This window comes from Marmota monax, unplaced genomic scaffold (assembly GCF_021218885.2).
Source record: "Marmota monax isolate L192 unplaced genomic scaffold, Marmota_monax_Labrador192_F-V1.1 WCK01_AAM20220418_F8-fsc01021, whole genome shotgun sequence".
In the NCBI taxonomy this organism is placed as follows: domain Eukaryota; kingdom Metazoa; phylum Chordata; class Mammalia; order Rodentia; family Sciuridae; genus Marmota; species Marmota monax.
The window spans coordinates 1,720-73,808 of record NW_026692346.1 but is presented as its reverse complement, the minus strand read 5'-3'; the positions used below and the strand labels follow the sequence as shown (position 1 = coordinate 73,808).

The 72,089-nt window shown below is 35.5% G+C and overlaps 1 protein-coding gene, 1 long non-coding RNA gene and 1 pseudogene across 2 annotated transcripts; 1 reads left to right on the top strand and 2 right to left on the bottom strand.

Moving 5' to 3' along the window:
* Positions 1-23,261: 23,261 nt before the first annotated feature.
* LOC131424097 (uncharacterized) lies at positions 23,262-27,514 on the bottom strand. The gene is made up of 3 exons (XR_009226578.1): positions 25,198-27,514; positions 24,214-24,285; positions 23,262-23,460 (listed from the first exon to the last, which is right to left on the bottom strand). It is a non-coding gene; the product is annotated as an uncharacterized LOC131424097 (long non-coding RNA).
* A 6,418-nt stretch (positions 27,515-33,932) lies between these two features.
* On the top strand, positions 33,933-34,333 carry LOC124090925 (small ribosomal subunit protein uS10-like; annotated as a pseudogene).
* A 2,859-nt stretch (positions 34,334-37,192) lies between these two features.
* On the bottom strand, positions 37,193-65,060 carry LOC124090924 (60S ribosomal export protein NMD3-like). Its single transcript, XM_046441739.2, is given in 17 exon segments — positions 37,193-38,652; positions 39,057-39,127; positions 39,979-40,085; positions 41,277-41,349; positions 42,125-42,237; positions 45,549-45,694; positions 46,695-46,812; positions 49,184-49,280; positions 49,858-49,936; positions 54,285-54,367; positions 54,668-54,804; positions 55,658-55,738; positions 61,267-61,293; positions 61,295-61,364; positions 62,611-62,745; positions 64,373-64,428; positions 65,043-65,060. Coding segments are annotated over 16 exon segments (1,512 nt in total). The 5' UTR covers positions 64,417-64,428; positions 65,043-65,060; the 3' UTR covers positions 37,193-38,521.
* Positions 65,061-72,089: the final 7,029 nt, after the last annotated feature.

Here is a 72,089-nt window from a genome sequence, read left to right as displayed (position 1 = left end):
CCCTGTTGACAAGAAGACCTCCCACTAGACCCCAAATCTTATCATCTCTCAAAGTGCCACGCTGAGAACTAAAACTTTAAATCATTGGGAGACATTTAAGATCTAAACCATAGCATCATATACATATTTATATAGCTTTCACTACAATAAAGATTCAGCACTCTTTAGTACTCTTCTATTACCATAAAAAAAAAAAACCCTCCTCATGCTTACAACAAATCCCTATGCCTGTAATTTATTTAGTGTGTGGGTGTAGGTATGGTAGTGGGGATTGAGCCCAGGGCCATGTAATGTGCTAGGCAAATGCCCCACTATTGAGCTACATCCCCAACCCTTTTTCAGTTTTATCTTTGAGACACGGTTTTATTAAGTTGCCCAGGCTGGCCTCAATCTTGAAATCCTCCTGCCTCAATCTCCCTGATATGTGGGATTATAGGTGTATGACATGATGTACAACTGCCTTCTTGCAATCACTAATCTATTCTGTCTCTATAGTATTGTCATTTTGAGAATGTTACGCAATAGAATTATACAATATATAATCTTTTGAGCCCATTTTTTTTTCACTCCACATACTGACCTTGAGATTCATCCAGGTTGTTGCATATATCAATAGTTCATTCTTCTTTATTACTGAATGGTATTTGTGTAGAAGCATTAAACTTTGGCTACTTCCAGTTTTTAGCTATTACAAATAAAGCTACTATAAACATTCATCTATACATGTTTGTGTGAACTTAAATTTTCATTTCTCTGGAATAAGTGCCCAACCAAGAGTACAATTGTTGGATAACTATGGTGAGTATATGATTAGTTCTATAAGAAACTGTCAAACAATCTTTCCAGAGTGACTGTGCCACTTGACATTCCCAGTGATATGAGAAATCTGTTTTCTCTGCATTCTCTCCAGCATTTGGAGAGAACTTAGAATTGTCACGATTATAGCTCATCTGACAAGAGCATAGTGGCCTGTTTTTTAATTACCATTTCCCTACTGGCTAATGATGCTGAACAACTTTTCACATGGACATTGGCCATCTGTATATCCTCTTTTGTGAAATATCTGTTTAAGTATTTTGCCCATTTTCCAAATTGAATTTTTTATTAATTAATTTAATTAGGTATATATGACAGCAGAATGCATTTTGATTCATTGTATAAAATTGCAGCACAACTTTTCATTTTTCTGGTTGTGCATGATATAGCATCGCACCATATGTGCAGTCATATGTGTCCATCTCATTCCACCATCTTTCCTGCCTCCGGGCACCCTCCCCACCCTTCCCTCACCCAATCAAAGTTCCTCCATTTTTCCCATCCCCCATCCCTGTTATGGATCAGCATCCACTTATCAGAGAAAATATGCAGCCTTTGGTTTTGGGGAATGGCTTACTTCACTTAGCACACTGTTTTTTGTGGTTGAGTATGAGAGTTCTTTGTATATTCTAGATACAAGACTTTTGTCAAATGTGTGGTTTACAAATGCTTGTCTTTTCATGCTTTGAACAGGGTCTTTTGTAGCACAAAAGTTTTTAATTTTGATGAAGACCCATTTATCAACTTCTCCTTTTATGGATGGTGCTTTTGGTATTGTGTCTAAGAATTCTTCACCTAGCCCTGTTTCTAAATGATTTTCCACCATGTTTTCTTCTGGAAGATTTTATAGTTTTACACCTTACATTTAAATCTATGATCTATTTTTTCCAATCTTTTTTTTTAAATTTTTTAATTAGTTGCTCAAAACATTACAATGATCTTGACATATCATACATTTGATTCAAATGGGGTACGTAATCTTATTTTTCCACTTGTACAGACTGCAGGATCACATTGGTTATACAGCCACGTTTATTTTTTAAATTTATTTTGTTATGAGGTATCAGAGCTAAGGGATGGCTTATTTTTCTGAGTGGGGGTGCCCCATTGCTCCAGCACCATTTTTTAAAAGATTGTCTTTTTTCCATTGAACTGCTTTGCTTCTTTATCAAAAATTAGATGGACAGTCTATAGTAACAAGAATTAAACACAGATACAAAAAAATACAGTTATACATATGTTTATAATACTGTTCACAACCACCAAAAGGTATAAGCAACCCAGATGGTCATTGACAGATGAATGGATAAACAAATTGTGGTATATGCATACCATGCAATATTATTTGACCATAAAAAGGAAAAAAAAAAGTATTGATATATGCTAAAAATGTAGATGATATATGCTAAAAGGTAGATAATGTATGTTAAAGGGTAAATCATAGTGAAAGAATTCAGACAAAAAAGTGACATATTGTACCATTTCTTTTATATGAATATCCAGAATAGGTAAATGCATAGAGACAGAGCAAAGGTTTATGGTTAGCAGGAACAGGGGAATGGGAGGAATGGGAAGCAGCTGCTGAACAAGTAGAATTTCTTCCTGGGGTGATGAAAGTGTTTGGAATTGGATAGAGATGGTAATTGTACAACACTGTGAACGCATTAAGTGTGACTGAATTGTTCACTTTAAAATGTTTAATTGTATGTGAATTTCACTCCAATTTAAAAAATTACTTGGCCATATTTGTGAGAATCTACTTAGTACTACACAGCCTTGATTATGATAGTTATAGAGTAAACACTGTGTTTTTTGCCTGTAGAGATGAGTAAGTCGACACATGCTCATAGAGCTTTATCTCACTGTGCTGGAAGTTTTATTTCAGAGATACAGATTCTCTGGCCCCACATACCTGCACAGGCCCCATACTGTTTCTGTCCCTATTCTAATCATGGGGTTGGCTGTACCCATACAACTAGCACAGGGTCTCAAGAAACTGAAGAGTTGTAAAAGTTAATTCCTCTTATTACTTTTGTTTTCTGTTTACACATCTTATTGTTTTAAAAATATCTCCTCCAAATAGAAATGTAATATTTATATAATTTAAAATTGTATGCATGTCTGAAGTAGGAAAAGGAGAGTTTTTAATCTTCTTATTTACTTTCTAGAGTCAGAGTGGGGACTGCTAGCTTATGAAGATGTTTAGATTCTCACAGCTTCACTTACTTTGTTTTTACACCAGAGAGAAAGCATTTCAATCAACCTTCACCAAGAGCTGGCTCCATGGAGCCACAGGGCATTTTCATCTTCCCTTTATTGAAGGTTGGTCCTGTGATTGGATTTCTTCATGAGACAGACTGGAGGTTAATTGGGGAGTACAGCCTCATTTCATGCCTGTGCTTAACCAACTGAGAAGCTTAGTTATATCAAACCTAAAATTTGCTGACTTTGTATATCTGATATAAGGACTGAGTTGTGCTGCCTTATCCTTTCTCTCAAATGCTAGCCATGGAATGATAAAGCGGATCTGCTCATGTCAAATTCCTGCTAAGAATCCTCCACTAGTCTCAGAAAAAAATCCAACAGCCCAGCACATCATTCAAGCTCCTTGGCTTTCCAGCTTCCACTGGCCTTTTTTCCTCCAGTCCTGTGTCCCAGTCTCCCATCATCTCTAGATGTTTGCCCTTCCAACAGTTGGACCTGTTCTTGCTCATCCCAGTGCCTTTGCATATGCTGTCATGCTTCAGGCTTGGCTCAAGATAATCCCACCTGCAAAGTTCTCCTTGACCCTTCACAGCTGGGTTAAAAGTCCCTATAGCAGTGTTCTTCCCCATCTCCCCTCCCAAGGCAAATCTTATCTGTACAGCAATTTTCTGTTGATTTGTTTTTCTTCCTAAGGAGACTAAAGACAAAGATGGTGCCAGGTATATAGCAAGTGTTCAACATTTTAAAAAAATTTGCATACTTATTAATTATTTTATAAGAGATACTTCATAAACTCTTATTTTAAGCCAGGCACCACTGTTCTCAATGTGAGGACAGAGCACTTTACAGACAGATAAAAATTCCTGCCTTCTTGGAGCTTATATTAGAAAGAGGGTAACAGGTGATAAATAAGTAAATGTATGTGTGTATGCATGTATACACACACACACATATGTGTGTGTGTGTGTGTGTGTGTGTACAAAGTTTCAGGTGACATTGAAGAATATGAAGAAAAACAAGGCAGGGTAAATGAATGAATAAATGAGTGAATAAAGAATTCAGAGTTCAAAATCAGGCAATTCAGACTACACTGCCATAAACACCAGTTGAACTGCTGAAAATTCAAGCTTGAAAGCATATGGATTTGTTCATGACATATACACTCTATAAATATTTACTGAGCGTACTAGGTACCAGCCAATGCTCTAAGTATGGAATATAGCAGGATGACAACAAAATTTCCTATCTTTATGGAGCTTGTATGTTAGTATATAAAATATCAGACACTAATAAGTGCTTTGAGGAAAATAAAAAGAGGAAGAAAAATAAAAAAGGAACTGAGGAAATTCTTGGTGTGTTTGAGAAGGTGGTTATTAATTTTGTACTAGTCAGGGAGGAACTCACAAACAAAGCAATAATTGCATAGAGAAGTAAAGGAAGTGAGGGAATGAGACAAGAACATGAGGAACAATCCAGCTGGAGAGAACAGCAAGTGTAAGTCCCCTGCAGCAGAGCAAGGCTTCCAAACCTGAAACCTACTCCTACTATGCAGTGGAAGCATGGGCTAAGTGTCAGAAGACAAGGGGACAGAACCAGTTGTGAGACTCCAGGATCCTACTTTCTGGTTGTGTCACTTAAACCAAGTTTTCATCTCCCTCAGTCTCCAATCATTTATTTATATATTTAATGCCTATCTGAAAGCATGGTCATGATCTGGTAGGATGGTGGATTCTGTAACCTGTGCTCTCTAAACTCTAAATTATTATAAAAATTACTTTAAATATCTTCCTCATCTACCTGGTCTTCTAAGATCACCAAGAATGTTAATTAGATCATGTAAGACCAGTTATGAAGAATCAATTGTTATATCTAAACACAACATGAAATTACAGAATTTTGGGGCCGGGGCTGTGGCTCAAGCAGTAACACACTTGCCTGGCATGCGCAGGGCTGGGTTCGATCCTCAGCACCACATAAAAATAAAATAAAGATATTGAGTCCACCAAAACCTAAAAAATAAATATTGAAAAAATTCTCTCTCTCTCAAGAAAAAAGAAATTACAGAATTTTTAGTTTCATGTGGTATATTTACATTATATAGTTACTTATTATTTATATAATGTAGCTTATTGAACATTTGTTCAATATCAGCATTTCTGGAAAGAGCTATCATTTCTGATCACTAACAGCATCTAGATTTCCTGCATCATTCAGGTTGAATATCTTTTAAAACTGATATTTACTTTTGGTATTTCAGTGTACATACATCCTTTGTCATATTGACTTGATTCCTGGGTTCTAGACACTTATCAGATTATTCTTTTAACAGTTTTATAATTTAAAATTGAATACCTTAAATGCCATGTAGGAAAGAATCCCTATCATGTCTTAGATAATCATAATTAACTGGAGGTTTAAGTTAAAATACGTTGGAGTCTAAGCCTCTTGGATGTTTAGAAGGAGTCTGAAAATGTTACCTGTTTTTGACCAGAGACTAGAATAATGGAGAGAGTTTGATCCAAAGGGTTAGTTACCCAAAAGGTGATTCAAGGTCTCATTACAATCTCTCATTAGAGTTTTATTATATATATTATACATGAATATACATATTATATTATAGTTACATATTAAAGCCATGTTTATGTTGTGAACAATACAAATAATTTTTAAGCATAATTCTGTACTATACAAGTTCTTCAGGAAACAACACAGGTATATATAAAAATATAATTCACAAATAAGGCAATGTGTAATAAGGGTCACATGACTGACAGAGGAAGCATAGTGGTGAGGGATTTCAGGGGTGGAGTAGTCTGGCAGAGAGCCAGGAAAGACAAGCAGATTAGTTGGGACTTGAATTAATAACATGACTCCGATGAGAAAAGAGGAGGCCATTCCCAGAGATAATGGTAAGTCTTAGAGATAGTATCCATGGAGGACATTTAGAAAACAATAAAATATATGGTTGGAACTGAGTAGGGCAGATCTAAAGCAAAAGTTCTATTCAGAACCATATTTAGAGTGAAAAGTAGAAGGAAATTTTTGATTAGAGAAAATGCCAAAGGCTGTGAATGATTTAATCACTGATGTACTGTTGGAGGGAGTAATAAATTGTTAAAAAAATTCTAGGAGGCAGTTCAGCAATATTTTTCAAATATTCCCTCTTGATTTGGTAATTCCACCTCTAGGAATCCATTCTAAAGGCTATAATCAGAGAATATCTCAAAGGTTTGTATGACAGCACGTTTACTGTGGTGCTATTTATAACAGGAAAATAAAACTATCCCACATACCAAATTTGTAATAAATGACAGTTCCTATGGAATCTAATGCAACCATGAAAGCAGGTGCTTTAGAACTACTAAAAAGATGCAAAGACAATGCAAATGTCAAGAAAAGAAAGCAAATTACAAAAAGCCTTTATACAATATGATTCCAATTTCTAAAGATTATATAAGATAGGCAGGGAGTGCACCACAATGTTAGTGTGTGATTTTTTTTTTTTAATCTCAAAGATATCAATACTTGCCTTATTTTCTGTATAATCTGATAAACTGGGATATGGTGGTAGGTGCTCCTAAGAAGGACGTCCTCTCCCATGGAAGTACATTCTCTAATGACAAAGCCCTTCTGAAACCAGTGTCTGAAGTACCACCCAGGGAAAGGCCATGAGTGTGAACATTTTGAAGGCAGGTGGGTAAGCTTTTCAGTTTCTCAATACACACCAAGTAAGGACACAGGCTAAACAGGTAGTGTTTGGGTACCAGGCCTTGTGCTAGTGCTTTACATAGATGATCTCATTTAATTCCCCACCATTTCTAAGAGTTAGCTACTAGTATTATCTTATTGTATAGATGATAAACTGAGGCAGAGGGGATAAAGAACTCACTTCAGGGCATACTACTCACCAGTGATGGAGGCAGGATCCTAATGTAGACAATCCTTCCAGATGACTCCAGAGTCCATAGTGACGACTAAGTTCTGCTACACCTTTTTAATGCAAGACAGGAAGCAAAACAAATGATCTTGCATGTCTTCCTTTTCTTAGGGCCATCTGTGGAAACATCCTTCATAGAAATTTAGGAAACATACAATCCTATAGAAAAAATCTGGACAGACTGTAGGAGCCAGTGGTGGTGGCAGCACTAAATCGTTTGGAAACTTTAGGCAATTCATAACCATTCAAGCCTTGACTTTTTTCATGCAGAAAAACAAAATAGTATCAAAACTGTTGGTCTCCTAGGGTGGCTGTGAAGATAAGAGGAGACAAAATACATGAAAGTCCTGTGAAAACTATCCACTGCCATATTAGGCAAAATAATGGCAGGAAACTCTCAGAATGTTAAGATTGGACACCAGATTGCTCTGAGAAGCTCACTGGGGGCGATTCTCAAGGAGTGTAGCCCCACAAATGTTTGCTCTAACATTGACCTTACTGTTCCAGAGCAATGTGCCCCTGGAACAACAGCACCCAATTTGCTTCATTATGCAATACATTTTGTGGAAATAACTACCTGTGTGCAAGGGACACTCTGAGATGAGCTGGATGACAGCACTCGCATTACCCAAAGCTCTTCCTGGAAGGCCATTCCACAACATACTCTCATAGTCTGGAAATAAGCCCTTTCTAGATTCACTAGAAGAACTTAGTTGCCTACTTCATACCAATACATGCTGGGCCCCTCACAAACATCTTCTTGAAACCCCACGGCATCCCTGCTTTTCCTTCATTTTATTTTTGGTACCAGGTATTGACCTAGAGGTGCTTAAACACTGAACCACATCCCCCATCCCTTTTATGTAAAGACAGGGTCTCACTAAGTTGCTGAGGCTGGCTTTGAACTTGTGATCCTCCTGACTTAGTCTCCTGAGTCGCTGGTTTGCTTCATTTTACAGTTAAGAAGTCTGAGCCTCAGAAAAGTTGAGACTTTCCCAACAGATAGCTAATGTACAAAAAGAAAATGGAAGATGATGACAGTTTTGTTTCTATACTCTGTTCTGATAAACTCTTTTGTGTTCAGTCTCTGCAAAATGAAGGTAATTAATAAAGCATACTATTTTCTGGATTTCTGTTGATGTGTTGGATGAGTAAAGCTAAAAAATTGACTTGAATGTTTATTACAATATATAATATATATTATTATTTTGAGCCAATGTATGGCAGTCAACTCTTATGAAAATCATGTGAATTTAAAAGGAAATAGTTGGGTCAATTTTTTTCTCAGGAGGAAAGTTTTCTATTTTTAACCAAGAAAAATGAAAAAAAAAAAAAAAAAGAAACAAGTTTAGCATGCTCAAGGCTCTGAGTTTAAATTCCCAATATGCAAACACACACAAAATGAATGAGAGAAAAGGAGACAAAAATGAAAGGGAATGCATATAACAAATATGGCACATTCTTTTTTTTTTCCTTTCAATTTTATTTTTATTTATTTATTTATTTATTTATTTTTTTTTTTATTGGTTGTTCAAAACATTATAAAGCTCTTGACATATCATATTTCATACATTAGATTCAAATTGGTTATGAACTCCCAATTTTACCCCAAATACAGATTGCAGAATCACATCGGTTACACATCCACATTTTTACATAATGCCCTATTAGTAACTGTTGTATTCTGCTACCTTTCCTATCATCTACCATCCCCCCTCCCTCCCCTCCCATCTTCTCTCTCTACCCCATCCACTGTAATTCATATCTCTCCTTGTTTATTTTCCCATTCCCCTCACAACCTCTTATATGTAATTTTGTATAACAATGAGGGTCTCCCTCCATTACCATGCAATTTCCCTTTTCTCTCCCTTTCCATCCCACCTCATGTATCTGTTTAATGTTAATCTTTTCTTCCTGCTCTTCCTCCCTGCTCTGTTCTTAGTTGCTCTCATTATATCAAAGAAGACATTTGGTATTTGTTTTTTAGGGATTGGCTAGCTTCACTAAGCATAATCTGCTCTGGTGCCATCCATTTCCCTGCAGATTCTATGATTTTGTCATTTTTTAGTGCTGCGTAATACTCCATGGTGTATAAATGCCACATTTTTTTTTATCCATTCATCTATTGAAGGGCATCTGGGTTGGTTCCACAGTCTAGCAATTGTGAATTGTGCTGCTATGAACATCGATGTAGCAGTATCCCTGTAGTACGCTCTTTTAAGGTCTTCAGGGAAAAGTCCAAGAAGGGCAATAGCTGGGTCAAATGGTGGTTCCATTCCCAGCTTTCCCAGGAATCTCCATACTGCTTTCCAGATTGGCCGCACCAGTTTGCAGTCCCACCAGCAATGTACAAGAGTACCCTTTTCCCCACATCCTCTCCAGCACTTGTTGTTGTTTGACTTCATAATCTTAAAGTAATTCATAAATAAATCATGTAATTCTATAAGGTCGTTTAGCATGAACAAATTAGTCCCCCAAATGAATAGACAATTCACATAGAAATATGAACTCTATCAAGCATAGGCAAGTTCACTAATAAGCAAATTCAAAGTAAGACAATGAGATCTCATATTTTACCTACCAGTAAATAAGTAGAGGGTTTTAAAAATGCCAATATTTAATATTAATAAGTGTCAGTAAGTTTTAAAGTGGTTTGTTACACAGCAATGAATGCATGAGATTGATCCAATAATTTAACTTTTAGGAATTTATCCTTAGGCACTGATCAGAAATGCAGACAAAGGCTTACAAAAAATATTTCCTGTGGAGATTAGAAGAATCTTAATGTCTAAATTAGGAAAATGATTATGTAGATTCCAGTACATCCATTATGAAAAGAGTTTCAATGTAACATAAGTAAATGCTTATAATATACTTTTAGATAGAAAAAGCCATAAAGAACTATACATATCAAGAGGGAATAAGTTAAAAGTTACTATTGGGGGAGAAGGAAGATGGCGGCGAGGGGAGTGCATTACCCCCGTGTGCTGCTTCACTGTGTGGGAGTATGACAAGTCAGGATGGCTAAAGGATATCTTGTTAGGAATTTCCAGCAACAGTGGGGTGCGCCGGAACCTGGAGGAAGGATTTCCATCGCACGAGGATCGGCTACGGGGACTCAAACGCGAGAGGTTTGTCGCACGGAGGGTAAAACTGCTTATTCAGCAAATTGCCCCGCGGCTAGAGTCTGCAAGGCGCGCTGGGATAGAGACGCAGGGTTACAGCGCTGCAGTTTCTGCCAGCCGCGCAAGCACCACACTCAGGGCTGAATTCTGGGTTCGAGACGGGGGAAGGAAGTGGTCCATCTCGGTTCTCCACACCGGTCAGACCACAGAGGAGGCCAGCAGCCACCATGTTGGTAAACTGACGTAACCATACCTGTTTTTGACTGACCTCAGCTCATTCAGCCATAGAACAGGTAATTTCAGGCTGCAATTCGCCTGCGGCTTGCAGACAGATTGCTAGGGTTCAGCGCCTGGGTGCTTCTTAAAATCTGATCTTATCGGAGTGAACACCGAGCGCGGGGCGGCCGAGTTCCGGCTCCCGGAACCGTCCCGGAACCGCCCTGGCTCAGGGCTGCGGAGCCTGCGGAGGCTGCTTCTTGGACCCTGCTAATATCAGAGCAAACACCAAGCACTAAGCAGCCGAATTCCGGCTCCCGGAACTGAGCCCGCGGGGACTGCTTCTTGGAGCTTACACTTATAGGAGCTTACACCGAGCACGGAGCGGCCGAGTTCCGGCTCCCGGAACTTCCCTGGACCGGGGCTAGGAGCCCGCGGAAACTGCGTCTCGGTCCGGGTCCTGCTGAGGGCCAGTCAGGACTCACCCGTTGCTTCGGTTGCCCGGCAAGGGGAACGAAATGCTGCCATTCGCATAGGATACCAACATGGCAGAGATCTGATGTCAGCAGAAAGCGGTGGAGGAGAGATCTTCATCAATACCAGCGGTGACATAAGCAGTTGGTCTCCTGGAACAGGCCCAGTGTCCTGCAGGCGGGGTAGTCACGACACCCCAATTGGAGTAGGGGCAGAGCAGAGCCTCCACCCGTGCCCGAAAGGTGGGCAGATCTGCGACCGACCAGCGGGACAGGCCCAGTGGCCTGCTGGTACGACAGACACGTCACCCCATTTGGAGTAGGGGCAGAGTAGAGCTGCCGCCTGCGCCTGCAGGGTAGGCAAACCTGCAACCGACCGGCGGATCAGGCCCGGTGGCCTGCCGGCGTGGTACACTCATCACCCCAATTGGAGTAGGGGCAGAACAGAGCCGCCACCAGCTCCCAGAACAGGCCCAGTGACCTGCTGGCATGGTAGCCACAACACCCCAATTGGAATAAGGAGAGAGCAGAGCCGCCGCCCGCACCTGCAGGAAAGATACGCAAGCAGTATGAAAAGACAAGGAAAGAAAGGACCACAAGCAATGCAGGTCAACGCAACTTTAGAAGAGGTAACAGCTGCAGCAGATGGAATGTCAGATAAAGAATTCAGGATACACATGCTTCAGATGATCTGGAGTATCAAGGAAGACATTAAACAGCAAAATCAGACAATGAAAGATCACTTCGACAACGAATTACGCAAACAAATCCAGGGAGCAAAGGATCAACTATACAGGGAGATAGAGGTTATAAAAAAACAAGCAATCAGAAATCCTAGAAATGCAGGAAGCAATAAACCAACTTAAAAACTCAATGGAGAATACTACCAGCAGAGTAGAACACTTAGAAGATAGAACATCAGACAATGAAGACAAAGTATTTCAACTGGAAAAGAACATAGACAGCTCAGCAAGACTGTTAAGAAACCATGATCAGAACATCCAAGAAATATGGGATAACATTAAGAGACCAAACTTAAGAGTCATTGGGATACAGGAAGGTACAGAGCTCCAAACCAAAGGAATGAGCAGTCTATTCAATGAAATAATACGAGAAAACTTCCCAGACTTGAAGAATGAGACAGAATCCCAAATCCTAGAAGCCTACAGGACGCCGAATGTGCAAAATCATAAGAGATCCACACCTAGACACATTATAATGAAGATGCCCAACATACAGAATAAGGAGAGAATTTTAAAAGCTACAAGAGAAAGGAAGCAGATCACATTTAGGGGTAAGCCAATCAGGATAACAGCTGATGTTTCAACACAGACTCTGAAAGCTAGAAGATCCTGGAATAACATATTTCAAACACTGAAAGAAAATGGGTTCCAACCAAGAATTGTGTATCCAGCGAAATTAAGCTTCAGGATGGAGAATGAAATTAAAACCTTCCACGATAAACAAAAGTTTAAAGAATTCGCAGCTAGAAAACCATCTCTTCAAAACATCCTCGCCAAAGCATTACAGGAAGAGGAAATGGAAAATAACAATGAAAACCAACAGTGGGAGGTAGGACAGTAAAGGGGGGGGGGGAAATAAAGAGGAAAACAAACCATGTTTAGTAACAGAAATAAACAAATATGGCTGGAAGAACAACCCATATCTCAATAATAACCCTAAATGTTAATGGCTTAAACTCACCAATTAAGAGACACAGGCTAGTAGAATGGATCACAAAACAAGACCCAACAATATGCTGCCTACAGGAGACGCATTTAATAGGAAAAGACATACATAGGCTGAAGGTAAAAGGTTGGGAAAAATCATATCACTCATATGGACTTTGGAAACAAGCAGGCGTGTCCATACTCATATCAAATAAAATAGATTTCAAGCCAAAGTTAATCAAAAGAGATAAAGAGGGACACTACATACTGCTTAAGGGAACCATACACCAACAAGACATAACAATCATAAATATTTATGCCCCAAACAATGGTGCAGCTATGTTCGTCAAACAAACTCTTCTCAAGTTCAAGAGTCTAATAGACCACCACACCATAATCATGGGAGACTTCAACACACCTCTCTCGCCACTGGACAGATCTTCCAAACAAAAGTTGAATAAGGAAACTATAGAACTCAATAACACTATTAATAACCTAGACCTAATTGACATATATAGAGTATACCACCCAACATGAAGCAGTTACACTTTTTTCTCAGCAGCACATGGATCCTTCTCAAAAATAGATCATATATTATGTCACAGGGCAACTCTTAGACAATATAAAGGAGTAGAGATAATACCATGCATCTTATCTGATCATAATGGAATGAAACTGAAAATCAACAATAAAAGAAGGAAGGAAAAAGCATACATCACTTGGAGAATGAACAATAGGTTACTGAATGATCAATGGGTTATAGAAGACATCAAGGAGGAAATTAAAAAATTCTTAGAGATAAATGAAAACACAGACACAACATATCGGAATCTATGGGACACATTGAAAGTAGTTCTAAGAGGAAAATTCATTGCTTGGAGTTCATTCCTTAAAAACAGAAAAAAACAACAAATAAATGATCTCATACTTCATCTCAAAATCCTTGAAAAAGAAGAGCAAAACAACAGCAAAAGAAGTAGAAGGCAAGAAATAATTAAAATCAGAGCTGAAATTAATGCAATCGAAACAAAAGAAACAATTGAAAAAATTGACAAAACTAAAAGTTGGTTCTTTGAAAAAATAAACAAAATCGACAGACCCTTAGCGATGCTAGCGAAGAGAAGAAGAGAGAGAACTCAAATTACTAGCATACGGGATGAAAAAGGCAATATCACAACAGACACTTCAGAAATACAGAAGATAATCAAAAACTATTTTGAATCCTTATACTCCAATAAATTAGAAGATAGTGAAGGCATAGATAAATTTCTTAAGTCATATGATCTGCCCAGATTGAGTCAGGAGGATATAGAAAACCTAAACAGACCAATATCAATTGAGGAAATAGAAGAAACCATAAAAAGACTACCAACTAAGAAAAGCCCAGGTCCGGATGGGTATACAGCAGAATTTTACAAACCCTTTAAAGAAGAACTAATACCAATACTTTTCAAGCTACTTCAGGAAATAGAAAAGGAGGGAGAACTTCCAAATTCATTCTATGAGGCCAACATCACCCTGATACCTAAACCAGACAAAGACACTTCAAAGAAAGAAAACTACAGACCAATATCTCTAATGAACCTAGATGCAAAAATCCTCAATAAAATTCTGGCGAATCGGATACAAAAACATATCAAAAAAATTGTACACCATGATCAAGTAGGATTCATCCCTGGGATGCAAGGCTGGTTCAATATACGGAAATCAATAAATGTTATTCACCACATCAATAGACTTAAAAATAAGAACCATATGATCATCTCGATAGATGCGGAAAAAGCATTTGACAAAGTACAGCATCCCTTTATGTTCAAAACTCTAGAAAAACTAGGGATAACAGGAACATACCTCAATATTGTAAAAGCAATCTATGCTAAGCCTCAGGCTAGCATCATTCTGAATGGAGAAAAACTGAAGGCATTCCCTCTAAAATCTGGAACAAGACAGGCATGCCCTCTCTCACCACTTCTGTTCAACATAGTTCTCGAAACACTGGCCAGAGCAATTAGACAGATGAAAGAAATTAAAGGCATAAAAATAGGAAAAGAAGAAATTAAATTATCACTATTTGCAGATGATATGATTCTATATCTAGCAGACCCAAAAGGCTCTACAAAGAAACTATTAGAGCTAATAAATGAATTCAGCAAAGTGGCAGGATTTAAAATCAACACGCATAAATCAAAGGCATTCCTGTATATCAGCGACAAATCCTCTGAAATGGAAATGAGGACAACCACTCCATTCAAAATATCTTCAAAAAAAATAAAATACTTGGGAATCAACCTAACAAAAGAGGTGAAAGACTTATACAATGAAAACTACAGAACCCTAAAGAGAGAAATAGAAGAAGATCTTAGAAGATGGAAAAATATACCCTGTTCATGGATAGGCAGAACTAACATCATCAAAATGGCGATATTACCAAAAGTTCTCTATAGGTTTAATGCAATGCCAATCAAAATCCCAATGGCATTTCTTGTAGAAATAGAGAAAGCAATCATGAAATTCATATGGAAAAATAAAAGACCCAGAATAGCAAAAACAATGCTAAGCAAGAAGTGTGAATCAGGCGGTATAGCGATACCAGACTTCAAACTATACTACAGAGCAATAGTAACAAAAACAGCATGGTACTGGTACCAAAACAGGCGGGTGGACAAATGGTACAGAATAGAGGACACAGAAACCAATCCACAAAACTACAACTATCTTATATTTGATAAAGGGGCTAAAAGCATGCAATGGAGGAAGGATAGCATCTTCAACAAATGGTGCTGGGAAAACTGGAAATCTATATGCAACAAAATGAAACTGAATCCCTTTCTCTCGCCATGCACAAAAGTGAATTCAAAATGGATCAAGGAGCTTGATATCAAATCAGAGACGCGCCGTCTGATAGAAGAAAAAGTTGGCTACGATCTACAGTCGGTGGGGTCGGGCTCCAAATTCCTCAATAGGACACCCATAGCACAAAAGTTAATAACTAGAATCAACAAATGGGACTTACTCAAACTAAAAAGTTTTTTCTCAGCAAAAGAAACAATAAGAGAGGTAAATAGGGAGCCTACACCCTGGGAACAAATCTTTACTCCTCACACTTCAGATAGAGCCCTAATATCCAGAGTATACAAAGAACTCAAAAAATTAGACAATAAGAGAACAAACAACCCAATCAACAAATGGGCCAAGGACCTGAACAGACACTTCTCAGAGGAGGACATACAGTCAATCAACAAGTACATGAAAAAATGCTCACCATCTCTAGCTGTCAGAGAAATGCAAATCAAAACCACCCTAAGATACCATCTCACTCCAGTAAGATTGGCAGCCATTAGGAAGTCAAACAACAAGTGCTGGCGAGGATGTGGGGAAAAGGGTACACTTGTACATTTCTGGTGGGACTGCAGATTGGTGCAGCCAATTTGGAAAGCAGTATGGAGATTTCTTGGAAAGCTGGGAATGGAGCCACCATTTGACCCAGCTATTCCCCTTCTTGGTCTATTCCCTAAAGACCTAAACAGAGCATGCTACAGGGACACTGCTGCATCGATGTTCATAGCAGCACAGTTCACAATAGCAAGACTGTGGAACCAACCTAGATGCCCTTCAATAGACGAATGGATAAAAAAAATGTGGCATTTATACACAATGGAGTATTACTCTGCATTAAAAAATGACAAAATCATAGAATTTACAGGGAAATGGATGGCATTAGAGCAGATTATGCTAAGTGAAGCTAGCCAATCCCTAAAAAACAAATGCCAAATGTCTTCTTTGATATAAGGAAAGTAACTAAGAACAGAGTAGGGACGAAGAATAGGAGAAGATTAACATTTAACAGGGATGAGAGGTGGGAGGGAAAGGGAGAGAGAAGGGAAATTGCACGGTAATGGAAGGAGACCCTCAGGGTTATACAGTGGAGGGGGTAGAGAGAGAGGAGGGGAGGGGAGGGGAGAGGTGGGGAGGGGGGGAGGGTGGATGATGGGAAAGGCAGCGGAGCACAACAGACACTAGTATGGCAATTTGTAAATCAATGGATGTGTAACTGATGTGAATCTGCAATCTGTGTATGGGGTGAAGGTGGGAGTTCATAACCCACTTGAATCAAAGTGTGGAATATGTTATGTCAAGAAATTTGTAATGTTTTGAACAACCCACAATAAAAAATTAAAAAATAAAAAAAAAAGTTACTATTGATTATTTCTGGTTAGTAGGATTATGAATGATTCTATTCTGGTCTTCACATTTTTTTGATAATCTCACGATCACCAAAAATCAACCTTAAAAATGATAAAACTATCAGTTGATATAATCCACCCATAGATAAACATCTTAAAAAGTAAAATTTCAAATGTAGTTTCAAAGTCATTTTTATAAAACCATTTTATGAAGGCATTCAGCAATATTGATGTTGGATCATCTGCTATTTCTCATAACTGACAGGCTGATAAGCAGTTTTATTGCAATTTTTAAAAAGTCAGCAGGAGAGAAAGCCATTAGCAGAGGGCTTTGCTAATCTACAAACTAGTTATAAAAATCCTGAATAATTCAGCAATCCTAATGATGTGGCAGAAAGTAAAATAACTGAAGAAAAGGCTTCCAAGAATCAGATTAACATCACTGAAAGCTAGGAGCCTTCCCACACATCATGCTCCTCAATCCTCCCTGTGAGGAGGTATTAGCCCATTTTGGCAGATGAGGAGTTCTGGCCTTGAACAAGGTTCCATCAGCCTGGAACCATCCAGCTGCTAACCAGGGACCCACATGCTTCCCAGCACCACCTCTCTCCATGAAGGTCAGTGACTTACCATGTTAATAGAGTGAAAAAAAAAAGTTATCTAACTTGTATGCTACCTTAAAAAGCTTAGCTGGATCATTTTTTCTTGCAGAACTTGAAGCAATCCTAAAAGAAAGGAAAAAAGAAATGCTGAGAAGTTGAGGAGTTGAGAAATCTCCTGAGAAGCTGACTATTCCCAAGCAACTGAAAAGCAAAGCATTGTGGGAAGGGGATCAGCTGATAAAGCGTAAGTAGAGCCTGAAGCAGCTCCCTCCTCCCTGTTCTCTTCCAGGATGTCTCTGTGAAGCCTCATCACTGATCATACAGAATCTTTTAGAAATTTGGAGCCTTTCCTTGGCTGTTGGCTTTATTTACTATTAACATTATTTCCAATAGGCCATACCCACATAGGGAGCCAAAGTGTGAGGGGTCAGTACCACAGAGAGACCCCACAGGCATTTGAATGGCCAAATCTCAGCCAAGCCCAGTGTTTGTTTGTTTGCTTGTTTGTTTGTTTTTAAGAATGGTAAATAGTAACAATAACTAAGATTTCTGTAGTGTTTATGTGCATCAGCTATGTGCTTCACTTTACATATGAATATTGTCCTACTTAATCTTCATGACTCCAAGAGGGATGTATTATTTTTGATCTTCATTTAACACAAGAAGCAGCTGAGGACTTGGACCCCAGCTAGGAAATGGTGTTCAGGGCATGAACAGTTTGTTGGGTCTCAATCCATGTTCTTAACACTGTGCTACATGGTCATGTGGACTTACAGTTACCAGGGCTGGGGTTTCAAGAGAAAGCCTACCTCTCTCTTCTCCCCCCAGCTCCAGAAGGAAACATATGAGCAAGGGAGAAGAGCTGTGGCTGAGGAAATGGAGAAAATGAGAATCCTTGTCCTGCCAGGCCAGCTGGAAGGTGGATTTTCCTAGAGCCAGAACAGCTTGCTTCCCAACCCTAAACTAAGTATTTAGTACTTTCTTTTATTTCCAAAATTATCTAAGGTAATTATAACAGTATGTAAAATACAAAAACAGGAAGTAAGAAAGAAAACAAAATGATTGGGCCTTTAAATATTTAATGGCTAACAAAAAAACATGATCAGTAATCATTGTCACAGATCACAGTGTTTATAAGTTTGAAAGTGAACCAGCTACTCAAGACAAGCACAACTCATGTCAATGTGAAAATCAGAAAAATATTTTCTCCTGAAAGCAAAGTGTCACAGTGCAATAAAATGAGTAATGCCTTCCACATCTCCAAGGGATTAGACATAGGCAGCTGAGTAGAGAGGTTAAGTAGACTTGAGTCAGTCTGCTTGGGTTCTACAAGTTATGCAACCTGTCTCAGCCTCGATTTCTTCATCTGTGAATGAGTAATGAAGAATGCATGGTGGATTAAATGAGCTAATGGAGGTAAAGTTTTTATGGCAGTGCTTGGAATGTAGAAAGTATGCACTACATGTTTTCAACACACTAAGCACCTCCTCCCTCAGGGCCTCTGTATCTACTGCTCCCTCTGATTCACATCTTTCTCCATGATACATACACAAGCTCACTCCTTCCCTTTCATCAAGCCTTTCCTCTCACTCAGTATGGCCTTCCCATACAACAATATGTGTAATTGAGATGTTTTCCTACTTGCTTTCCCAAAGTAGCAGCCAACATCCTCTGCCTTGACTTAATTTTTTCCATGTATTTCTTATGCTCAAATAACCAATTGCTCCATTTCCTTTGTTTTTGACTATTTTCTTCAGTTAAATTAGAGAAAACTTCTATTTTATTCACTGCTGTATCTCCAATAGCTAAAACAGAGCATGATAAAGTAGATACCTAATAAACGTGTTGAATGAATGAATGAATCCAGTCAACAAACTTACCACTTTACAGCTATCTACAAGGTGTCCTCAAAATACCTGTAAACGTTTGTCAATCACTCAAAAGGTGAACCAGGAAGTTTTCTAGACACTTCAACCCTATGGTAACAATTCAGAAAAGCATAAAGTCTGAAGTGGTGACAAAGGTAATTCCATTGAGATTTCTGGTGATAGGTATTGTTTGATACTCTTCATGTGAGTTTAGAATTAGTGATTAATAGTCACTACTGCAGGGGCACAGCTAGAAGGAATAGCCAAAATGCAGCATAAAGCATTTCTGGAATCAATCACTACTATTACCTCTTTTTTTAAAAAAATTAAACAGATAGGTAAAAACATAACAATTATGCAGATTAATGAGGTACTGTCAATTTTTAATACAGTCCAAATAAAACAGCTCTCTCCTGTAGCAAAACAAAGACAAGAAAGCCAGTTATTGACTTACTTCATGCTTCCTAACACAAGCATCAGTATGAAATGCATTTAAATCAAAATATGCATATTGTGAGGAAAGACCCCAGAATAGGAAAAGCTTCCATTTAGTAAGCCAATATGCAGGCCTACACAGGTCTCAGTAGTGAGAAGTCATCTTTTCAACCAGTGAGAGGCAATCTAGCAAAACAGAAAACATGCCACAGACAGGTTGTCACAGGCAGACTGGGTGAGTCAAGCCCCAGGTGGAGCTGGGAAACTCACCCAGTCTCATGGCCAATCTGCCTGCATCATTACAGTTGTGATGAAATGCCCTCCTTGTGTATACAACAGCTGTTTCTGTATACTACTTCTTTGCCAAACAATAGGGTTTGAGGAGTTTGGGGCTTTCCCATGTTCAAATATGAGAAACAGGAATATTTCCATGATAAGTGAGTGCTTTCCCTCAATACCAGGGATAAAACCCAGGCCTCATACATGCTAGGCAAGTGGTCTACCACTGAGCTACACCCCAGTCCAAGGATTTTTAAAGTAGTCATTCAGAAGGCTGAATTTTAGTTCCTCTTTGTATTCTATACACCTGTTACTTTTATTCAATTGTGGCCTGAGCACAGACTTACCCATGGTTTCAAGCATGGGAGAGGACTGTGACATAGATGATGAATAAATTTCCATCGTTAAGATACCCACCCCCATTTGTCACGATGTTTATTAAATCTGATGAGGTACGTAAGACATCAACAGAGGTTAACTACATTCCCAGGTTTCACAGCAAAGCAGGAGCACAAGAAGGCTGATTCCCAACCTTGTGATTTCCTAATCTTGGTCAAGTGTTGCCAACAGGAAACGTTTTATAATACACTGATTTTGTTTAGCCATCTCCACATATAATTTGTCAAGTGCTTCTCTCTGAGTTTCTTGGGTGACAAATTCCTGTAGTGGACTGTTTAACCCTCAAAACATCTAACCTCTTAATACCTACTATATCCTTTATGAAAATGTTTGGTGGAATGTTCAAAACAAATCATCCTATCTTTCTTTTTTCTTTATGATGCATTTATCTTTGGCATGTGGTAAGAGGAATATAAAGTAAACTGTCTTTATATCAGGCTTCTAAGTGTCTAAAATCACAATATGGATGACCATAGGAATAATTCATCACAACAGAAACATTTTTTTAAAAAAATCCAGATATTCCTTTAAAGCATCAAGAAACATGTAAGGGAAGTCCTTAATCTGTTTGTATGGAGAGTACATAGGGCTCAACCTTGAGCAAGCAGACCTTCCTATGCTTGCATGCACGGAGTCATAAGTGGTGGGAACATGGAGTTAAAGGCTTAATTCTACAGACTGAACCCACCTGTTAACCTTCAGCATGTCTTTCTTTGAAGCAGCTCACAAAAGGCCATTCTAACCCAGTTTTGGGCTAAAAAGATAATAATGTGTTACAATCCTTACTATTTCCAAGGTTATTCTTCCCCCTCAAAGTTGAGGAATACATGTCCAAAAACTCCTTCTCTGATTAAAAAATACAAACAAAAAAAACACAGGTTACCCTGATCCAGGCAGGACCCAGATGAAAGAGGGCCTTTGTGACCTTTACACAAACCAAAATGACTGAAATCTTATGTAATCCTATTGTTAAAAGTTCCCTCCTACCCCAATAAAAATGAGCTCACAAAAAAGTGAGTTGTCTCTCCCTATTTTGACAGTATCTTTTCCCCCTTCTTCTCCTTCTAATAAACATTGCTATACTTTTACTAAGTCTCCAGTCTTGCTTGAAATCCTCTCTTGCAAGCACACAAAATATGAGAACACAATGCCACCTCTGGTAGGATCTTATCACCATTTACAGGCTGGTCTCACTGCACCTCACTTCTGTTCCCCCACATGCTCACCACTGCCTTCAGATAAGATATGGGTCACCTTTCCCCACTCTGGGCTCCTCTTGTAGTTTTGTCTTGTCTGAGTTCCAGCTCTGATCTCTGTTAACTAATACAAGCTTGAAAATACACATGACGGATGTTATAAATGTACACTCAAATTAGAAGGACAAATGAAAACCTCAGCAAATCACTTAAGGAAGCTTGGCAAGAGGCATCAAAAAAAAATGTTCTATTATCAAATAAATTTAGCTGGAATAAGAAAATTCTTCCAGATTTCTTTACTTAGGATAGTAGTTCACAGACCTAACAGACCCAAAGTATCCTTTCAGTAAACATGTATCTTTCTAACACCTCCTTTATCATCCTGAAACAAAATTCATAAGAATGTCCTTCATAAACATAATCTCCAAAAATCCCACAACAATATGTAGATGCATGAGTATAACAAAACCAAAATAGAAAAGTGGTCAGGTGTTTCTTTCTATATGAAGGATCATCTCCAGGTGGTAATGGAAATAGGGGTGGGAGGGAAAAGGAGGGAGAAGGGGAATAGCATGGATGATGGAAGGAGACCATCATCATTATACAAAATACTTGTATGAAGATGTGAATTTGGTGTCAACATACCGTATGTACAAACAGAAATATGATACATTGTGGTATAAAGGTGTATTAAGAATTGTAATGCAAAAAAAAAAAAATAAGAGAGCTCATGTATAATGGCATAATTTGGCATGAACATACTTTATATACAGAGTTATGAAAAATTGTGCCATGAATGGATAATTATGATTGTAATGCATTCTACTATTTTCATGTATGTAAGAAATAAAAAATAAAAAAAGAAGAATCATCTCCAACTTGACATCTACAAACACAACTTGACATCTACCTGGTTATGCTCTGTCAGCAACTCAAGTACAACTGGTGAAATTGCTGGTGCTATACCCTTTGAAAATAGTGAATAATTCTTGGTAAAGTTCAAAGCAAAACAAAATACAGTCTTCTCTTGGTTTATATAATTATTACATTCATAAACATTCAGTGTCTCTTACAAAATCTCAACTACTCTCTGTTTATATGTAAACAAAGTTAGGTAATAATCTTAATTATATACAGCCATAAGACTATCAGGACAAACAGAAGTCCCAGAGGGTGAAGGATAACTCTTAATTTCATGGGACTGTAGTGTCCACCCACAGTTCCAGGGCCAATCAACGAGATAACAAAAACACTCCTACCAATTTACAAACCATCCCCCAGGAGTAGTACCATTCATTGGAAACCACTACTGCAGGGCTTCAAGAGAGTCTTTAATATGATAAAGTAAGCTGGGAATTAAAAACAAGGACAGAACACTTTTTTTCTCCAAGTACTTTCTTGAAGGGCTATGGCTTCACTAATCACATTCAAGGAAATGTGGGTATTAATTATTTTTAAAAGCGTATTTAATAAACCAAGTGTGGTGGTACATGCCTGCCTTCGTAGCATCTTGAAAGGCAGAGACAGGAAGCTCCCAGTTTGAGGCCAGCCTGGGGCCTGAGCAATTTAGTGAGACCCAGTCTCAAAATAAAAAATATAAATAAATAAAAGGGGGCCAGGCTTGGTGGCATAAGCCTGTAATCCCAGAGATTTAAGGAGGCTGAGGCAGGAGGATTGTGAGTTCAAAGCCAGCCTCAGCAATTTAGCAAGGCCTTGAGCAAGTTAGGAAGACCCTATCTCTAAATAAAATATAAAAAGGGCTACAGGTGTGGTTCAGTGGTTAAGTGTCCCTGGGTTTAATTCCCAGTACTAAATAAATAAATACTTTTTAAAAAATTTTAAAAAGGGCTGGGAATGTAGCTTAGTAGTAGAGGACCCTGGGTTCTAACCTCAGTACTGGGGGTGAGGAGATATATATATACATTCAATAGTAAAATCTTACCAGTTACAGCTGCAAGTGAACAGCAGGTTCTAGACATATGTTTTCCAAGGAGGGAAAGCCTAATACTGGGCTGCGCCTCTCATTGCTCCAGTAACACAGGGAAGATGCCACTTCTAAGAAGATGAGAGAAAGAGAGCCAATAGAAACCTTTGGAGGATAATCAAATATCACAGTCAGAGCCTGAGCCTCATTAGTGCCATTCAGGATACATGGTTTTTTAAAAACCTCATATTTGGAGTTCAGGTGGTTGCTTTGAATTCAGTTTTATGGTCCTTGGACATATTAATTCATAAATAAATGTACCTTTTAAGAATCCTAAGTGTCTCTGTGGCCCTTTCCAAAAAGAAATGGGTTTTGTAGTTCAGTCCAGTAAATGAAATAGACATTATTGGCTATTTTTTTTTACTATCAATTCAATACATGAAATTAAAGCACTAAAATGTTCATTTCCATTATTTCCCCAAATCTATAGTTGTTATAAACATTGAAAGGCCTGTTTAAATTGGCAAGTCTACATTTTAGATTTTATTTCTCCCCAACCTGACTTTAAGTCATAACCCAGAGATCACTAGAAAAATACATAAAAGCCACACTATTCAGAGTTTAGTACAAGTGAAAATGTCCTGATCTCTACCTCAGATGAAAAAAATAATCACAAGTAATAATTACAGAGGAATCAGTAAGTACTATTCACTACAGAACCACAAAGGATATACATTTCACCCAACCTAAGGGGATTTCTTCAAGGCTAATTTACCATGGAGGGGCAAGTATTATCTCCTTAATTACATTGTCAATACATTTATACTTTAACAGATTTTAAGATAAATGTGAGAACAATGCTTCTGATTTTTATAAGTACTTACCAGGCATTGGTGCCATCTGGTGGCCATTTTAATTAAAATTATTAAAAGGATTTGGGGCTTTTCCTCTTCACCCTGGGGAAGGTAGAAAACCACATTTTAAAAAAAGTATTTTGCAACATGCTTTGTTATTATTACCATTTCTGGCATTTTGAGACTGAAGCATCAATTCACCCTTATTAGGTTCTTCTTATTCCACACCTTTTATCTGGATTTATGAATGTGTTAACAGTTACCACATTATTTGCAATAAAAAATAATAATAATTGACATTGGTATTGCAAAGAAAATTCAAGTGATATGGGCAATAGTAGATAATCAGTTTATCTATATTTTTTAAATACATCTCAATTCATTCAACAGTATTTAATGCCAAGAACTTTATTTGAAAAATTTGGTGGTTCTGCCTAACAAGGCTTAGAGAAGCACAAACCTTAGGAAAAAGAATTTATGGTTAAAACCATCACAATGAAATATTTCTGTTTAACAGAAGCTATTATATGCAGATTTATTAGATGGGATATTTTCAATGTCTTAATTCAATAAGGACTATTTATATAAGAAATTTCTTCAAATTAACAAGAAAGACAGGAAAATTCAAGAAAGATTAAATAATAAATATGTATCAGAAAGAAAATCCCAAATAACTAGCAAGTGATATGAAAGGATACTCAGCATGTAACCAAATAAACAAAGTATGTTTTATATATTGCTTTACACATACCAAGTTGGCAAAAATTAGGGGCGGGGGAGTTTTGGCATTAATGAAAAGAGTAAGAAAATAGAAATCCTCATGAACTGATGGTAGGAAAGGTATCTGGTAGTTCTTGGTTCAGTATACACATATCTTACAAATAGCAATCACATTCATCAGTATACTAATTATCTATTTCTATGTAACAGAGTACCCTAAAATTTAGTGTGTAAAAACAACAAATGTTAATTTTTGCAAAGTTTCTGTGGGTCAGTCATCCAGATGTGACTTACCTTACTATCTGTGCATCAGAAGACTGCAATCGAGGGTCAGCTGGGGCTGTAGTCATCTCAAGGGTCAGTGAACCTTTTCAAAGTCCTCAGAAGATCCATTTCCAAGCTTGCTTACTTGGCTGCTGGCAAGTCTTAGGGCCTTGCTGAATATCAGCTACAGATATCAGTTACTTGCCACATGGATCCCTTCATAGGGCAGTTCACAACAGGGCAGCTTGTTTCCTCTAGAGTAAGGGCTCTCAAAAAAGAGAATGAGAAATAGAAAGCAAGACAGAAGTCATAATGTTCCTGTAAACTAATTTTGTAAGTAACATATCACCACGTTTGCCACATTCAATTTGTTAGAGAAGAATCACTAGATCTAGCCTAAAATAAAAGAAAAATTAAACAAGAGCATGAATATTAGGAAATGGGAACCCTGAGAGCTGTTTCAGAGGCTGTCTACCATAGTGGGTATATACATTCCAAAGACTCTGGACAGATCCACAAAAAAACAGGGATTAGACTGTTTGTTGCAGCTTACATGCAAGACAGGTACACGCAACTTAGATACCAACAATAGGAAAATAGAGAAAATGTAGTTATATGCATATGGCAGAATACCAGGCAGCAAAATACACTGACCCAAATTTATAAACAGTATTATTGATCCATCTCAAACACTAATGTTAAGTGAAAAAAAAAAGTTTTAGTATAACAGCATTAAATATAACTTATTATATATCTTTTAAGAATTTCAGTGCAGATAAAATATGGGAGCAAGACACCCATGGCATGGGTAACGATGGAAGAAAGAAAGGGGCATAATTTGCATGAGCCAAAATGTGTGCTGTGAAATGAGTACAATTCTGTGATCTAAATACCTTAAAAACAAACCCCAAATGGCAAAGAATAAAAAATATATCCCCCCACTGCTGTACACCAGCCCAAGTTCTTCTTCCTAGAGATAGCTGCAGATTACAAAAAAATACAGATTCTGTGCATATGTACGAAGTCTTTGCACAGGTTATTTATCTGTGGCTTTTCAGTCTATCTACCCTGCTATATACTCTTCTGAACATCTGGAGCTGGAAGACATCAAACTACATTTTCAGGGTCTTTTGACAAGTAGCTTCCTATTAGGTACTGAAGGGATTGAGAAGGCTAAAAGAGAAAGGTTCCTAACTCCCAATGTGTGAATTGATACGGGAATGGAGGAGCTGGGACAGAGGCAGCACTCGTTGACTAAATGACACCCCCTCAGCAAGTCCAGGCCCGATTCTAACAGTGCTGTTGATATCACAGTAGTAAGTTGATTCAAGGGATATGCAGCTTCTGATATCTGAGTAGCACTGCTACATCTTATTTTATAATTGCTCCAGTCCTTCTGATCTTCCTTTTTGTATTTCTGGCCCCTTTTTGTCAGACCATCTGAAAAATAAAGCTGTGTTATTAATTTCACAATAATTGGACTTCACAATTTTAAACAATGGAATTTCTACTTTCCAAATGTGATTCAGTCACATAGAAAGGAAACACTTTCCAAAGGGAAACAGCTATCAAGTAGGAATTAGGATTTGAACCCAAGACTTCTGGTTCCTGAGTCTATGTACTTAGCAGTATTTTAAACTTCCTTTCACACATACGTGAGTAAAATTATTCTTCTACATTGTGCCATGTTGAAGAAATGTTACAATATGGGAAAGACAGCTAAATAATGTTTGTAGGCTTTTGCTTTTATTTATTTGTTTGTTTATTTAATTTATTTATTTATTGGTACTGAGGATTGAACCCTGGGGCACTTAAACATTAAGCCACATCCCCAGCTCCTTTTTTATATTTTATTTAGAGACAAACTCTCACTGAGTTACTTAGGACCTTGCTAAGTTGCTAAGGCTGGCTTTGAACTCGAGATCCTCCTGCCTCAGCTTCAGCCTCCTGAGCCACTGGGATTACACACAAGCACCACTACACCTGGCTTGGTCTTTCTCTTTTTAAGAAAATGTGTTTATTTATATCTTCATTTCTTAGGAAAAGAAAAATGTGAAAAATTGTTATAAAATCAAGTGACATGACCAGTCTCCTTTCTTTCTTGACAAATTCATTCATTTACTCAGGATAAAATTAAATAAGTTGTCCTATGTTCCACTACAGATGTGATGCTAAACTTTCATGGTTTAATTAGAGGGGAATGCCAAGTCAGGTGAAGATATTACCTGACCTATTGTCCATGTTTGACAGTCTCTCATCATAAAGCATTTTGAAATACTAAAAGAACTAATAAGACAAGCCATATCACCTACTTAAAATTTCTTTAAAAATATAAAAAAAAAAAACATTTCTCTTATTCTTGCTTAAACTGGAAATTCTCAAATCATAGAACCATGGGGAAAAGTATAGGCCATTGGTGATTAGAGTCGAAAATTAGAGGCTATTAGATGGCTTTTTTCCTCAAACTGCCAAGTCTGCACTTAACTCATATTATGAGTTTCAACTTATTCCCAAATATATAGTGACAAAGAATGTTATTGTGAATATTCACAGCTCTGAACACTCCTAATAAAAAAAAAATTAAAAAAAACTTTTTATTTTCCAACACCAGAGTCCCCTAGATTACCAAAACTGAAAAATTCTAGTCCTTTGCTGCCATCTCATAGCCTCATGGAAGATAAGGACTCTCTTTTCCCATACTTAATATCCTCCTCTTCCCTTTTGCTATCATTAACAATAACAACTTTTTAAATGCATCCTTTTATGGAATTCTTCTAAATAAATCCCATGGTTTATCCATTTATGTTTATCCATTCAACCAAAAACATTTGGTTACTTCCAGCTTTGGGTGATTATGAATAAAGTTGCTATAAACATTCATGGGTAAGTTATTTTGTGAACATAAGTTTTTAAATCAGTTTGGTAAATATCTAAAACATGATTTCTGGGTCTTATGGTAAAACTATGTCTAACTTTGGAAGAGATTGCCAAACTGTCTTCTAAGTGGCTAATGCCACTATGAATTTCCATTGCAACAGTTCCTGTTGCTGTATTCTTATCAGCATTTGGTTTTGTCAGGTTTTTTATTTTAATGAATCTGAAAGGTATGTGGTTGAATCTGATGTTGTTTTAATTTGCAGTTCTCTTAAGACAAACCATGAGCATCTTTTTCATATACTTATTTGCAATATATGCAATATATTTGCAATTTACTTACACATAACACACAGAGGTGAGATCATACTGAATGTATGAGACCTTATATCAAAATAAAATAAAAACATCAGGTGAATCCAGGAAAGAATTCAAAATGGCACGACTAATTGTATTATAAATGTATCAAACAACCTTGCTGAAGGGGACGGGGAAAGATGATGACCTAAAAAACTCTGGAAATGCATACAGTCTATGAGGCTAAAGGCAAAAAGAACCAGCACATAAACTTTACTTAATAAAGTTTTTTTTCCACAGGATATATGTTAACAATTCTGATACTATTATACTTGTACTGTGAAATTGAACAAGTAAGTAAAAGGATGACAGACAGGAACCAGGTTTTTTACTATTGAAGTGGGATTTTACAGATAAACACAGGGAGAAAGCTAGACTGACCCATCTGGTAATTACTTTGACTTGGAGACATCAGTATGGACTTAGATTTTTCATGTAGATACTAATGGTTACATATAGATGCATTTATAAATATACTTAAATACACAGGTTAGTGAAAAGGCATCATTTTGCTCTGTCAGTTGAGAGGAAATAAATGATACTCAGTAGCAGCAAGCATACCTAGTACCTAGATAATGGTCTCTAAAACCATTCTCCAGTAAGTGAAACCAGACCTTGTAAAAATGGATGATACTAGGGAAATAAATATACAAGATGAGTCTGCAGCAATTTGTAGCAACAGAATGTAAGGAAATGTTCAGCTCACACACACACACACACACACACACACACACACACATATGTACACACATACATTAACAACATTCTCCAGTTGGAGAATGTCATAAGAGCACAGAATAGAACTTATAAAGAGTTCACAATGGCCAAAACTAGAATGATTCAAATAGTATCAGATTATAACTCAAAATACAAAGTAAGTATCCATGAGTCCATACTGCTATAAATGATTGAATAAGTTAATCTTCCAAGAAGAATTTCAAATAAAGTTTATGAAGATTTCCCTAAGGTGGGATTAACATAACTCACTACCTCTTAGGTATATGGGCTACACACAGTGACTTCCTTCCAAAGTGTACAGTACAGAAAGTGGGAAACAAGAGCAACTCTTCAATGGAGAAGCCTGACAAACACTACCTCAGTCAACTGAAAGTCAACATCAACTATGAAAAATCTTGATTATATATGTTCCCTTGATTACACCATGAAAATGACACTCTGCCTTGGGCTTCTTCCTAATAACATGTAATCCCAGTGTTATCATGAGAAATTCATTAGGCATATTCCAACAGTGGGGAATAAAATATCTGACCAGTACTCCTCAAAATCACGAGGTTATCACAAGGAAAAACTGCCATCATCAAGAGAAACATAAGAAAATATGACAGTAGAATTCAATATGGTACCCTGGATAAGATTCTGGAAAAGAAAAAAAGTTCTAACCATTAAAGTGAGAACTATAGAACTCTAATTAAATTATGGACTTCAGTTAATAATAACTTATCAATATTGGCTGATAAATTACAACAAAAGTATTATACTGATGTTAATAGGGGAAACTGAATAAAGCATATGAGAACACTTAGACCGTCTTGATTTTCCTATAAACCTAAAACTGTTAAAAAATAAGGTCTATTGAAAAAGAAATATGTCAAATTAAACAGTGATTATCTCCTGTGGTGGCATTATGGATAATTTTTGTCTTTGTAGTCCTTGTACCACATACATTTTCTAGAACATAAGATTTTCTTCTCAATCTATTACTATAGCTATCATAATAAACTTCAAAAGACGATACTATTTGTTGAATAATTATATTTGATCACATACTGACTATGCTAAAATTTTTAGCAATACTGTGTAGTGAACACTATCCTTTTTTTAAATGAAGTATTTGTTTGTTAACTTGTAATATACACCACTTGCTTTTTCTGAGATGGGCCCAATGTAACCAGTGGCAAGGAAGGGATATCTGAAAATATCCTCTCTGAAAACTGAAATTCCCACTTCAATCTTAATCTTTAACAGCAAGGATTGTGATGGAAGCCTGCATTACCTGCAATTATTTTATCCCAAGCCATATTTGCTTTTAGTCTACAGGTAAACTGTTTTCTGTCAGCCTGACAAATAAATGTCTGCCTAACCCTGGGGGGACAGGGGATAGTATTGAGGAAACAAGTGTTCTTTAAGTTACATGGTTAGTAAGTGACAGGTAACAAGACTCCAAAACATATTTTTATGTCCTTATCAAACAGAATTACTTGTTTAGCACTTCATAAAATTATTAATACATACATCATTTTAAAGTACTTCACAATAGAGCTCTAATCTCTAGAGTATACAAAGAACTCAAAAAGTTAAACAACAAAAAAACAAATAACCCAATCAACAAATGGGCCAAGGACTTGAACAGAAACTTCTCAGAAGAGAATATACAATCAATCAACAAATACATGAAAAAATGCTCACCATCTCTAGCAATCAGAGAAATGCAAATTAAAACTACTCTCAGATAAATCTCCCTCCAATAAGAATGGCAGCCATTATAAAGTCAAACAACAATAAGTGCTGGCGAGGATTCAGGAGGAAAAAAGGTACACTCATACATTGCTGGTGGGACTGCAAATTGGTGCAGCCAATTTGGAAAGCAGTATGGAGATTCCTTGGAAAGCTGGGAATGGAACCACCATTTGACCCAGCTATTCCCCTTCTCGGACTATACCCAAAAGACCTAAAAAGAGCATACTACAGGGATACAGCCACACCAATGTTCACAATAGCTAGAATGTGGAACCAACCTAGATGCCCTTCAACAGATGAATGGATTAAAAAAAATGTGGCATTTATACACAATGGAATATTACTCACCACTAAAAAATAACAAGATCAGGGCATTTGCAGGGAAATGGATGGCATTAGAGCAGATTATGCTAAGTGAAGTTAGCCAATCCCTAAAAAAACAAATGCCGAATGTCTTCTCTGATATAAGGGGGGTGACTCAAAATGGGATAGGGAGGAAGAGCATGAGAAGAAGACTACCACTAAATAGGGAAGAGAGGTGGGAGGGAAAAAGAGGGAGAAGGGGAGTTGCACGGAAGATGGAAGGAGAACCTCATCATTATACAGAATACATTTATGATGTTGTGATGAGAAAAAGAAAAAAAAGTGTGTCACATTAGATTGGATAGAGAGAAATGATGGGAGAGGAGGGGAGGAGTAGGGGGGATAGGAAAGGCAGCAGAATAGAATAGACATTGTGATTGCTGTATGTTTATAGGTGACTCTATGACCAGTGTGATTCTGTAATCTGTACAATTAGAAAAATGAGAAATTATACTCCAATGATTCAAATGTATGAATTGCCAAGATCATTGTAATATCATGAATAGCTAATAAAAAAATAAATTAAAAAAGTACTTCACAATATTGTCAGTATAGGTTAAAAGACCTGTATTTATGGAAATTGTCAGGAAGACAATGCATGACAAGCACCACTATACTGTTAACTTAGAGGAAAAAAACAAATACAACAACAAAAAACTTCCATCAGATGAAACAATACAAGCAGCCCTGAAAGCTACACAAGAAACGTAGTGACTGCTCAAACACTTCTAATAACTACAGATCTTGTCTTGTCCAAAGATATCTGGAATCATCTTTCCCTTAGGCAATAAGGTAATTCTTTCAACATATATGGAGTTAAGAACTAAATTAAATATTCTCATCACACTACTTTAAAGAGGGATCTAGACTGATTTCTTGCCCTCATCACAGTTCACCACCCCACTGGTCAAGTTACTTCAACATGCGACAGAATGAATAAGCTGAGAATTAATAGCTTTTACACCTGTTGCTTTTCATGAACCATTTCAGAGTTTCTAAAGCACATATGATTGAACTGAGGCAGCCCTATTTCTAAAGTACATTGGTCCTTATGAAGCAAAATAAGCCAAGCTGATTGCAGGTAGGGCCTGAGTAGAGAAATACAAAACCTACCCGAAGAGTTACCTTGTATCAGCATCCATGAACAAGATGAAATACTTTGAAGCACCTTTCCAAAAGACACAAGACCTAGTTTGAAGGGGTACTTATTCACTGGTAAATTCTGGGATGTGAATTTAAGAATAAAAAAACAAGTCATGGCTGGGTGCAATGGTGCACGCCTAAAATCCTAGCTATTCAGGAAGTTGAGGCAGGAGGAATTCAAGTTCAAAGCCAGCCTGGACAATTTGGCAAGGCTCTTGTCTCAAAATAAAGACTGCCCCTGAGTTCAAATCCCAGCACCAAATAAATGAATAAATAAACATCACAAGAAAATAAAAACCTGCTATGAACTGTTTAGGTTCCTACCAAATTCATATTTGAAACCTTAATGCTAAAGTGGTAGTAAGTAACCATTTGGGAGGTTTTAAAGCAAAAAGGTAGAATCTCATGAAGGAATTAGTGCACTTGGTTCTCTGCCATATGAAAACCCAGAAGGAAGAGGACTCACCCAGAACCTGACTATGCTGATACCTCATCTTGGACTTTCTAGCCTCTAAAGCTGTGAAAAGTTAAGTTTCTGTTGTTTAAACCACCCAGCCCAAGGTAATTATAGTAGCTCAAACTAAGACACAAACCAATTTTTTAAAATAGACAAAAGATTTGAACAGCCATTTTACCAAAAATATACAGGTAACAAAAAAAGTATATAAAAAGATACCCAGTATTATTGGTCATTAGGAAAATGCATATTAAAATCACAAAAAGATACCTGTTAAGTCAGTCTTTAAAAAAAAAAAAAAACAACTTGACAATACAAAGCGCTGGTGAGAATGTAGTCACCAAAGTTCTCATACATTGCTGGTGGGAAAGCATGACATAATACACTTTGGAAAACAGTTGGGCTGACTTTAAAAAACATACTTACTGTACTTACTATAAACATACCTTTTTAAACATTCTTACTATAAAATACAACAATCACATTCCTAGCTGAGTGTGATGGCGAACATGTGTAATCCCAGCAGCTCGGGAGGTTGAGACAGGAGGAGGATCGCAAGTTCTAAGCCAGCTTCAGCAAAATCGAGGCGCTAAGCAACTAACTCAGTGAGACCATCTCTAGATAAAATACAAAAAGTAGGGATATGATGTGAATCAGCGGCCAACTGCCTCTTAGTTCAATCCTGGTACCACCCCCCAAAAAAATCTGTATAGAAATGTTCTTAGCAATTACTACTAATAATCAAAAACTAGAAACAATTCAAATATGCCTCAACAGAAGAATAAATTGTGATTCATCTGTACAATTCAATATGATTCAGAAATAAACAGGAACCACTCTTGATATATACAATACTTTGGATGAATCTCACGGTTAAATTAAAAAAAAAATTCAGAAAGCCACATTATTTTGGAAGAAATAAGATCAGAAATTGCCAAGGAAACTCAGGGAAAAGGCTTAAAAAGGGGGTAGCCTTTTTGAAAACAAAGCGGTTTTGAGTGCAGCAGAGCACCATGCTGCCAGCTTCTGCTCCTGACTCACCACTGTTCTCTCTCGCTGAGTAACAAGTAGGTCAGGAAGCTGCACCACAGTCATGGCATTTAAAGAAAACAGAAAGGCACCCGTGGAACAGATAGTGATTCATTATATTAGAATTATCCTTACCAGCCGCAATGTGAAATCACTTGACAAAGTGTATGCTGACTTGATCAGAGGCATAAAGGAAAAGAATCTCAAAGTGAAAGGACCTGTTTGCATGCCTACTAAGACTTTGAGAATCACTAAAAGAAAAACATCTTGTGGTGAAGGTTCCAAGACCTGGGATCCTTTCAGATGAGAATCCACAAGGACTCACTGACTTTGCACAGTCCTTCTGAGATTGTTAAGCAGATTACTTTCATCAGTATTGAGCCAGGAGTGAAGGTCGAAATCACCATTGCAGATGCCTAAGTCAACTGTTTTAATAAATTGATTATCAATTGTTAAAAAAAAAAAGGAAGAAAGAAAAGGGGAGTAGCAAATTTTGTGGGGGCGGGGGAGAGGGTGATGTTAGAATTGTTCTCCATTTTGATTACACAATCTGTTTTAAAATTCAGACCTGCACATCAAAGAGCAAACTTCAGTATCTGTAAATTGAAATGAATTATTTTTAAATCAATGAAAATTAACAAATCATATGAGATTAAAAATCCTTGGGGCTGGGGTTGTGGCTTAGCAGTAGAGCGCTCATCTAGCACGTGCAAGGCCCTGGGTTCAATCCTCAGCACCACATAAAAATAAATAAGTAAAATAAAGGTATTGTGTCTAACTACTTCTAAAAAATAAACATTTAAAAAAAATCCTAGCATCCACACTCCTATGATGCTCTTCCTTATGAAAGAAATCCAGCTAATAAGCCAAGGAGATTTGGGAACATCTGGACTAATTAAAAGCACATGTCCCCTAATATAATGAATTGAGAATTTGGCATGATTTCTGGAGTAGTCCTGCCAAAGGGCATAACCTGAATCAAATCATGAGAAAACACGAGACAAAGCCAAACTGAGGCCATTCTATAAAATAACTGGCGTGAACTCTTTAAAAATGTCATTTCCGTAAAGCACACACTTAGGAACTGGTCCAGATTAAAGTAGACAAAAGAGGTATGTGAATCTAATATAATGTACAATCTCAAATTTGTTTTTTTATAAATACCTTATTTGGATAAAACCTCCAAATAGTTTCCTGATTAGATAACAGTATTGAGTCAATGATAATTTTCTGATTCTGAACATTGCATTGCGATTACAGGATTCCTTGTTTTTAGAGAAGGTAAGCACTAAAATACTTAAGAAGGTAAAGAAACATCATGTCTGTATGTTACTTTTTGATTTTTGTGATGCAGGGAACTGAACACAGGGCCTTGTACATGCCAGGTAGGGTTCTAACTCTGAGCTACACCCAACCTGTATCTTACTCTAAATGGTTAAGTAAAAAATAATTAGTAAGAAGGGAAAAGAAAGTAAATGAGGTAAAATTTAGCACATCTGGATAAAAAGTATTTAAGAATTCTTCGTAGTATTTTTTAAAATACTATTTTTTAAAATTATTTATTTTTTTTGTAGTCACAGTTGGACACAATAACTTTATTTATTTATATGTGGTGCTGAGGATAGAACCCAGGGACTTGAACATGCAAGGCGAGCGCTCTACCGCTGAGCCATATCCCCAGCCACCTTTGTAGTATTTTTGTAACTTATTGTAAGTATGAAGTTACGAAAAATTATTTTAAAAAGTAAATGTTCATTGGGCTAGAAGTAACAGGCCAAGCAAGCTAGAAATAATAAAGCAAATAATCTAAATATGGAATCAACATAAACACATCTACTAACATTAAGACTCTAGTGATAACTTCTGACATTGACACAGTACTAATCAGGGAGGCATGTCCCATCACTCTGGATTTCCTGAGTTCCTGTGTTCTATTGTGGCAAGGAATTAGCTTGACACTGTTACAAGTCTCAATTACATAGGCAACTCTTGGCTTCAATCTCTTTCCTTGCTCATCAGTGACTTTTGACTATAACACAGGAGCTTCAAGTACAGGTCTGGCTACACTAAGATAATGATCATACTGACTTGTAAATTAGTCATATTTATAAATGTTACAAGTTAGTCTCTTGTGCATTTGATTAATAATAGCCTTCTTGGGCTAGGGATGTGGCTCAAGCGGTAGCGCGCTCGCCTGGCATGCATGCGGCCCGGGTTCAATTCTCAGCACCACATACAAAGATGTTGTGTCTGCCGAAAACTAAAAAAAATAAATAAATATTTAAAAAAAAATTCTCTCTGTCTCTCACTCTCTCTTAAAAAAAAAGTAATAATAGCCTTCTTAACCCATATCAATTCTGGGATATTTCTAAATATCTTGAGTATGAGAACCATACTCTAAAATGGTAAATTTATCAAGGCTGCTTAACTCTGGGTAAGGTCTTGAAAACTTTTTTTTAATTCGTTTGCCTAATCACAGTCTCTTCTAACCAGCAGATTTCAATACTCATAAAGATAAAACATCAAAAATAAATAAAATTGGCCAGGTTTGGTGGTACACAGCTATAATTTCAGTGACTCAGGTAGCTGAGGCATGAGGATTACAACTTTGAGGCCAGCCTGGGCAAGTTAGTGAGGTTCTATTTCAAAATAAAAAAAGGGCTAAGGTATAGCTCAGTGGTACATCACCCCTGAGTTCAACCTCAGTATCAAAATAAATAAGACTACTTGGCATGGCACATACCTATAATTCTAGCTACTCAGAAGGTTAAGGGAGAAGGATCACAAGTTCAAAGCCAATCTGGGCAACTTAGCAAGATCTTGTTACAGAATAAAATTTTGTAAAAAGTAGGGAAGGCTATAGCTCAGTGGTAGAGCACTTGCCTAACATGTTTGAGGACCTGGGTTCATTCTTCAGTACTGCAAATAAGTAAATAAATAAGACTAAATAAATTAGATACTAAATTTTTCACTGGGAAAATAACATATGACAAGTACTTGAATAACATAACAATTCCACTTTGGAAAAATGCATGATACTCTCTCATGTAAATATGACAATAACCATTTCAAGGACACAAAATAGGGAGGGCTATTTTTATTTTCATGATTTTAAACATCTTGACATAGAAGAAATTGTTAAGGCCATGCTCAACTATAAAGAACTAAAGACAAGCCATCCCTACTAGTCTATCACCAAGAATAGCATATGCCTTTTACATGTACAACTGAATATGCAGACAGAAAAGGAACCAATTAGAAAGTTCAGGCTTTCATTCATAACTTCAAAATTGGGAATTCGATCTTAAAAAAGGAAAGATTCCATTCAGCACTTGCTCAATCTCTTTATTTAACAGAAAGCATATAATTAATGAAGTAGCACTTAGTTTGGTACAGTAAGATCTGCTGCTACAGAAATAGAATTGTAATACTAAAATTCAAGCCAAGTCTCTTTCTTCAGCATGTGTAATGCATTCTACATTCAAATCTGATACACAGTTTTTAAAGCACGTACTTCATTTGTATTATTTTACCATCTACATGCTGAAATCTAATATTCTTTTTGATAGTGATGTGTTCAATGATAGAAATTTACAGAGAGAATTTCTTTTTTCTCAATCTGTAAACCAAAATTTTAAAAGCAAACTCTTTGAAGTAATAGAAAGACTTTTTATGACATAAACAGACTACTACCCTAAGCTATTGGCCCAAGCAAAAAAAAAAAAAAAGAACAAATTGCTCTTTAAATAACCACTCCATATGTGCTACAAAGATGTAAACATTTTCTTTGTATTTCTTTATATTACAGTAAAAGTTGATGTTTAAAAACTTCTGCAAGACTGCGAATATAACTCAGTGGCTGAGTAGCCTGCTTAGCAAACAAGTGCCAAGTTCCAGGTTTGATCCCCAGCGCCATACAAAAAAAGCTTTTGAAAATGTTAATTTTATGAAGAAATTAAAAAAAAGATTAACTTCCCTTTTGAGTGTCCAGTGACAAACTGAATCCCAATTTTCCTTCACTAAGGACATAAAAATGATCTGAAGTGAATCAAAGTGCTTAAAAAGTTCATGTTAAAAATGACCTTCCAGGACTGGGTTGTGGCTCAGTGGTAGAGCGCTTACCTTACACATGTGAGGCACTGGGTTCAATCCTCAGCACCACATAAAAATAAATAAACAAAATAAAGATATTGTGTCCATCTACAACTAAATATATATATACATATATAAATTTTTTTAAATGACCTTCCATATGCTCATAAAACCATCAACATAAAAAGAATGTGAAAGCTGTTTTATACTTGAATATTTAGTTAACATCTAAGGAATCACAACATTTGAGCTTTTAAATCTAGCACTATAATATATAAAAATAGTATAGTAGCTTATATTTTAAAAAAGCAAAGTGATAAAACTGCACACATAAATTGGCCCAAGTATCAACAACAATTATATCCTTCTGAATCTTTTATTATCTAGAACTTCAAAATTATCAATCCTTTTTAGTGCTTAGAGTAAACAATCAAAATAGTTATATTTATTCAGATCTAAAACTAAATTTCTCCATATGGAAGCACAGAAGCAATACATAGAAAAGGTCATTTTGTTCCAACTTCCTGAGCCCACAGATGTACAGTCTATAATATAATCTCATTATGTCATCATTGATGCACCTTCTTCACCAGTGGCATCTTGGGAAATATGAAGATCTTCAAGCATCTCAGCCAAACTAATTCGAGGTGCTCCTTCATCATCTGTGTCACTCTCCACAGGTATAGTTGAATCTAAGAAAAAAATAAAAAGGATTTCAAATAAATACAAATATGAAATTAGATAAATTTCTGCCCCTACCATTAATTTTATTATCTAACTATATGGTATTAGAAGTTCTTGTATTTTACCTAGGGCTGGCATTCAAATATTCACTGAATGAATGGACGGAATAAATGTATAAATAAATTTCTACCAGTAAAGAAGCTATCATGCTAGGAAAAAAAAAATGATATTAAATATAGTATAGCAAACAATGTAGTAAGTTTAACTATTCTATAAGTAATTTCTTCGTAAAAGTTTGATGACAGCAGTTTAAAAAATTCACAATAAAAGTAACGTATAAGGATCAAAGTTTAAGATCCCAAAATACTCTCCCTGGTAAAATATATGACTTCAACACTCCTAAAACACCAACCTCTATAGATGTTGACATTTTTTCTAATTGCCTCATCTTCTTCAAGATCTTCAAGGAAATCTTGGTATTGCCTATAGGATAAAAAAAATTTAAATATTTCACTTTCACCAAGAAGAGTATGAAGTTCTCTTCATTTTCAGCACTGCAAGGTAATGTGCTCTACATATTACCATCTTTAAAAAAACAAAAGTCAAATATGGATGTCAATTCAATACTAATAGGCTGAAAACATTTCTTTCAAAATTACATGATTAAAAAAAAAAAAAAACAGCTGAATATAAAGGTGAGGTTAAATATAAGACAATGAGAAGATATCCCTCCCCCAAAAAGTTTTATGGCCAAGTTGAAATACACTTTCACTTTACAGATGAAGCAGTGAAACCATACTTACAGAATCTAATTGACAGTTGTATATTTACGCATATTATAACTGTGAGATTATATTTCAGAAATACTGCTGTTTCCTAATTCACATTTCATAAGTTTTATATAAACTCTTCATTTCACTATCATTAAGACCACTTTGAGTCATACAAAAATCTTTTTTAGAATACATTATCTTGCTTCTGGTTGTTTTGGAAATAACATTTGATCTCAAAAAGCTGTTTTCTTTTTATCTCAAATCGTAAGTACTCATCTGCTATTTGTGATATCCTTGTTATTTATTATATTTTGACTTTTGAACTGAATTATTTACATCAACACTGTAATTACAAGGTAATAACTCAGGAAATAATTACTAATCTGTGTTACATTCTCTTAAATTTATTCCATCAATACCTTGATAGAAATCCAATAGAAATCTTAATACTGAGTGCAAGGATCAACTAACTGTGTGATGCCTATTTCTTTACAATATAAAATCAATTTATTCTAAGGATTTTCTCTAAGACAACATTTAAGGATAAAAGAAAAGTGGGACCTTTCATCATCTGTATCCATGTTTTCTCTATCTCTTGCAAGTTCTTTCAGTTTCCAGTTTCTACGACGCTGACGTTTGGTACGGTCATAGCTTTTCTTGATTAATACCTATAACAGAAATATCTGCAAAGTTATAAACCATAAGAACTACAGTCGGACAACAAAAATCCAATAAAGTTAAAATATGAAAATTTATAGGAATGCCAAGGAAGCCTTCAAACTAGACAGTTAAGAGAAAGGTAGGGACCAAGAGGCATTATCAGGGGGGCTTTTATAACTTTTCTCCATGTATTTATGTGAGAATACATCTGCGTACTATTTGTATAACTTAAAATTACTAAGTGAAATTTTCTAGAGACTGAATATAAAATTTTTATCACCAAAAATCTATAGTTTTTTTTTAACTTGAACTTCAATTTTCAGCTACGATTCATATGAATCGTCTTGAAATATCATAGGCACTTTTTCTTTCTTTCATTCCCACTTACACAACAGGATATCTTAGAAAACATTAATGCTGTGGAGTTAATAGGTGAAAATAATTTTATAAAACACAAACCTTATAATACCTTCATGATTTCCTCTTATGACCTTGTTAGAAATATCTACTGTGTTACATCCAAATCGTCCTTCTATTTACTAATTTCATTAGTTACTTAAAATATAACTGGGTGATGGTGGTAGATGTAGGAAGGAGGGTATCTTTCTTTTACTATGACTTTATTTTGGACATTGCTTTTCAAAAGGTAAGCAACTAGGAGATAGGGTCTTTCATACCAATTTCATTAACTATTGTTCATTATTCTTTATCATGTTTGAACTTAACAGACTTTCACAATAGTTTTTATCCGAGACCTGATAATATGATTATTTTCAACTGCAATTACATTTTACAGTTGGCCAAATCAAACCTGAACTCTAACTCTAAATGTCTTCTTACCTGGACAATATACATGAAATATGCTAAACTTGGGTAAGAGAAAACATGAGTAAATTCTAAAAATCATCATTTCTAGCTACAAACTTATTTTTGCTCTATAGATAAGTACTAAGTATTTTGACAGAGAATAAAATTTTAAATAGTTAACAACAAAAAAATCAAATCTTGAATTTATCCCACTTAAAAAAAATGATTTAAAATGAATATTTCTGCTATTATGCCTTAACTATACTTTAAAAGAAATCTCTAAGTTGATTTGTTATTTTCAAAAGTGTGAACTCATGCAGCTCTTTCATAAGAATTACAAGAGTCCTCTTTAACGCAGGAAAAAAAAAGAAAAAAAATATCTAAAGCCTTACCACATCTGGAACTCTCTCTGAGTTCATTTTGTTGACATGCTCATCATTTAAGTTACAGTTGGCCAAATCAAACCTGAAATCCAAACAAGGAAAAACTTGCTATTTCCCTTTGTATGTAAAATTTTTTATTTTAGGGATATCACTTAAAACTTTCTCTGAAGTCAAACATTTAATGTTTTTCACTTTAAAGCTTTGCGATTTACTATACAGTGAACACATTTCTTCACATTCCAGAAAAGAAATACCTGACTTTCACATATTATCCATTATTGTGTACCTTACTATATGCTTTTTGTTAAAGACAAAACACAGATATATATCCATCTAACTTTAGGATTCGGTAGAAATGAATAAAAAAAAAATAAAAATACCCCCATTCTCCAGTGAAAGGAAATGAAATCCTCAGAGTAAAAGCAATCTTTAAAGCACACTGATTAGCTTTGATTAAGAAAGGATTGTTCCATGTCTTTATAAACACTTTGCAGATTTGGCTACCATTTCTTAAAAGTAAAATATTGAGGAGAGCATGTGCACAATAAAAAACTACCCACTCCCCAAAAAAGCTGCAAATATGGATTGAACTATATACATTCAGGAGTCAATTACCAAAATCTTAGAACAAATGACTCTTTTAGATGATGGCCAAAACACAACAACAACAAGCTTCTGTCCAATTCCACAGTTTAATTTAGATAAATATAAAAAAATAAGTTATTAAGACTCCAAAAAAACTCTTAAAAAATCTTTTTTGGAATGAGCAACTTTAGTGTTTTAGGTAGCTCTATTGGCTCCCAAAGAAAATCTCTAATGCTAATTGGCAGTTTAAAATATTATAAAATAATACAAACCCCAAAACCAGGTCTCCAGGATTTAGAAGGTGTCCCAAATGAGTACGACAAAAATACTGCTTATCTGTATTCATTTCAGATGTTTTCTGTACCCAGACTTCACCAAGGGTATGCTTAACAGGAAAGAAAATGTATTTTTCAATAATCTGAACATAACTCAAGAAGTATCTCATAGAAAAATTAAATGCCAAATTGATTTTTAGTTTTCTAGTTTTCATTTTAAAGATTTTTTTCCAGATCTCTGAAACACTGTCAATAATTAATAAATTACTGAATAATGAGTATCAAAAAAGACTCAGAAGGCAATCATAAGAACAAATAATTGATTTGTTACAAGTTTAAGGCTCTTATAAAACATTAACAATCTCCTCTGAAAAATACATAAAGACTTTTTGAAAGAAATGTTTCTCACAGGGAGATTGGGCATACAGACTGGGAAAATAAAATAAAGGTAGGAAAATCTTAAAGCAAGAAAATATTCTAAGCAAACACTTCTTTAACACAAAGCTTCAAAAAGAAAAACAGTGTTCAAACAAAACAATCTTGAATGAAATCCCAGTAGTGTATCCCTACAGAATCCAGACCTTCAAATTAATTTTGGGATATTACACTAGTTCACAGTATAATTTTTAAAAAACTATTTGTTGCAGAAACAATATCCTGCTTAAATTTGAAAGTTTAAAGTAGAAAACTTTAACTCACTTTCACTTTCCAATGTAAGATTTTACAAGCACTTTTAACTGACATTTTAAACTTCAAGACTGAATTAAACATAGTCCATGCCAACCATTTACTAACACAGATAAACCAAGTAAAGTGGATTATTAACAACAACAACAACAAAAAAAACTAAAAGTCAATAGTAAAATTAAAGAAACTTAAAGAGATGAAAAGAGGATGCTGTAGAAGGAAGAAACTGAAATAAAATACAGGTCTCAGGTATGGAAACAACGGACAAAAAAAGGGAATTACCAGAAAGACTAAGTTCTATTTAACAGGATTCACTTTCTAGTTCTTATATTGGTCCTAATTATAACAGACTTAAGAACTGTTCTACTTAAATGCATTTTTTCAAAATCAAGAAAACATACTATCTGGTTTTTCTATATTATAGATGAAAAGTTAGCTCTACTATCTGGTTTTTCTATATTATAGATGAAAAGTTAGCTCTTAACTATATTATTTTTTAAATAAATACATAGAAAGTATTCTGTCTTCTATTTTCAGTGATTTTTTTCCCCAAATAATCAGAAATTATTTTTGTCTCAAAAAGCAGTATTAACTCAAAGGAAGTGAGCATCCTTGGAAACCAGATTGGAAGCCGGGTGTGGTAGCGCATGTATGCCACCCTAGCAGCTCGGGAGGCTGAGGCAGGGAGGCTGAGGCAGGAGGATAGCAAATTCAAAGCCAGCCTCAGCAAAAGCAAGGCACTAAGCAATTCAGTGAGACCCTGTCTCTAAATAAAATATAAAACAGGGCTAGGGATGTGGCTCGATCGTCGAGTGCCCTTGAGTTCAATCCCTGGTACCCCCTCCCCACCCCTGCAAAAAAAGAATCCAGATTAGAGGTATCTAAATACTATATACACACTAAAAGAAATCTGACTTTTATCCCTGAAAAACTTATTTCAGATATGGGTTAAGTATCATACAATGTGATTTTAGAACACCTGGATGCTGTTTTGTGCTTTCACAGAAATCAATGCATTCAGACTAAGAAAGCCATCTCAAAAAAACATAGGAACCATTCTGAAGGAGCTCTCACTGCCTAAATTTAGGGCAATCTAAATATTTTAAAAGAAAAAATATAGTAAATACATATAACTTCATAAGATCATGATAATCATAGAGAAAGAGACACTTTCAAGTGAGCGTGCTACCGCTTGAGCCACATCCTCAGCCCAGAGAAAGAGACACTTTCAAATAAAGAAATAAGTTAAACATATTTTCACCACTGAAAGAGAACTAGACTATCTCCTTATTCTGAAAATGTCAAGAGAAAGAATTAAGAATTAGTGCAGAAGAAAAACATTTCAGGAAACCATATAGCCTTGAGATAATGGAGAGCTCTTCCTTAATAAAGAATGTTGGGGCTGGAGATGCGGCTCAAACGGTAGGGCGCTCGCCTGGCATGCGTGCAGCCCGGGTTCAATCCTCAGCGCCACATACAAACAAAGATGTTGTGTCCGCCGAAAACTAAAAATAAATATTAAAAAAAAAAATTCTCTCTCTCTCTCTCTAAAAATAAATAAAGAAATAAAGAATGTTGGCTAATAAATGTAGAAGAAATAATAGAAAGGTCACCACTGTATACTAAATAAAATAATTAATTTTGGCAAAAATGCTAAATACTAAACACACACACACTCACACACAGATAATAATAAGAACTTGATATGTACATATTGTGACAGTACCATTCAACAGAATACTTGCTGGTTACAAGGGGGAAAAACATCCTACTATAATGAAGGGATCTGCTATCACCATTTTAGCCAATAAAACAGACATGACTTGTCTCAATATAATACCATAAAAAGTATACAGCATCACCTTTCAAAGAGTCTGGCAAAAATATTTAACCTAAACTCAGCCAATTCTTTTCTTTTTTTAAATTTTTTTTTTTTTTTAGTTGTAGATGGACATAATGCCTTTATTTTATTATTTTATTTATTTATGTGGTGCTAAGGATTGAACCCAGCACCCCACGCGTCCAAGGCAAGCACACTACCACTGAGCCACAACCCCAGCCCCTCGGCCAATTGTTTATACTCAGTTTTCAGGTTAGAGGAAATACAAGAGATTAAGAGCAAGTTAAATGACACCATGAGAAAAAAGAAAGACTGAGAAGGACAGAGTACTCTACAAAATAAATGTTGTATTGTATAAACAAGTCAGTATTATGACCACAAGAAACAACAACAAAAAATGGGGGTTGGGGGAAAGAAGACTATTTTATTATAATATTCACATAATTTGTGGTCCCAAATTGGATACTAGTTTAAGTAAACCATAAAAGATACTTTGGGGAATATAATGAAATCTGCACATAGACTAAACAATTATAGGTATGATCATGATACACTGATTGTGTAAGAAAATATTCCTATATTTTCAAGATAGAAACTATTTAACTATTGGTATTCAGTAATGATTTTGAAAAGTCAAAAAGGTTAGTCATTTGATCCTCCTCTACAAAAACAAAGAAAATGCTTTCTTATAAAAATGGAATAAATATTTTAAAACTTTTTTTCAACACAAAAGAGAAAAATTATAAAAATGCACTTTAACCTAATGTGGTGCTACTTTTATTTGGACTCCACATTTTGGAATTATAAATAAGTTAAAAAAGATAAAAGAAAGAAGGACTGAAACAAAAGTTAAGATGGAAAAAAAAAAAGGAGGAGGGGTAGGATATAGCTTACCTTTTTTGATATCATTCCAGCACCTGCATTGCGTTTTACATCTCGAACAATGCTGCATTCCATCACAATAAACTCCTCCAGCTGTTTGGGATGGCATAAACTATTGAAAGGATGACTCCAGAAAGTGCTCCCGTCAATATCTGCAACTAAAAATAAACACAGAAAACGAAAAGACAAAGAACTGATGTATTTCAAAGAGTCATTAAATTTGTTAACTAGGGAGGAGATAGTATATACTAACTGATAAACAGGAACGACAATGCCAACTCACTCTCAAACTTGTAAAGAACTAACAGGTGTCAAACACAGCTTAAGTAGTTTTTAAATCAGAATGCTAAAGGGCTAAGTGGCTTTTAAATAAAATCAGATTCAACCAGGTGCATACTTGTTTCATGTGCTGGCATTTTATTTTAGAAACACATCAACATTTTAGTTGCTTAGTTTATGGGAACTAAGGCCTAGTTCTAATGACAGATAAACAATGTCTACTCTAGTACTACAGATCTTTAACTGATGAACTGTAATTGATAAGGATATGAATGACTTTAAGTACATATCAAAATATACTCAAGTTTTATTACAGGAAACTTATGAAAAAAAATTAAGTACGAGATATAGTCAAATACTGAGACACCTACCATGAGGCCTTTTTAAAAAATACGTGTTTTTTTTTTTTTTTACAAAGAGAAAGTAAATAAATGATCTATGATAATGTTAGTAAATTATTAAAACTCCACATGCAAACTAAATGTTCCAACAGGTCACAAAAGGTCACATGTTCCAAAATTTAAAATACTTGTCATATACTGAAATATAGCAATAAATTTATTATTTTTTTATTATTATTTATTAGTAGTAGTAGTAATAGTCACAAAAACTAAATGAGGCAAATAAGTCAATTTTAGTAAAAATTCATGACATGCAATAGGAAATCTATTAAAACTCTTGGAATCGTTTCCTTAAATAAAAAATACAAGGGTAACTAGTAAAATAGTTTATAATTCCAGTGTTTCATAAATATTAAACAGTACAAATTTTAACTGGCTCTTCAACATAAAATTATTGAGAACAAAATTAATAATATAAATTATTATTGCCCACCATGCAGGACAAAACTGTCAAGGCAAATTTAGTTTCTATACTTACCTTGTAGGGTGTTTGGATCTATAAGATGGATGGCACTAGTTACTCGAATACATACACAGATCTGGTTCATATTTCCCAGACTTTGTGCCAGTTTTGGAGACAGACAGACAACATTATCCTAGGCAACAGAATAACATTTTAAATGATATAAGTTCTAAATAAGTCACCAAAAACACATTAATGTAAACTCAATCCAACTGTACTTGCCCAACCAAAATGTTAGTTTTCACTCTTGTACCCACAAGGGATCTAAATAAAAGAATCAAACCTTACCTTAAATTAAAGATAAGCTATATCTTAAGACAGGCATGTTTGCCTTAATTAAAATGCTTTAAAAAAAAAAAAAAAAAAAAAAAAAGTCTTTTAGGACCTAACTTCCAAACTGTTAAGATTACTTCAATTTTATTGCAGTTTGCTTACCACTTTAAATGTTAGTTATAGTGTACTTCCTAAGTAAAGTGTAACATCAGGAGCAGAACAATTTTCTAAATCGACTTGTGAATTCTTTTAATATCCATAAAAATTTCTAAGGAACAATGTTTGTCTTAAATGGTTACATGTACCAATATGTTAATCAAAGATTTAATTGCTCTATCTTCCGAACCAGATGTATACTGGGATATATTATAGTAACTAGTAATATAATTATGTTTTTAAACAACATTAACATTTAACAAGGGCACATGCCTATTATCCCAGTGGCTCAGGAGGCTGAGACAGGAAGATCTGGACGACTATGAGTTCAAACCCAGCTTCAGCAACTTAGTGAGGCATTAAGCAACTCAGTGAGACCCTGTCTCTAAATAATACACAAAAAAGGGCTAGGATGTGGCCCAGAGGTTGAGTGCCCCTGAGTCCAATCCCTGGTACCAAAAAAGTGAGTGTGTGTGTATAAAGGATCTATTCACATCCATAGATTCCTCCACTGAAGGAACACTATGCGCATACAAGTTCCTCTCAAACCTTGGTTTTCCAAAAAAGAAATGAAATGATACAGTTAGCCCTCCATATCACATGTTCCACATCTGAAGATTCAACACAATGCAGAATCAAAAATATTTTTTAAAAAACTGCACTTGTAATGAACATGTATATACTTTTTTTCTTGTCATCATTTCCTAAACAATACACTACGACAAATGTTCACACAGTGTTTACATTATATTAGGTAGAAGTAATCTAGAAGTGGTTTTAAAGTATAAAGGAGGATATGAATAGATTATATTCAAATACTATACCATTTTATATAAGGAACTACAGGGGCCCAAATGTTTTATTCAGAACCAATTCCCTATAGATACAAAATACAGCAGTACTTCACACTGCACATTCCCCTAGATACTTGTATGAGTCACTCAAAGCAGTTAATACCCAGGTGTAACTATGTTTTCCTAACTAAATTCCTATTTTCCTGGCTTTGGGTTCAGTTTTAAACCAGGGGTTAGTAAAAAATGGCACTCAGGATAAATTTGGCCCATGCTTGTTTTTTGGAAAGCCTTGCTAGGACATATCCCTGACTTTCATGTTATTCATGGATACTGATATGCAACAACAGCAAAACTGACTAGTAACAAGAGATTATATATCCTAAAAATGGAAAATATTTACTAAATGGTCTTTACAGAAAGTCTGCCAATGCTATATTAGGATATCATTTCATTCCTGGTAAAAGTTTTAAAGTCACAGACCTGGGTATAAATCCTGGTTTTATCATTTTGTGGTTATAAAATTTTGGGAAACTCATCTAAGCTCACCACACTTGTTTCCTCATTTTCAAATATGATAGGGCTTACTTCATTTATAGACATGAATAAAATGAAAAATACCACAGTATCTAAATAATAACTTTATGTAGAACGGTTACAAAAAAATCACAGCAGTTAACCATTACACATGATTTAATACTGATATGTAAGTTCGTACATAGTAGAAACCTCTAGCTACATTATCCTTAGTATATAGTCTAAGATGATCAATAACTGTTGAATTTTAATTCATTGATATTCTTGAAGGTTTTATTTTCTTATAACTAAATGAAATAACAATCTACAATCCAAATGTTTTATTCAGATTATCTTTTCAAATAAAAATAATCCTGTGACCTCATTTCCACAATATTATTTATCTTACCAGTTGTTTGCACAGGTCCCACAAAATGGCTCACTTGTTTGTTTAAAAATGTCATTTATTTTAATTCAACGTTTCATAGAGCTGTCCATATATTCTCTAGGGTCACAAATTTTCAGGAATAGGAACTTATAAAATCACAACCAGATCTTTCATCTTAATACACCAAAATGAAAGACATGTTAATTCATAATTAAAAGCATGATTACCCTTATCTTTTTTAACAAGGCTGAATGTGTCAGAAGTCATTTAAGAAAGTCTAAATATTTGACCACCTCTGAAGGAAACCAGGAACTATGAATCACATATCAACCAATTAATTACTGAACTCTTAAAGATATCAATTAAATGAAAAAATGTACCTTGCATATTGGAACAATTTCCACAGAAAAAGTGCTTTTGTAATTATATGTGTTACTATGAATATCCTGAGAGATCAGTCTTTGTGATGCTTTGTATCTATTAAGAAAAAAAGTTAATAGGCAAAGGTCTTTACTTACATAGACTCAGGAGTATCAAATTTCATTGAATCAATTATCACTGTCTAAGTTCTTAAATAGCTTCCTGATGCCTGCTATGGTAAAGCCTAATTTCATCTACTTGTATTTCAAAACCTATGACTATATACTGATGACTTTCAACCTTCTCTACTTAAAACCTCCACAACATGTCAATGGCTCAGATCATCTACTCTATATAGCCTCTGTTAAAATCCATGCTAATGCCCATCACCATGTCTTTGTTCATCGTAAACTCACCTTTTGATATAAATTCCAACTATGAAAATTTTCCCCATCTTTGGAGAGTAATTACTACCTCCTCTATGAATCTTTACTAAAAGCCCTCTTAACCCATCTTTCCTTTCTCTTTTCATTTAAATACAGTTGATCAATGGTTCAGCACTACAGAGTTAGGTCTAACTCTCCAAAGGAAATTCTTACATACACATTAGCAAATGTATCTCTTAACGAATATATTTAACCTATACCCATTTCCAGGTCCTTGAACTTACGTCACATTTAGATTCACAACATACCTACAGGGAACTGTACACTGAAGAAATTCTACCATCTTCTGAGCATGTTGTTTTGAGGAATAATAGAAATCCAGACCATCTTTAAAAAAAAAAAAAGCTTTATGAAAATATTTCTGCAAAACAGATTTTCCTGTTAATGTGACTATTATCACAAATCCATAATACACAAAATCAAAATATTTAAAATATTAGGAATGTCACTTAAAATTTATTTGGCAAAAGGAGAGACAAATGAAAACAAGATGGATAATTTTAATTCTAGGGGGAAAAAAGGATGGTTGTGGGGGCAGGGACAAAGAGTAGCTCAGTGTGATAGTGCATGCAATTAATCCCAGACACTTGGGAAGCTAAGGCAGGAGGACAGCAAGTCTGAAGCCAGCCTGAGCAACTTAATGAGACCCTATCCAAAAATTTAAAAAATAAGAAAAAGCTGAGTATAGTGGCATACACTGGGAAATCCCAGTGATTTGCAGGGCAGAGGCAGGAGGGTTGCAAAGTTTGAGGACAGCCTCAGCAATTTACCAAAGCCCTAAAGCAACTTAGCAAGACTCTGTCTCAAAATATTAAATAAAAATGGCTGGGAATGTAGCTCAGTGGTAAAGCACCTCTGAGTTCAACCCCAGTAACCAAAAAGAAAAGAAAAAAATGTTGGGGATGTAACTCAGTGGTACAGTGCTTTCCTAACTTTTGTAAGACCTTGTTTTCAATCCCTAGAACAAAAAAAAAAAAAAAAAAAAGAGAGAATTATTTTATGTAACAAATTTAACAAATATTTATATAACAAAAGCTACCAAGAAGATAACCAGAATCCTGAGACTTGAGAAGCAAAAAAGAAAGTAATTTTTAAAAAAAAGCTTCAATAAATCCCAGACAGCTAAAATCATATTAATCTGTTAATAATGCAATAACATTAAAAACTATCAGCAAAGAGAAAGCTAAAAGCAAACCCAATAAGAAATATTAAGAGACATTCTTGTAAATAACAAAATAGGAAAATAAAATTATCCATAATTGCTAAAACAAGATTGAAGAAAATGAACAAATTCATAGGACTCACACTAAGTAATCAAGACAGTGTGGTATTGGCATAAGGACAGATATATAAATCAATGGAGCAAATAATATCCCAGAAACAAACCAGAGATCTATTTAGTTAGTAGATCTCTGACAAAGGAAAGGATAGTCTTTTAATTGGGACAAAGACATCTACATGAAAAGACAAATTTACACACTTATTTCACATCCTGCACAAAAATGAACTCAAAAGAGGAAAGGCCTAAACATAAGAGCTAAAATTAATGAAAGAAAATATAGGAGAACATTTCTGTGAACTTAATTAGACAAACAGTTCTTAAGCACAACACCAAAAGTATAACAGAAAAAAAACTTGATAAATTGGACTTCATCAAGATTCAAAACTTCCACAATTCAAAGGACACCATTAAGAAAATGAGCCAGGTGCAGCACACAACTAATCCCAGCAACTCAGGAGGCAGGAGGATCACAAGTTCAAAACCAGCCTCAACAACTTAGCAAGGCCCTAGGCAGCTTAGTGAGACCCTGTCTCAAAATAAAAAGGGCTGGGGATATGGCTCAGTGTAAGTGCCTCTGGGTTCAAAAAAAAAAGTACCTGGTACCAAAAAAAAAAGGTATTAATTTGGAAGACAATCTATTAGTGTATATAAAATTTAACATTTGCATATTGTCCAATAATTCTAATTCTTTAAGTCAATCCCAAAGAAACCCACTACATATGTACAAAGATAAACATATAAGGATATTACAGTCTGCTTGTAGCAGCAAATAACGGACTAACTTGTAAGTCCATTAATGAAGAAATAATTAAATTAAAATACACACTGATTAAGGAATACCACATAGTAATGAAACAGAACTATAGGCAAAGTTGTGGGAAGTTTCCAAATATCTTAAATAGGACAGCAAGTCATAGAACATTACAGAATGATCTCACTTGAGGGAAAACCATTGCTATCACAATTTATAAACAAAGCATATCTTATTTTAAGGAGTAATGCTATATATAGGGATGACAGGTAGATAAAGATGAAGTGGAGGTCCTTTATATACACTTCCATGCTGGAATTTTTTGAGTGCTATTTTATAAATAACACTATAAATAAAGAAACAAGCCAAAGATTATTTAAATCAAACCAAGAATAAACAGAAAAAATATTCTCTAGATTATAAAAGAAGGGTTATTAAACCTATGGCACTTTTTGTTTTGAAAGTAATAACAGGGGGTGGAGGAGACAAGGGAGGAATGGAGGAACTTTAGAAAGGGAAAAGAGGGAGGAGAAGGGAAGAGCAAGGGGGTAGGAATGATGGTAGAATGAGTTAGACATCATTACCCTCAGTACATGTATGAAACAGGAATGATGTGAAAATACTTCACACACAACCAGTGACTTGAAAAACTGTGCTCTATGTGTAATATGAAATGAACTTCATTCTGTCATGATGTATAACAAATTAGAATAAATAATAACAAAAAAATTGATCAGACATAAATATAACCTAAAACTATGAAATTTGGGGGAAAATATGGGAATCAATCTTCATGATATTGGTTGGACAAAATTTTTCTTAGATATATAACATCAAAATATCAAGTAACAAAATAATAAACTGGACTATGTCAAAACTAAAAACTTCTGTGCTTTAAAGTTTACTCTAAAGAATGTGAAAAGATAACCCACAGGAAGTATTTACAAATTATATACCTGTTAAGGAACTTTCACCTATATGTAGAATATATTAAAGAACTTAGAATTCAATAAGAAGATAAATAACACAATTTAAAAATGAATAAAATAGCCAGGCATAGTGGCACATGCCTGTAGTTCCAGCAGCTTGGGAGGCTGAAAAAGGAGGATTGCGAGTTCAAAGCCAGGCTCAGCAAAAGCAAGGTATTAACCAAGTAAGCAACTCAGTGAGACCCAGTCTCTAAATAAAAATACAAAATAGGGCTGGGGATGTGGTTCAGAGGCCAAGTATCCATGAGTTCAATCCCCAGTACCCTACCCCCCAAAAAAAGAAAGTAATTAGAAAATGTATTCAATTCTTTTGCCACTAAAAATTCTGTGTGAGGATATGTCTACCATGGCAATAAACTATAACAGGGTTTTGCATCCTTAATCAGACTATTTGAGTCTCTCTATCCCCCAAAGAATTACCAGAAAAAAGTTACATAGAAAAAGTTATTATTTTTGTCTGATGACTAGCCAATAAGGTACCTTATCCACAATAAGTATTCACTAAGCCACATTTCACAAATTTAGACTATGAGTCTGGCTTATTAAATTTACATTTTAATAATATAATTTTCTATCACCCTCTATACTACATTAATGTATATTACTGGTTTACTCTTCTAGTGGCCAAGTTAAGCAGCCTATGGAGGGCAGAAATAAATATTCATTCATCTTTATGTCCTAAGAAACCTGAATGGCATCTATCACAATTCAAATGCTTAATAAATGTCTTGAACTGGGACAGAAGGAGAACATCAAGGAAAAACAATCATGCTTCTAGATATGTGATATCCAACACAGTAGCCACTAGCCACATGTAAATTAAATATAAACTTATATTAAAATGTAAATTTAATAAGCCAGACTCAGAAAATTAAGAGTTGAATGTTTTCTCTTATATGTGGAAGCTAGAACAAAATAAGGGAAAGAAGGCGGAGGGGAGGGAATCCGATATAAGGATTTAGGGAAAATCAGTAGGAGAAAAAGGGGGTGGGGGAGAGAAGGAGAGACAGAAGGAGAAAGGAAATGGAAATGAATTTAACAAAACCATGTTACATACATATAAAAATGTACTCAAAGGAATTTCATCTTTATGTATATGTAGAAAGTAACAATCAAAAATAAATAAACAAGGGTTTGGGATGTGGGTCAGTGGGAAAGCACCCCCGAAGTTTAATCCCCAGTACCAAAAATAAATAAATAAATAAACAAATAAACAAACAAACAAATAAAAAGGAAGATCAGTAAAGAAAGGAGAAAAGGGGGAGGGAGAAGAGGAGGAAATAAGGGGAATGGGGATTGAAATCATATTTCCAGTATGTACAATTTTGTCAAAATGAACCCAAATACTACATACAATTAAAATGCTCTGATTAAAAAAATGTGGAATAAAATTGATTTTCTACACCCCCCAAAAACATAAATTTAATGTAATTTTAAATTAAAATAGAAGAAAATTCCAAACTCAGCTCCTCAGTTGCACCAGCCATCTTTCAGATACTCATGTAGCTAGTAACTTCTATACTGGAGAGTACAGATAGAAAACTAAGATTGTTTTCTTCCTAACAAAGGTTTTTTGGATAGTACCAATCCAGATGTTATCAGTAAAGATAAGTAGGTTAATACAAATTAGAGTTCTTTTAAATTTTAACTCACCATGAATCTCTTTGATTCGAAGTGTATTCTGATGCATTCCATATTTCAGAATCAACTGTTCCAGATAGTAGAATGTTTTTTTTGTGTGAAGTCTACATATAAAAGCATTATTTAATCAATAAACTGAACACCAAAATAAGCCACTTATAAATATGGTACACATATACCATCTATAGGTATAGCACATTGATTTTTCAAATAAAAACAACCTTTAAAGATTACCTAAAAGGTAAAAAGAATAATCTATTTCTAAAGGTGAATGCTCCAGGGATCTAGAATTCCTGGTGCTTAAAGAACTTGGAAAGAAGGGAAAAGAGGTTTTTTTTACTAGCTGTTCATAATTGACAAAGATTAAATACAATGTAGAATTTACTCATCTGTTTCTCATTACCTTTTGCCTGACTTGAATCACCGCCTTCCAGAAATCCTTGGCTTCTACTCTGTGGCAATCTCCGCACATTTGGGACTGAACAACATAATCCACCACAAACACTTGCTAAAGTATAGCACCATTCATCACCTGGGGAAAAAAAAACAGTTACATTCCCTCATTCTTACAGTACTGTTTCATGATAAATACCTTTTTTACAAAATGTTTTAATAATTAATTTAAAATATTTTTTATGGATGTTTTGGGGATATCCATATGTCAAGTTTAAAGACAAAAAGTTACTTCAAGATAGATATGCAGGTTTTAATTCTTAAGATTTATTAGATCAACATTTTAAATCTACCTTTAGTTGAAATGACTGTAAGGACATTCTCTAAAGAATGTGTATACATGTGTGTATGTGCACGTGTGTACGTAAGTGTGTACTTTCTTTGAATGGAAACAGAGAATTCACACTTAGAAGGAAAAATAAGACAAGGAAAATTCATAAAAGGAAATTATTCTTTAATTAATAGTTTCCCAGCATAACAAATCAAAACTCACCTGAGCTTTTTAGCTATACAGACAGGGTTGAGGGTTAGGGTTAGTGATAGCATGCACAAAACCCTGGGTTCATCCAGCACCAAAGAAAAGAAAATAAAAAAGAGGAAAGAAAGATATATATAGATTCCAGGTCCTCACATCCAGAGATTGTGATTTAGTTACTGTGAGTCATTATGATGATCAGCCAAGTTTCAGAATCATTACCTTAGCCCATGTTTTTACTTTAGTTCTTCTGACAAATTATTTAAACCACTAATAATGAGCAACAGCTGCTCTTATTAGTGACCAATCATTTGTACAGATGATCAAAGTAAAACAAAGGACTAAAACTAAAAATACACTTTTCCTTTTATGCTGTTTAAGATATAAAATAACTTGCTACACCCTCATTGTCATTTCCTGCACCTTAACCATGTTTAAAAAATAATGTATAACTTACCTCTTTTTGAATAGTCAATTTAACTTTAAGTCTTTTAGAATGGGGCTCAGTCCAAACAAAGCCTGCATCTACAAGGCATACCTTCAACAAAACATATACAAAAAGAAACATAAGTTCCTACCTGAAGGAAAAAAAAGAAATAATAACTCATTAATAAACAGACTTCATAAAAAGTTTTAAAGAATCTGTGATTAGCATCACTATAAAAAAAGTTTCATCATCGGGGTATGGTAACAATAGCAGTAAATAAAAGGACAAACTAATGGCTGTATTAGTGCAATTGATACAATCCAAGAAACAAAGTTATCTGCATAGGAAAAATCATTTCCTCGTAAGTGTACTGATCTAATGGAAATTACATTTTTTAAAAGAAAGCAAAGAATTGGTGGCCACATTACTTAGGAGAAAATCCATGAATAAAAGTTTCCACTTCAATTATTCTCTCATAAAGTCTGTAGCTTTTTTTTTTTAAACGACATTCATTAAAAGAAGTTTCATGCATTAAATACTGAATCCACCACTGTAACTCACTTCCCAATCTAACTCACTGCCAAATCTGTAGTACTTTCAGGGGCCAAAAACAATTCACTATATTTGAGTAACTGAATATAACTAGAGGTGGGGTTTGGGAATAAGGTGAGTGGGAGAACAAGAATGTAGGATGTTGCAATAATCTGAGCAAGAGTTGTAGATAACTTTAACTGAGAAGAATTAGAAATAAGAAGAAAATGCAAGAGCTACTCAAGGGATAAAATCCACAGAATTTAGTAAGTGAATTTGGCCAAGAGGAAGAGAACAAGCTTTAGAATGATTACCAAGTATCCAACTTGGGCAACGAGGTAGCACAACTTTTCTGACACAAATAACAGATTTAATTGGAAAAAAATGTTGCACTTAGCTTCAGACATTTAAATTCATGGCATATCTAAGATATCCAAGTGGATTTGTTTAATGAATATTATGATACATATTGATCTATGGAAAAATCTGTGCTGTATATAACAGATCTGGAAGGTATGAGAAAGCAGACTTATAATTTTATCAAGTACTGTCTGATGAGAACAAATCTAGCAAGTGTAGATGCAGGACTACAGAGTAAAACCTTCCTCATATAACTGGCTCCTCTAAAGCAAACCTAGCAGTTAACAAGCTGCCAGGTACTAAGTAATAAGCAGATTCCTATTCCTACAGTCTCCCTCTATGGAATGGAGATAGGGTCCTTGTTAGCCACCTCAGCATTCCACAACCCAGCATCACCACACTAACTGTCCTTAAACAACCACAACTCATTAATCTTACTGGGCCTTTTCATCCTACTGTACCACAGTCCCAGACACCTCAGTCACCCCTCATTTCCCATACTCTGATTTTCATATGGTTCCACATACATCCTATTCTGTCCTCATCTAACATTTCCTCTCAGATCCTGTAACCCTTTCACTGTACTCTGTAGAACCCAATACTTGCTAATAAACCTCCTAAGTCCTCAACCATTTTCCTGAACATTCCTTTCAACTTCTAAATCCCCTAATTACATTGCTCCCTATAGCTGATGAAAATATTGACTGATTTTTTTTTTCCATTCTCTTCCTATCATCAGACCAGAAGCAAGACAGATGTATTCTTTGCTCTTCGTTGCTAATGCCAGACCATTCTCCCTGCATTCTCCTTCAATACAGACTAAATCGAAAGTCATCAAACTCTACCACTTAACACTCTTTTTGGTATAGTTATCTGTTAATCGTTATACTGCTTGCTCTCATTTCTCAAGGATTTGAGAAATTTCTCCTGGATCACTGTTAGTCTTTCCAACAATATTAATATTTAGCAATTTCTATGTCCATACACCCTAACTCCTCCATTCTTTAAGTTCTATTGCCCCAGGATATTTTTTTCCTTCCTATCTCTAGTATTATTTCCCTTTATCACCAATAACTACAACTTCTCTAAGATCTTAATTCCAAACATCCTAGTCACTGACTACCACTTCTCTCTAGCTCATTACCTCTATTCCTAGGCACCAAAAATCTTTCAATCCAACACCAGAAAATCCATTCATCCTATCACTCTTTCACTACCTCTCATAGTCTTCATCTACTCATTTCCATCCTATTTCCAAACCATTCATCAAAATTATTCCCATGCATACATTCTCAATTCCCTTGGTACCTATTTAACTTCACTATAATGACTAGGCTAAATCATAATTTAGTTTATGAAAAATGCTTTGCCTGCTCTATGCATCATCAACAGTAACTGTCAATAATGCCCAGCACCCATACAACATTGTTCTAATACATTCCCTCTTCTACTTTCCTAGGACTATTTTAAATCTTCTCCTCTCTTCAAACATCTAATAGCTCTTCCCTCATAGCTACGGCCCATGCTTCTGCTTTTTTAGAAGAAAATTTCCAGAAGCTCCCACTTACCAACATCTTTCCTGTTACCACAGATGAACTGCCTATGTTACTAACAACATCAACACCTAGAATGTCCCATTAGATGTTCCAGGCTTCCAAAACTGTACCCATAAGAGTAAGTACTAGATAATGAAAGAACAAACAAATGTATTCTTCCACTATCTGTTATATTTTCTCTCTTTCTACTCTTAAAGGGCACCTCCAGCCAATTATTGTTTCCTTGCAGCTCAACAAAAATCTCCCTTTGTATATTGTCATTTCCAGAGCTTACAATTATACTGATTCACATCTTACATCTTTTATTTTCCCTAATTCCTTCCTCTTCCTCAATTCCCCTCTCCAATCACTGCTCCATTTCTTTGAGTCTTTCTGCAGCAAATCTCAAAAGAACTATCTATATCTACTGCCTCCAATTCCTTCTCCCTTTCTTTCACTTCCACTTAAAGCACATCTTTAACATCACCACTAAACAGAAATTGTTTCCAGAGTTAACTAATAACCTCCACATTCTATAAAACTCACCACTGCAAAACACATAGCCAACAACTCCCTTTTCTTAAAACACTCCCCCTTGCCTTCTAGAATATCACACTCATCTAATTTTCCTGCCTCTCTAGCAGTTCCTTTGAGTCCCCTCTGCTGGTTACTCCTTATCTTCCTAATATTTTATCATTAAAGGACTCCAGAATTCAGTACTCCAGTTTCTTCCCTTCTCAATCTAAACTTCCTAGATAATCGTATCCAATTTATGGCTTTAAATAGTACCTATACCTCAAATTCTTTATCTCTAGTGTAGACTACTATCCTGCTTATTTATCTAGCTGCCCACTCAATATTGCTACTTAAATGTCTAATGGACATCAAAGTATCAGTTACAGATGAGCTCCTATCTCCCCCACTCTGACCTATTCCCCTTAAAGCCTTTCTTACCTCACTAATGGTAACTCCCTCCTGCAGGCTGCTCAAATTGAAAACAGTGGAAGTTATCTTTAACTCTTCTACCTCTTACACACCCATCCAGCTACATCAGTAGATGCACTGCCCAGCTTCAAATCAGACCCAGAATCTGTCCACTTCCCACCATCTCCATTTCTGATCCCAAACCATCATTTCTCAGTATTATTACAATCACTTCCTAAGGCCAATGCTTCTACCTTTACTGCACAGCCCACTTTTATTCTAAACCAACAGCTAGAGAACTAACAAACTGAACCATATCACTATTCTACCCTTTACATCTATTACATTTGATGTAAAAACCAATCCTCACAAAGGCCTATAAGGCCAGATATACTCTGCCATTCCCTAATTTATTTGACTTCATCTCAACTACTTTTCCTCTCACCACTCCACTCTAACCACACAGATGTGATCTCACCTCTGGTCTCTATATTTCTTGTTTTGCTTTATCCAGAATGCTTTTCCATCAGATTTCTACACAGCTCCCTCTCTTACCATCTTTAATGTTTATTCAAAGGTCACCTTCTCAGTGAGGTCTCCCCAGACTCCCTATTTTAAATTGCAACTCTTCCATTAATAATTATTTCCTTCCTAGTTTTTTTTTTTTTTTGCACAAAACTCATACTTTTTAATATGCTATATAACATACTTATTTTAATCATTGCTTATTCTACATACCACTCCCTCCCCTAAACTAAAACAGAAGCTAAAACAGGGATTCTCTCTCTTAATCACTACCATGTCCCCAATACCAAAAGCAGTTTGGTACATACCTGTTACTTATTAAATATCCACTGAAGGAATTAACAAATTATTAAGACTCATGAGACACTTGGCAAAAGATGAAGTATAAAACTGAAAAACTAAGAAACACAAAAAAATAGAAAAATCAGGGAACAGATGTTAAGTTTTAAAAATATCATACCACAGGGCTGGGGTTGTAGCTCAGTGGTAAAGTGCTTGCCTCATATGTGTGAGGCCCTGGGTTCGATCCTCAGAACCACATAAAAATAAATAAATAAACATAAAGATATTGGGTCCATCTAAAAATATCCTACCACAGGTTGAGCATTCCACAGTTTGAAAATTTAAAATCCAAAGTGCTTCAAAATCCAAAACATTCATAGCACTGGCATTATGCCACAAATGGAAAATTCCACACCATAAAACACAAGATTACTTAAAATATTATATCAAATTATCTCCAGGCTATGTGTACAAGGTGTATATGAAACATAAATGAATTTTGTGTTTAAACTTAGGTCTCTTTCCTAAGATAACACAGTAAACTCATGCAAATATTAAAAAAATCTTAAACTCAGAAATCTGAAACAATTCTTGTTCCAAGCATTTCAGATATGGAATACTCAACCTGTTCAAACTCCCTAGAAAAAATTCAAAGACAAAATGCATCAAGAACATGAAAGATTCCAGAACTTAAAAATAATACTGCTGGGAGAAATAACAGAAAGAAATAATGGAAGATAAAGTAAAGGAAACTGTCAAGAACATAGGGGGAAAAGTAAATATGAAGGAAAAAACAAAGTTTTAAGCCAAGAAGGCCAACATTTGACAACAAAAATTACAGGGTGGCGAGGAAATAAAGGGATGAATTTCAAAGAACTAGCACATGAAATTATATCAGAGCTTAAAGGAATCAGAAAAGCCTTCAAACTGAAAGATTTCATTTCAATTAAAAACATACATGGTAGAAGTGAGTCTAAAATTTTAACAAAGAAAATTGAAAGTGCATGTCAAGAAATAGTTAGGACTCTAGAAACAAATTGTATTTTTTTGGAGACATTTATGCATTGACTTGAAAATAGGCAATTTTCTTTCCAGACCAACAAATGAAATAAAGAGTAACCAAATAGCACAGTCCTAATACTGCAATCTACTTAATTATGGATGTATAGTGACAGTTTTATAAAGATTTTCAGAAAAATTAATAGTACACAGAAGAAGATTCTAAATAAATAATAATTGATTCTTTCAAAACAAAAAGATAATTTCATTTTCCATTTTAAAAAAGTGTGTGTGTGTGTGTGTGTGTGTGTTTGTGTGAGTATATAAGAATAAAAAATTTTTAAATGAAAGCATTTATAGTGGGGTAATACTGGTAACAATAGTGGCATTTAACAGTTACTTTTGAAAAACCCACTGTACCTAGATTTTCTGAGTTTTAATCAAGTGGTATCTATAAATACTGATTTTAGTTGTTTGACCTACCTTACTCAAAGGAGTTTTGATTTTTTTTCAAACACAAAGCAAGAAGTTCCCTGGATTCTAAAGCACACTGTACCCAAGTTCCCGGTGGCTGAAAATATCTAAGAAGATAAAACACTGAAATTCAATATCTCAAGGAAAAACGAAAATTTTCATCTGAGTATTCAGATGTAATAATAATTATTAACCAGGATTAATAACACCCAAGGTTTCTCTGAAGCATTAACCCAAACAGCTCTAGTATTATAAAAGCAAAATTCTGACTGAGAAAGCCAATCTGAAATAGCCTATTAATATGGTCTTATTACTTCAAGAGTTGAAAATTTAGATTTTCACTTTCCAAGGTTTTATTAAAAACATTATACAGATTCCCCTTTGCTTATAAGCACACGTTTGGAGATAAAAAGGGTTTCCCAAATCACCTAATAAAATTCCTTCATTCTGGTGAGAAAACAGAGATGATGAGTTACCAAGAATTTCAAGAAACTATTTTGTAAGAAATCCAAGACAAATTAGGCCTCCTTATATCTTTGTCTACTACTTTTAAAACTCCACCATGCTTTTAAGAATAGCAAATATTTGTAATAAATTATCACACTTGCCAGGTTTGCACACTGTTAAATCCCTAAAATAGCACACACAATTTCATGTGTCTATAAAGCTATGTATACAGAACTACTTTTCTGAGAAGAATTTTTGAATTTTCTCAGAAGTCCTTGAACCTCCTCTTCATATACACAAAAGAAGTAGAGTACTAGACTCTTTCCCAATCCCTTTGAGAAATCACTAGCCAGTTTTGTGTTTCTCAATGGCCTACTGCATATAAGCCATTTAAGCCAATAAAGGAAATAAAGAGGGAATGAAACATAAACTTTCAGAAGCCTTCTGCCTTCAAATTCAGTTTTTATTTTAGACCATTTCAGATGATTTACTTATCTTTTCCAACAACTATAGTCATTTTAATTAAAACACATTGCTACATTAGTTAAAAACATGAAGTGCTTTTTTTTAATCATACATAGCTCCTAAAGAAACAACCTCAAGGACATAAAGGTAACATATCTTTAATAATCTGTTCTCACCCTTATAGACACCAACTCTTATCTATCAACTACATGCATCAAATCTATTAAATTCTTGAACAGAAAAAGAACAGATTCAAATACCTTTACATCTTACCAGATTAGTAGAGCAAACTAAAAATTACACCATAAAACACAAATTCTAAAGTAAAAATTAAATTGCGTATGCTTTATTCTGTGTATTTTTGTATAATCTCAGCATATCTCAATGGGTCTCTATATAAATTCCAACTTTTAAGTAAGGTAAAATAGTAATGCACTGTACCTTTGACATTGTTTGCAGAAAGAAATTGAGACCTGTTTCGGAATACCTTGACTGATGTCTACTTTACTTCGCAAACAAGCCACACAAATATTGGCAGGATTTGGACTAATCAGGACACCACACTCACAGCACAAGCTTGAAAAAATAAATGATAAATTTTTCAAATTTATTTTTAAACATACTAGTTATAAAAAAGCTACCAAACAAAAGATTTGAAATCAGGCCATATTAATGCCCTTTTATGAAAACATTACATAGAAACAGCAATCTTCAAAGATATGGTAGATAGTACAACCATAGAAATGTAAAGTTATGCTGCAATTGTATACTATGAATCAAAATGCATTCTGCTATACATAATTAAATACATAAAAAAGAAAAGATACATTAGATAAATAGCCTACTGCCATTGAAACAAAGAAAGGGGTAAAAAAAAAATCAAGGATGGCTATAATTCTTAAAATACAGCAGATGTCCTAAGGGTCTAGAGAGTGAACACTGTCCAACAAAACTTCATATAAAGATAGATATATTCTATTTCTGTTCAGTTCAATAAGATAGCCATAAGCCACACATGGCAAGTGAGTCACCTGCAGTGACTAGTGCAGTCACCAGGAGCTAAATTCTTTTAATTTAAATTCACATTTAAATAGCCAGTAAAGATATGAATAAACTTTTTCTACTAAAAATAAATGTCACTATGCCTCATTAAAGTGAATAGAGACACACTGATAGAAAATACAAACTTGCACTAATCTCAATATCAAATACTTAAATATTAAAAATGCAAAAAAAAAGTTCTCTTTACCATACCCAACCAAGACCACCCATAATTTACCATTTACATATATCCTTCCAAACATTTTCTATACAGACACAAACATGCATATTAATTTTTACCAATAAAAACACAATAAATTGCACAATTGCAAATGTAATAGTAGGACCTACAAAGGACCTCATAGCTTTTTGGAAGGTATCTCACACACACACACACACACACACACGCAAAAAAAAAAAAGAAAGAATGTGTATCTTAAAGTTTTGAGGGACAATGGATATGCCAATAGGTAGTGCCATTAGAGAGCAATATACTCCAAAAGCAATTCACAAAACACACACACACACACACACACCTACCCAGAGGAAAACTTGTTTTTAAAATAGGATACGAAGTTTATCAATGAAGTGATCCATTATACGTGATTGGATTATCATAATTCTAAGTATATTGGGAGCAGAAAGTTTCAGAATCATTGATACAGATCAGTATTCTCCAAAAGAAAATTTGATACTCTTCCAATGCTGGCTACTGACCATCTGAAATGTAGCTAGTATGACAGAGCAATCGAGTATTCAACTTTATTCAAATTAAATTTAAATAGACACACATGGTTAGTGGCTACATATTGGACAGTGTCATCTACAAGATGCATAGGGAATATTTTAACCTTTTTTTTTTTAATTTTGTGTGGTGCGGAGGATTGAATCCAAGGTTTTGTACATGTGAGGCATGCACTCTTCCAACTGAGCTATATCCCCAACCCTTATTTTAACCTTAAGCATGTATTTACTGGAACAAATATTAGAACTAAACATGAATTCGATTTTCTTCAGAAATAAGACTTTCATTTTTCCCATTTATGATTTTAAAAATCTCTCTCACCACTACCACCAAAAGTTTTCCCCTGTTATGACAGTACGTTTCATGAACTCACTGTAAGATCTTAAAATTGAAAAGGGATAAAGTGTCACAACTCACATGTGTCCAGGGCTGCGGTCGGTGGATTCTGTCATATACTCCATGGTTCTGTACACCTTAATTTAAAAAATAAATGGAGGCTGTAAATCATTCGCCTAACCCCCTCTTTACTTTTCCTTCTGCCTCTCTGAATAGGCAACGGAGCTTCCTACAAAGCAGGACGGAAAGAAAACCAACTCTTCTTAGCAACTTCAGAAGCAACTTTCTAGACTTAAGTCCTACGCATCTCTGGAGTCTCCCATCTGCAAGACATGCTCCGCAACCGAGCTGCCGCGGACCTCAGGCCTAGCCTGGGAGGCGCCAATCTGGGCGGACCCACGCCGAGGTCTGCACGGTCAGCGGACACCAGGGCTCTGCCCAACTCCACAGGGCCGCAGCACTCACAGAGCGCCCCCACCTCCGATCCGCGCTACCAAAGTCCCCAGGAGGCATCACGGCGCCTGTGATCACCCACCTGGACCCCAACTCCAAGCCCAGACTGGAACCCCGCCGGCGGCGAACACGCTGCACGCACGCGGCCTGAGCCGGCCTGACCCCAGCGCCTGGCCCCGCTCCCTCCTCAGGCACCCTGCTGGCGCCTGCACCCCGCGTCTCAGCCCCTGGGACCAAGTTAAGGGCTCCCGGACCAGCCTAAATTTATGGAAAAATCAGCAACAAAACCAACGCTTACTGCACTGTCAGTTGCCACCACAGTCAGACCGGCAAGGGCGAAAATCGCGCGAGAAAGGCTCGAAATCCCGCGAGCTGAGGGACACGTGCTAAAGGAGCAATGGGGAGGAGAAAGGGCACAAGTGGGCGGGGGGGAGGAGAAAGAGTACGGGTGGGCGGGGGAGAGGCGGGGTTGCTTGGAAAGGTCTCTCTTTCTTTTCCTTAGTCTATAGTTCTTGCTTTTGAGTTATCTTTCTTCCTGAATTTCCATGGTCAGAGTTCATTCCAAGTCAGCTTCGCCCGTGTATCAATCTCTTTTCCAGTGTCTCTACTGGGAGTTTGCTTCTTGATTTATATGAATGTTATTTGTAAGCAGTGCAACATTACACAAGGATGTTAAAACACCATTAGGGCAGTGACTTTGTTTTATTCACTATCATATGCCTAATACCTGCCACATCCTAACCGTTCAAATGTTTATTTGTTGAATGGTTGAAAGAACGGAATGTAAGGCATAATTATCTGTGATCTCTATTTTTAGACTAATCATTAGAATGTGCTTCCTAATAGTGTATAAATATTTCCTTATGACTTTATCCCTTGATCTTTAATCAATATAGGTCATGTCTAGTTGCTCTTTCTCACGACAGTACTTCAAACATTTAAAGAGCACAACCATTTTTTTTTTCTAAGTTTCCTCACCCCAGATTTCAAGAAATACGCAAGGTCCCTTTATAGACAGTGAGCAATGAGAGCTACATACCATTTCTTGTCTAGGGTATTTAAGTTTATTTTCCACCTGCTATCCCTACTTGAAGACTCTGACCCACCCTTCTAAAAGGCAATTCTAATTTTGCCACACTCCCCTGCTTTTTTAACCCTTCAGAGGTCTCTGATCACCTTCAGGATTACTTCCAGTTTCTTTGCACAGAAGAAGACCCTTCAGGATCTGATCTCTAAATATCATGCCACATACCCAAGTACACAGCCACCTGGCAGGTCCTTGTGGGAAATAGTCTACCTTTGCTTATGCATGGAACACACTGCCTTAAACATTAAAACAGTACTAGTTTCTGTGACTGTTTCAAGAGATTATCACAAATTTAGCTGGCTTAAGAAACACATATTTAATATCTCATGGTGCTGTTTGTCACAAGTCTGAAATGGATTGACAAAGCTGCATTCCTTCCAGAGGACCTAGGAAAGAACCCATTCCCTTGCCTTTTCTGGCTTCTAGAAGCTTCCCACATGCCCCAGCTTTGTTATTTTGCTCTTCCAACTCTTTCTCTGACCCCCCTGTCTCCTAACCAGATAATCCAGAATAATCACCCCATATTAAGATCTGTAATTTAATCATATCTGCAAAGATCTTTTTGCCCTGTGAAGTAATACAACCACAAATTTCCAAAATTAGGGCATGACATCTTTGGTGAACCATTATTCTGTTTGCCACACATCCCCTGTTCTTGATTCCCTCTTTCCCTAAGAACCAGAGGAGTTATGTGCTCCTTTACATATGGTTCTGTTGTAACACATTTTATGGAAGGTGTATGCCTACATGCTAGTGCTTTGAATTGTACAATAAATTTTCTGCTCTGCATGTTCTGCGATTTCAAGTTACTTTGAAAACAATTTGTGACTTGTTCTTCTAAATGTGCCCTGTACCTAGCAGAATTTCATGGCACAAAACAGACCATTGATATTTGTTGGCAAATTAAGTTATCTGTTTGAAACTCATAGCAACTCTGAAGCGACGGTTTTTCTCCCCAGTTTTCCTATCCACACTGTCTGAACCTTCAACAAAACATCACTAGAAATACAGCTAGATAGCTTGTGTTTCCTCCTTATTGAAGTAAATACAAACATGTATCTTGAGAAATCATTATGTCTCCACAAGACAATATGATATGGTTTGGATATAGTTTGTCCCCTCCAAAACTCATGTTGAAATTTGTTTCCCAATGTAGGAGTGTTGAGAGGTAGGAATTTTGGAAGGAGTTTGGGTCATGAGGGTTCTGCCCTCACAAAGGTATTAATGCTGCTTTCACAGGACTAGGTTAATTCTTAATAAAGTGAGTTCTCACTGTTCTTAGAACTTACTTAGTTACTGCCAGAACAGGTTGGGTTTTTTTGTTTGTTTGTTTGTTTTTGGTGGTGCAAATGTGGTTTTATTTGGGACCCAATGAAAAAGTTTTGCTTCTAGTCTCACTCATGTTGTTGAAATAATTCAGTTCCTTGCAGTTGTAGGGCTTAAGATATCAGCTTCTTGCTGGCTTTTGGCGAGAGGCCACTATAAGTTTCTAGATGTTGTTCAAAATTCTTTGGTGCATGGGTTTCTCAGGATAGACAGTTTTCAACATGGTAGCTTGCTTCTTCAAAGCCATTAGAAAGAGAGAGAAAAACTCCAGAAAAAGCAGGTACTACAATCTGCTTGTTCATAATCATGGACACATAATCAGATACATCCTGTGATTTTTGCAATATTCTATTAATCAGAAGGAAGTCAAAGGTCACTCCAGGGAAGTGCATGACCTATGGGAATGAACATCAAGAGGCAAGGACCATTTGGGGCACCTTACAGTCTGTCCACTGCAGTTGAGGAGAGTATAAAGGAAATACAGCATAGCTGCCAGGGGCTGGTGATTTTCATTTAATATAGTTATCAAATTTCCCACTGTTCCTCACAATTCTGCCATTAGGAACATTTCACTGTCCACTTCTTTCTCCGTGGCTCTTCACTCATGCCATTTTAGCTAGATTTTGTGCAGTCAACTCTATGGGCCTTCTGTCCTCCTCCTGGACTGCAGAACAGGTTGTTTTAAAATGGTGCCACACCCTATGTTTTGTCTCTTTTGCACGTATCCGCTTGCATTTCTGCTTTTACTCCATGTTATGACACAGCATGAAACCCTTATCACATCTAACCACTCTTCCAGCCTCTAGAACCATGACTCACAATAAACCATTATTTTTAATAAATTATTTGATCTCAGGAATTATGTTGTAGCAACAGAAAACAGATTAATCCAGGCCATATGAACAAGCCCATTTTAGGATATGGGCTTCGGTTGAATGATTTGGGGAAGGTCTAAGGAAGCAGAGGTTTGCTCTAGATTAGATACTGTCAGGAAATAGGGACAATTTTCTGATCATGTATCTCAATAAATCTTATTTATTGGAAGTGAGGCAGAAAGATAAAATTGTAATTAGCAAAGAAGAAGCAGTCACTCATTTTGACAAAGAAAGCAAATGTTTGGTATTTTGTGAGTAGCATAGCAGACTTGTTTATAATCTATGCTTAAATGAGATTATGAAATGGTTTTGCTTTGTCTCAACATGGTTTCAGAATAATCTTGTATAAAATTTTTTATATCTAATAGAAAAATGTGGCCTAGCTATGATCACCAGGCCAGCTTCTAAATGTCAAGGGCTGGTCTTCTGTTCCTAACACATTCCTTCAATGTTTATTTGATTTGGCTCTTGGTACCACATTGCCAGGCTTGTTAAGCTGTGGGCATACAACAGTAAACAACACAAATTTGATGTCTTCCTCATTGTGCTCATGTTTTAAGATGAGGCTAATATTCCAGAAGAGTAGATAATTTGCTCAAAGATCTATAGAAAACAAATGAGAGAACTGGCACCTGAACTGCAGTTCTCCATACCCATACCCTCCCCCTCCAGGCTGTCTATTAAGGCTCAGGCCATCTATTCCTATACATGGAATTTTGGTAAATGAAATATTTATGCAGTTCCACAAATGTGTACAAATATTATGTGTAAATTAAATATTGTAAAATATATATTTTAAAATGCCATGCAACCGAAAACATGTATATTTTTTTCTCCGTCTCCCAATCCCTACTACTAAGATCTCCAGATGTCAGAATTAAGTGCTGGATTTTAATTATCTCTGCCACAGGCATAGGATGAACTTGCTATGATTGGTCTCAGAATGGGGATAATGTTAGCAAATTATCTCCCCTTAAAACCTCACTTTGCATTTTTTGTTTAATTTTCAAATCTCACCTGAAAAAAAAAACGTGTTGCCTGTCCCATAGCCTTTGCACTCAGGATATCTGACCTTATTCAAATCTATGCTTTAATATATTTTTACAAACTTAGATTCTGTGTTCTTGACCTTAGTGTAAAAATAGAATTCCCCAAAGGACTAGATAATATGTCCTCCTTGCAAGTTTTACGTTCATTTTCCATATTCATTATCCATTAATTCATCGAAGATATTTTAGAAAGGATCCATATGATCTCTTTCTCAACTAATTAAGGTCAATATAAACCTGTATTTTTATATCTTTTGTTTTATATTAGAGCATAACTTCCTTAGACATAACATTTTGAATGACCTTTTCTGAAAGCAGAGTTCTATTAATTTTAAGTATCCTTAACACCTACCAAGTAGTATATATGTGATTAATATCAGTTAACCAAGTGAGATTCTATGCAGAACTTTTAAATGCACAGTGTGATTTTTTTTTCACACCATCAAATATTATAGCACATTTGAGGATATCATTTTGACATGGGAGATTAGTGAAGGGAGGTCTATTGTGATATGCCCCAAGAATCAACATCTGTGGAGGGGAAGTAATAGAAGCACAATTGGACAGAGACAGGAGTTCTGCTGCCCTGAAGTCTGATGGAGGCCTCAGCCAACCCCATTGAGATCTCTCAAGCTGCTTGACCATTAAGAGTTTTCAGGAGAAGCCTGGCCTTTGTTCATGAATGAGTCATTAGATGTGACTGCCCCAGGAAAGGGACATGACCTTGGTGACATTTCTCTTTTCAGCCAAGGCAATATCAGCAATGGACGTGGCTTTCAGCCAGCAGCACTCCCTGAAGTATAGAAATAAGCCCTTCGTTTCTGCAGGAAACCTGGACTGACTTTCCAAAATTTTAGGATGCTTTTCAGTTGAACCAGTTAATCTCCCAACCAAATAAAGAGCATGCCACACCCATCATCATTGAATCCATTCAAGAACTGACAAGGTCACCTGCAATTATATAAAAGCAATACTGCCAACTATCTGAAGGCTGAGAATTTAAAACAATCTTTCAAAGTAGCATGAAATTTTATATTAACCTAGGCTAAGTTTTGAAAAATTGGGTAACTTTTGAGTGGCCTTAAGATGTTCAATATAAATATCAAAGATAGCTTAAGAGTATCAAATCACTATTTAGTAAACAATTATTATGCAAAAAAATCTAAAAGTTTCCTTTTATGTTATAAATACTACACATTTTTAATGTGAAAGGCAGAAAAAAAATTATAAAAATATTAAATAATCCACGAAATATGTGGAATAGAAGGATACGAATTTATGACCAAAAAGATTCACCATATTATCAACAAATAGATGAAAATACCAGTGATTGCTATTGTGGAGATTTCAGAAACTGATGAAAGAAGGAAGAACCTAGAAGTTCTGAGGAAGTTACTGAAGAATAGAAGTCAAGGTAAAGGAAGACAGAAACAATTTCCAGGAAATAGGAGAGAAAATAAGCAAGATCCAAAGGTGACAGCTATATACTACACTCAGGGGACTCCAGTCCAGTTGGAACAATTAGATGGCCCTAAGAGAGACCTCACAAAGGAAATAAAAATTTATACCACCTGTAATGTTTCTGAATATATTGAAAGGGAGATTTAGACAATTGACAAAGAATTTCATACTTCATCAGCGAATTCCATAAACAAATCTGCACATATAAATTTGACAACTTAGATGAAACAGACCAATTCTTCAAAACCTACAAATTCATTTAATATTAAATAGCTTTAATAGCTCCATAACTGTTAAGAATATTAAATTTATAACTTAAAAATTCTGCTCATTCCCCACCTCCAAAACCCTCCGGGTCCTGATCATTTCACTGAGAACTTAACCAGATATTTAAATAGAGTTAGTATTATTTCTATATGATTTCTTCCAGAAAATAGAAGGGAAAAAGAGCATTTTTCAATTCACTCAAGGAAGCTACTATGATCCTAATACTAAAACCAGACAAAGTCAGTATTAAAAAAAAAAAAGAGGGGGCTGGGGTTGTGGCTCAGCAGTGGAGCACTCGCCTTGCAAGTGTGAGACCCTGGGTTTGATCCTCAGCACCACATAAAAATAAATAAACTAAAAGTATTGTGTCCAACTCCAACTAAAAGATAAAAATATTTTTAAAAAGACTATAAGTCAATATCTCTCATAAATTAGATGTAAAAATCCTTAACAAGTGCAGTGGTAAAGTGCATGCTTAGCATGCAGGAGGCGATAAGTTTGTTACTAGTTGGCAGAGTTCAGCAACATCACAAAGAATTACAAACCATGACCAACTGGGATTTATTCCAGATATGCAAGGCTGGATCAGTATTACAGAATCAATGTATTAACTCCATTAACAAACTATTTTAACAGCCTAGAGTTTCATGTAATCATACCAATTGATGCAGAAGAAACATGACAAAATTTAAAACTCATTTATAACAAAAATTCTCAGAAAAATAGAAACTTTCCCAAATTTATAAAGGATATCTACAAAAAAACTATAGCTATCATTATACCTCATGATAAAAGAATGAATACTTTCCCTGTAAGAATGGGAATAAGGCAAAAATGTTTGGTCTCCCCACTCTTATCCAACATAGTACTAGAAGTTCTAACCAGTATAAGGCAAGGAGAAGAAATAAAAAGCATCTATATAAGAAAGGAAGAAACAAAACTGCCCTTAAATAATGCAGATAACATTATTGTTTACATGGAAAATCCCAAGCAATCTACACACATACACAGAAAAAAGAAAAAAGAAAGAAAACAGAAAATAAAACTAAAAAGTGAGCTCAATGAGTATACAAGATACAAGAAAAACATACAGAAATCAATTATATACACTGTTATATACACTAGTAATAAACATGTAGACAGTGGAATTTAAAATACAATTTACAATTGCTCAAGAAAAGATACACTCAGATAAATCTAGCAAAACATGCATAGGATTTCTATACTAAAAATTACAAAATGCTGTTGAAAGAAATTAAAGGAGACATAAGCAAATGGGG